Source organism: Juglans microcarpa x Juglans regia, chromosome 2S (assembly GCF_004785595.1).
Source record: "Juglans microcarpa x Juglans regia isolate MS1-56 chromosome 2S, Jm3101_v1.0, whole genome shotgun sequence".
Classification (NCBI taxonomy): domain Eukaryota; kingdom Viridiplantae; phylum Streptophyta; class Magnoliopsida; order Fagales; family Juglandaceae; genus Juglans; species Juglans microcarpa x Juglans regia.
This window is the reverse complement of record NC_054597.1, coordinates 11,107,523-11,179,611: the sequence shown is the minus strand read 5'-3', so window position 1 is coordinate 11,179,611 and position 72,089 is coordinate 11,107,523. Positions and strand designations below refer to the sequence as shown.

The 72,089-nt window shown below is 36.5% G+C and overlaps 2 protein-coding genes across 2 annotated transcripts; both read left to right on the top strand.

The window, feature by feature from the left end:
- Positions 1-34,646: 34,646 nt before the first annotated feature.
- Positions 34,647-41,878, top strand: LOC121253613 (protein argonaute 16). Its single transcript, XM_041153598.1, has 23 exons — positions 34,647-34,676; positions 35,139-35,381; positions 35,464-35,669; positions 35,756-35,977; positions 36,094-36,230; positions 36,325-36,422; positions 36,507-36,604; positions 36,700-36,868; positions 36,981-37,097; positions 37,176-37,283; positions 37,434-37,496; positions 37,637-37,750; positions 37,833-38,001; positions 38,093-38,205; positions 38,305-38,442; positions 38,533-38,663; positions 39,082-39,147; positions 39,897-39,960; positions 40,235-40,346; positions 40,439-40,512; positions 40,963-41,057; positions 41,147-41,178; positions 41,278-41,878. The coding sequence occupies exons 1-23, from the start codon at positions 34,662-34,664 to the stop codon at positions 41,445-41,447; spliced, it is 2,754 nt and encodes a 917-aa protein (XP_041009532.1). The 5' UTR covers positions 34,647-34,661; the 3' UTR covers positions 41,448-41,878.
- A 3,304-nt stretch (positions 41,879-45,182) lies between these two features.
- On the top strand, positions 45,183-50,242 carry LOC121252544 (zinc finger CCCH domain-containing protein 3-like). Its single transcript, XM_041152244.1, has 7 exons — positions 45,183-45,610; positions 46,296-46,465; positions 46,651-46,704; positions 47,568-47,684; positions 47,772-48,080; positions 49,055-49,321; positions 49,589-50,242. Exons 1-7 carry the CDS (start codon positions 45,562-45,564, stop codon positions 49,943-49,945), a joined length of 1,323 nt encoding a protein of 440 aa, XP_041008178.1. The 5' UTR covers positions 45,183-45,561; the 3' UTR covers positions 49,946-50,242.
- The last annotated feature ends 21,847 nt before the right edge of the window (positions 50,243-72,089 follow it).

The window sequence follows — 72,089 nt, the reverse complement described above, 5'->3', positions numbered from 1 at the left end:
CATTTACCTATGAGAAGTTACCTAAGATGTGCTTAAAGTGTGGATGCATTATTCATGAGGAGCGGGGATGTGTTGAAGCAAGTATGAAACATAATCATGGTGGTGAGAGGGATAGTTAATTTGGTTCCTGGTTGAGAGCTAATGTGAGTTATCGGGGGTATTATATGGGGAGCACAAAGGGAATGGAAGTTAGTAATACAGGAGTGGGGAGTGACAACAAGGTGATGTGGAAGTGGGGAGTGACAAGGGGGAGGAAAGAAGAGTGGAAAGAGGAATAAAAAAAAAAAAAAAAGGATGATAAGAGTAAGATGCAGGGGAATGAATGGGGTAAAGAGGGGGAAAGGAAGAAAGGGGAGCAGTTCTAGAAGAAGGTATACTGATTGAAGAGAATGAAGGAACAATGGGATAACTCATGGCTGTATCTGGGGGTGGCGAGATGGGATTAACAAGTGGTGATATGAGAAAACAAAATATGAAGGGAAGATGGAAGAGAAAGGCCTGAGAAAAAAAAGAGGTGAGTGATCCCAATTAGTGCTAAAAAGAAAATGAAATGTAAAGGATACAGATGAGCTGAAAATCTGGGGTGAAAAAACAAAAAAGTTGAAAAGTTTGAAGGGGCTAGGAGAGAGAGAGTTTGTCAATGTAGAGGCGAAGGCTGTTAGGCAACCCCGTCTAACCCAATGATCATCATGAGTTGGAATTGTCGAGAGCTTGAAAACCCTTATACAGTTCAGGACCTTTGTTCTATAGCAAAGGATAAGAAGTCCAGATTTATGTTTCTTATAGAAACATTGTTAGTTACAAAAAAGATGGAGGGTGTGAGAAGAAGATTGAGATATGATATAAGTTTTGTGATTGATCCTATAGGGAGAAGTGGTGGTTTAGCCATGTTTTGGAAGGAAGATGTGGTTGTGGAAATACAAAATTACTCTCTATGGCATGTTAATGCTTGGGTTGTGGAAGAAGATACTAAACAGAAATGGCTTTTCACGGGATTTTATGGATACCCTGAGACTGTAAAAAGAAGACTATCATGGGATCTTTTGGAAAGGTTGAATCCATTAGAACAAGTTCCTTAGTGTGTACTAGGGAATTTCAATGAAGTCTTAAGCCAATTAGAGAAATTTAGAGGTAAGCTAAGGGGCAAAAATCAAATGTGTAATTTCAGAAAAGCTATGGAAATAAATGGTTTAGGTGATTTGGGATATAGAGGAGATATATTCACATGCTGTAATGGACACTCAGGTGACACTTTTACAAAAGAGAGGCTAGACAAATGTCTAGCAAACAATAGCTGGAGAGATATTTTTAAGGAGGCTAGGGTGGAAGTATCACCTGCAAGATGCTCAGGCCTTAAGCCTCTTGTGATAAATATGCATACAACTCAGACCAGGTGTGAGGGTAGAAGGAAGTTGTTTGGTTTGAAGCCTGCTAGATCAAAGATAGGATTGTAAGGAGGTTGTATCAAAGGAGGCAGAGGGTTAAAAGGAACTAGTTTCTACATAGAGATTGAAACACTAAGTATTTTCATGCTTGTGCAAATCAAAGGAGAAGGAAGAACAAGATTAATCAAGTTGTTGATTCACAAGGCAGAATTATGAAGGAACAAAGAGATATAGAAAGGGCTTTCAGATTGCGCTTTGAAGAGGTTCTATCATTGAGCACACCTTCAGGGGAAGTGGTTGGAGTATGTCTAAAGTCTGTGGACTCAAGGGTTACTAGGGAGATGGATGAGAATCTAAATAAAGACTTCACTAGGGGTGAAACCGAGAATGCAATACATCAAATGGGTCCTTTTAATTCACCTAGACCTGATGGAATTGGAGCTTATTTCTTCCAAAAGTTCTGGCATATAGTTGGTGAGGAGGTTTGTGATGCAGCACTAACTTTCTACACGGTGGAAGTGAGTTGAAATCTATGAACCTTCATTGCTTTAGTTCCTAAAATTAAAACCCCTGAGCTAGTGAGTGAATATAGACCAATCAGCTTGTGCAACGTTATGTACAAAATAGTAGCAAAAACACTAGCAAATAGACTCAAGGTAATGTTGTCAGAAATTATTTCACAACGGCAAAGTGCTTTTATTCCAGGAAGATTAATTTCTGACAATATATTGGTGGCTTATGAGGTGCTGCACTCAATGAAGAATAGAAAAAGAGGGAAGGTTGGGAGTGTGCCTCTAAAGTCTGACATGTCAAAGGCCTATGACTGTGTGGAATTGAGGTATTTGGAAGTTATGATCAGGAAGATGGGCTTTTGTGAGAAATGGATTAAGTTGATAATGAGATGTGTCTCTACTGTATCATACTCAGTATTGGTGGCAAGCCAGGTGAGAAATTTGATCCTTCGAGAGGGTTAAGGAAGGGAGACCCTTTGTCTCCATACTTATCTCTATTATGTGCTGAGGGTCTAAGTAGTCTAATCAATTTGGCTAAGAAGAGGCGTGAGATAAGAGGAGATGCAGTTGCAAGAAGTGGAACAAAAGTAAATCATCTGATGTTTACAGATGACTGTATTATTTTTTGTAAAGTTTCAATAGAAGAATGGAAGAGTATCAAGAAGATCTTGGAGTTGTACGAGGAAGCCTCTAGTTAGTGCCTTAACAACCAAAAACCTTCAATTTTCTTCAGTGGTAACACAAAGCAACAAGTTAAAATGCAGATATTGAAGGCTATTAGAGCAAGACTGAGTGGAAATTGTGAGAGATATTTTGGTCTGCCTTCTGTAGATGCAAGAGTTTGGCTAGGATTAGGTGAGTAGGTTGATAAGTTTGGATAAGATTAGGTAACTAAGATGATAGAGTTTATCCTATCATTAATTTTGTATTTTGGATGAATGTAAATTATCTTGAGTTTATCTATAACAATACTGAGTTTATTTAGGTAGTATTAGAGGTTGTTTAGATAAGTCATAAGTGTAAAAATCGAGTCCCAATAAATCTACTCTTATCCAGAAAAGAAGTTGAACTGGGTTCAGTTTCTATAGAGAGAATTTATCGTGGGTGTCAGCATTCCGTTAGAAGAATTCTTCATGACATATTCGCTCCATCAGTAAAGTCTTACTGAAACTAAGACTTCTTTCAGATTGTTTATTTGAAGGATCTTATTGGTTAGGATTGGTGTAGATCCAGATCTAGATATTTTCTAGAGCATTTTTAGTGCATATTTTGGTGAGAAAATTTCTTAGAGAATTTTCATATTATTTCTCTCAAAAAGTGTGATCGTGCTCCATGTTGAAGATTGAGTGATCATAATTCAGCCACTAGAGTTCTAGGAGGGAATTCAATAGTTTAAAAATCGCCAGAAGTTCTGGTTGCTACTACGGTAGAAGAATAAATGGTCGTTTGTCTTGTTAAGTAAGAGAGTCAAGTTACAAAGGTTTTGTAATTAAGAATTACTTGTAATTGATTTTCAAATAATAAGATTGACTTTCCTACTTTCCTGTAAGGTTTTACCTTTAAAGATTTCTTTAAAGGATTTCCATTCGATACCAATCATGGTGTCATGCAATTTATTTACTTTATGTTATTTCTTAATTATTAAATAATTGCATGATTAATGACTAACTAGTTTGTTAAGTGAATTGGTAGATATTTCCGTTACGTTACAATACAGGGGTACGTGGGTAATTTCAATTGGCATCAGAGCGTGGTTCCCTCCATGTCTCCATGTAGATCATGTCATCGTTATATGTCTCGCCACACTTTGATGGGAAAAACTATGCCTATTGGAAAATTTGTATGAGGGCTTTCCTCAAATCTTTAGATAAACATGTGTGGTATGCATTTGAATAAGAATGGACTAAACCCGAGACAACTATTGATGCTTGGACAAGAGATGAGATCACCAACTGTAATTAGTATAGCAAAGGACTTAATGTTATCTTTATGACAGTTTCTTCTGAGGTGGCCAAAAAAGCTTGGGATATCTTGGAAATCACACATAAGGGAACCAAAATCATAAAAAATTCAAAATTACAATTGCTAACCTCAAAATCTAAATAGATTAAGATGTTGGAAGATGAAAGTTTTAATGACTTCTATATTAAACTTAACGATATTTTGAATTCCAGGTTTAATCTTGATGAAAAGGTGGAGGATTCAAGGGTCGTAAAAAAGATTTTAAGGTCCTTGCCTGAAAGATTTCACCCAAAAGTAACTACTATTGAAGAAAGTAAGGATTTGGATGCTATTAAGGTTAAAGAACTGGTCGACTCCTTACAAACATATGAGTCCTCTCTTCCTCAAACAAGAAAAGGTAAGTCCATTATATTAAAAATTGTCGAAGGAGATCGAGATGATTTTTCTGATGAAGAAAATTTGAATGATAAGGATATATATCTCATTGCAAGGAAATTCAAAAAATTTTTGTTTAACAACAAGAGAACAAATGGAAAGCAAAAGAGAGGTAAAGAATTTCTTGATATAAAGAGTGACTCTAAAAAATGGAACAAAAATAAATTTGAACAAAAAGATAAAATGAAGTGCTATGAATGCTCAGGTTATAGTCACATAAGAATTGAGTGACCAAACTTTAAAAGAAACAAAGGAAAAGCTCTTAACGTCACACTTAGTGGCTGTTCTGATTCTGAAAATTTCAATTCATCATCTGAGGATGAAACTTCATTTATAGCCTTTTCTGCTGTTGTTAGTGAATTTTCTGATGTTAATCTAATCAAATCTGAAAGTAGTGATGATGATAGTGATTCGGAGGTTGCTTTAGTTGTGACTGATCATGAGTTAAGTTTACAATAAGCCTACAATGATCTATGTGAGGAGGTGGTCAAGCTAAAAAAAGAAATAAGAAGTTCTATAACAAGCTCACAGCCGTGGAGAATGAAAAGAAAAATCTGTCCAAGGCATTAAAAATTTTTGATGTTGAAGTATCGAGATTGAACACTCAAAGAGAAATACTTGAGAAGGAATTAAAAGAAGTTCAAGAATACAAGGAAAAAACTGCAACTCAGAAATTAGATGAGATGTTAAGTTTTCAAAAATCTAATTGTGATTGCATGGGTTTAGGGTACATCTGTTGAACTTAAAGCCTTATCGTCCGTTCTCACTTCATCAAAATGTATCATTTTTGTTAAATGAAGTCAAGATGAGGAAGCTCCAAAGAAGGACGTGTCTAAAACTCATGTTCTAAGAGTCTCACACGATAGACTAATGACAAAGAAGCCCAACCAAGGTAAGTCCGAACATAAGTTTACTCCTATTTATCATTTTTGTGGTATGCTTGGTCATATAAGACCACACTGCTTTAATTTAAGAAAAGTGCAATAAAAAGAAGGAAAAAAATATACAAGGAAGGAAAAGAATTTAGAAAATAAGGTTTAAGAGTTGAGTCATCAAATAACCTCTATAAGCCTGAACTTGGTAAACTAGCAGAATTTTGTCTTCTCAATAAAGGAAAAAGTATGCAAAGTGATATGGATAAGTCAAAACATAAAACAAAATGGGTGGTCAAAGAAGATAGTGAGTGAACCTTGCCAAGAAAAAAAGTTATTGGTGTGTGTGATATCAAGTGAGAGGCACCTTATATTATTGCATTAGTCTAGGACATACATTTTTGTTTTTTTGTTTTTTTTTTTATATTTCTGTTTTTCAATTTAAAATACATTATTTTTTTTAGTTTGCTTTTAGTTTATTTTTTAAGGAAAGTGCATACTTGGTGTGTCAAGATTTGAGCACTTCAACTCTCACATAGTAAATTCTTAAACTTCTGCATCTCTCTATTTTGTGTAGCCAACTTTGATCTTATTAACCCTATAGGTCATCTTGACAAAGTTCATTTTCAAGAGCTGTAAGGAATTTATAGTTATGCTTATTATAATTATATTCCGTATTTATTATTGAGATGCTCACCATAGAGGGAGTTCACGCCTAGAATTGACTAATACTAGTTGAACCTAGTACAATAATAAAGAGATCTACCCTTGCCAAACATAAATAATGGCTGATCCTTATAAAAAAATTCGGTATTTAATCATTGCGAAAAAGCACAAACACCCTACACAGATCTGTCCTTTAAGTCCTTATAGAAAATCCTTGCTCTAATCATTGTGGAAAAAGATGAGTAATAAAAATAGACATATCAAATGGTTGTACAAACTTGTGTTTGGAGGATATACTCTTTCATGTATCTAAATCCTAGCATAAAGTTTGACTTTTGAGATGAATGACAATCTTTTGAGAGCATCTATAAGAAGGAAATGCTCATGAATAAAGAAAAATGTATATAAGAGAAAAAAAGATATAAAGAGTTATTATTTTGTTTTGCTCACTCACACACTCACTTGAATTTTGACATTGATGATCTTATGAGGTGTGAACAGCCATTGTGATTGTTACAAATATGAGTGTATTTTATTATTTTTTGTGTGAGTGGCACTATGCTTGAACCGAGATGCATTTAAGTATGTTCATTGCCTAATTTCTTTTTCTTTTTTTAAAAAAAAAGTGAATTTTTTTTTAAAAAAAAATCTATTTTCTATTTTATATTCTTTTATGGTTTTATTTTTGTTGGTGTTACTCAGTTTTGAGTAGTTTAGTATCTGGTGCATGAGTTTGTGAGTAATTATTTCTGTCTAAATCCCAGTGAGACTCTATAGTGTAACCCGTGCAAGGCACTAGTCACTTAAGTGACTTAAATCTCCCACTCAATTTCACGCACGTACCCCCCTTCCCAATATACTCTCTCACCCACACACGACACTCACATTTCAAGAGTCCTAGCCGCAGTGCCATTTCGCCTTACCTCTTTCAATTTTTTTGTGATAAAGCAATAGATCCAATTATCTTGATCCACTGGTCAATATCACAGTAAAATTACTTCATTCAAATCCATCTCTTTCTCAAGCTCTAGAGTTCAGCCTACATATACATAGAGATTGTGATTTTGGTTTTTGATGTGTGAAGATGGGGCTTGGATATTTGTTGATTTGAGCATGCATTTATACATATGTTCCCATGGATTTATATTATTGATGTATAAAGGCTCGATTTTGGTGGGGTATGTGATTACTCATTTCGGTTTCAACCTAGTGCCCACCAAGTGTTTGTGTTTATACCTCAATCAAATCATGATACTTATTTACTCATGATTTTTAGTGGTTCTCTTATCCATACATTTAGAACATAAGAGTGGTTGGTTTTTGTGGAGAGTTGAGACACTTCCTACTTCCGAGTGTTTCATCATGTACTTCATGGTCCTCAGATTCCTCTAATTCTGATCATTGTTAATTTTATTCTGACCTTGTTGGTGTGGTTATCCAAATGAGGTTCAAAGTGAGAGCAAAGAGGAATAAATATATTGCTACAATCATTGACCTTTCACATATGAGATTCACATATGACAGCTATCTTTGAAAATGCAGCAGGTGTTAGATATTATCATTGGAAATATAGTGATTCTTATCAGATTAGTGACAAAAAGGGGGAGTGGAGAGGAGAGCTTTGATTTTTTTTTTTTTTTTTGTATTTAAAAATTTAGTGAGAGTTGGAGTAAGTACGTTGATGAGGGGGAGTTGAATTTTTTTTTTTTTAAGATATTTTAATATTAAGGAGAGAACTAATTATAATATTGAGGGGAGACCTAAATTCTGATTTGAAAAAAACTATTTTAGAAACGTTTACTTGATAGTTGATTTCATTTAAATTTATTTTTCTTGATATAATTGATGTTGGACAAGAACATGCTTAGATTTTTAATTAGATTTTAAATCTTATGAATTTTGATGGTACTAATCTTAGTCATTGCTCTAGGTCATTATTTTTTATTTTTTTATTATTTTCTTGGAATTTATACTCAGTTTCTTGGTCTGCTGGTTGTGTTTTGACAAGTCTATATTACATTCATCAAAGTTGATTTTGTCACCAATACACCAAAAGGGAAAATTAAAGATGCAAAAGTTTGTCACCGATCTGCCAAATGGGTAGATTGTAGATGCAAAAGGTTTGGATAGAACTAGGTGACTAAGTTGATAAGTTTGGATAAGACTAGGTAACTAAGATGATAGAGTTTATCCTATCATTAATTTTGTATTTTAGATGAATGTAAATTATCTTGAGTTTATCTATAACAATATTGAGTTTATCTAGGTAGTATTAGAGGTTGTTTATATAAGTCATAAGTGTGAAAATCAAGTCCTAAAAAATCTGCTCTTATTTAGAAAAGAAGTTGAACTGGGTTCAGTTTCTGTAGAAAGAATTTATCGCGGGTGTCAGCATTCCATCAGAAGAATTCTTCATGACATAGTCGCTCCTTCAGTAAAGTCGTATTGAAACTAGGACTTCTTTCAGATTGTTTATTTAAAGGATCATATTGGTTAGGATCGGTGTAGATTCATATCTGAATATTTTCTTGAGTATTTTCCAGTGCATATTTTGATAAGAAAATTCCTTAGAGAATTTTTATATTATTTCTCTCAAAAAGTGTGATTGTGTTCCATGTTGGAGATTGAGTGATCGTGATTCAGCCACTGAAGTTCCATGAGGGAAGTCAATAGTTTAAAAATCGTCAGAAGTTCTGGCTGCTACTGCGGTAGAAGACAAACGAGTCGTTTGTCTGGTCAAGTAAGAGAGTCAAGTTTCAAAGGTTTTGTAATTCAGAATTACTTGTAATTGATTTTTAAATAATAAGATTGACTTTCTTGGGTTTAGCTGCTATATAGGGTTTTACCTTTGAATAGTTCTTTAATGGGTTTTCATTCGATACCAATCTTGGTGTTATGCAATTTATTTACTTTACGTTATTGATTAATTGTTAAATAATTACATGATTAACTACTAACCAATTTATTGAGTGAATTTGTAGATATTTTCGCTACGTATCAGTTTTTGTCCCAAGCTGAAAATGAGGTATTTTTTAAGGCTGTAATCCAAGCAATCCCCACTTATCACTTGTCCCAAGCTGAAAATGAGGTATTTTTTAAGGTTGTAATCTAAGCAATCCCCACTTATCACACGAGTGTTTTTTGATTGCCAAAGAAGTTGTGTAATAAGATTTCTACACCGATGGCTAGATTTTGGTGGGAGCGGAAGCAAAATGAGAAGAAAATACAATAGAAGATCAGCTATCTTCAAAACTAGGTTAGTGCCCTTTTGTGATATGGAGAAGTTTATGGAGTGGTTTAAAGTTGTTAAAAGATAGGGTAGGGTGGAGAGTAGGAAATGGACAAGAGATTAAAATATGGGATGATAGATGGGTGTCTTCACTTTCCTCTTGGTGATTGGTACAAGCTTCTGTAAAGAGATTCAACAGAAGTTCAAGGTGGTGGAATTTATTGTTGCAGCTAGAGGAGTGTCGAAGGAAGATCTCATTGAGGAAGTGTTGGGGAAAGTGATAAACAAATATGTGATTTTACAAAAACAAAAAACTTTTCAGTAAAGAGTGCATATCACCTGGATATGACTTTAAAGAGGAGGGATAAAGGAGAATCCTCTAGTACCTCTAGTGAAGGCTCGGTATGGAAGGAGATATGGAAGTTGAATGTCCCTACAGTGGTCAGGAATTTTATGTGGAAAGCTGTCAACAATTACCTTCCAACCAAAGAGAATATGGCCAAAAGGAAGATAGTAGAAAATCTATTGTGCATCATCTGCAATAGAGGAGTGGAATCAATTTATCACTCACTTTGGAGTTGTGGTGTTGCAACAGATGTGTGGGCAGAATACTCCAGTCCTATCCAAAAATGGAACAACAGTGAGGTGGGGTTTTTCTCAATTTGGAAATTGTTAGTGTAACATCCCGTATTTTAGTATATTTCTAATTGAATGGTTATTTTTATTAATTTAAAAATTGATTCTCTTGTTTTAAGTTTATCAGATTTTTAGTTAGTTTATTTTTATGATTTTTAATATGTGAAAATTATATTGATATGCTTTCTTAATATTAAATATTGTTTTGCATTTAAATTGTTTTTTAATTTAAATTAGTTGTTTGTGAGTTTTAAAATTACTGTGTTGTTAGATTTAGTTATTTTATTTTCATTTAATCACTACGTTTAAATTATTTTATTTAATTTGCTGTTTTGAAATCTTTTTTGTTTGATCATTTTTGTGACCCAAGATGTGAGAATTAGACCTCATTTCTTTTCCTCACTTTTTTCTTTTTCCTCTTTTTCTTTCCTTCTTCTTTTCTTTTCTCCCCATTTCTTTTTCTCCTCTCTCTTTCTTCTCTCCCACGCGATTTCCTTTCTCTCCCCCATCCGTTGCGTCGTCCTCCACCCACTGCCGCCGTGCGCCGTCGTGGTCGTCACCTCCACTCCCGTTCTCCTCCCCTCCGATCGGCGACCACCCCCCTCCGTTCCCATCCCCTTTCGAGCCGCCATTCTCCTCCATGCACGGATTCAAGCCGCAGTACCTCTTGTGTTCGCGCGCTGCCATCGCGCCTCCATTGGCCATCATTTCTTCACCACATCACCGGTTACCTCCCAGAAACCTAAACCACCCATCCCAGCTCCGATCTGCCACCGATGAAGCTCCACTATCTACTTTTTCGATTTGAGTATTTTGGCCACCAAACACTTCCCACACTGCCAACCACGGCCAACCACTACCACCATTAGATTTACCGACATCCCAAAGTCCTTCCCTAGTAATCTCGAGTCTTAGTTTGTCCCTGTTCAAAAGTGAGTTTTTGAGATCCACGGCCACAATACATTTTGCACTGTTATGTTGTTATGCCGCCACTTCTAGCACCTCCGTAATCCTTCAAAAATTATATTATAACACTGTAAGTATTTTCTCAAAGAACTTTCGTGATTTAAATGTATTTTTGCACTAATTCATTTTTACTGTAATTTGGTTGGTTGTGCCAGACTGAGTCCGAGGAGTAAGGGGGTCGGATGGATTGAAAGATGGAGTTGGTTGTGTGGTTGGATTGTGTTGTAAATTGTTGGTTGTTGGATATTGTGTCGCATCATGTACATTGCATATTTGCAAGCATGTTCATGTTTGTAAATGAAAACTGGATTTTCTCATGATTGCATACATGTTCATGTGTATTTTATGAAAACTGGATTTTCATGTGAGAAATAGTTGTTGGGTGCGTGTGTATCACAACCCCAAGCTGAGATAGGACATTATTTCAGTAGAGCTCATCTGATCACTCAGGAGCGGAATATACTGAGTGACGTCCCTTGAATTGTCGTTAGGCGACAACGGGATCAGACAGGATGGTAACGCTCTCATGCCGACTCCGTGACCCCTCTGCTGGCAAGGGTTAGAGGATGCTTGGCCACGAACGCGCTGGGTGAAGAACTCGGCATCGCTCGTTACGAAATCACTCACACGGTCGTTACCCATGGTGTGACGAAGGGAGCCAGGGTGTCCAAATGATCCCTAGGGAGATTATGGTGCATATAGTTAAAATGGATATTGTACCATTTTATGAAAAAAAAAATGGCGGTTTTGATAAATGGATATGTGGACCATTTTCTGGAAAAATGGTGGATTATTGATTTGGCCCATTTTCTGGGAAAATGGCAAAAAAATATTTTTATGGAAATATTTTAGGCCAAATGGGATTTTGGCGTGTGTTGAAAAATATTCATTTTCGAGAAAAATGATATTTTGGGCATAATGCATATTTCATCATATGCATGCATAATTGTTGGTTGCATTAATGCATTTTTATTCTCGATGATTGTTTGGATTATACTTTCCTACAGTTCCGTTTTATGGTAACGCAGATTTCAATGCAGATAATACTGAGGGTGAGCCTGAGGATTCAGCTCCGCCCGATAAGTGATATGGAATCACTCGTTTTTGTATTTGGATCTTGTATTATATTTTATTTTGGGATAACTGTATAACTCTATTTAAACATTTTACTTATGTAAATTTGTATTAAAAATTCTGATACTTAGTTGACTTACTTAAATTATCCGCTGCGTTGTTCATTATACATTGTTGCATATACATACACTTGGCACTATCATTGGGATGCGCGACCGTGTTGTCATTATCCAGGCGTCTCAATTCCCGAGTTTCCATACATGGGAGTCGGGGGCATTAGAAAAGCCACAGTTTGTACAGAAACTGAAATAGAAGGAATTAGAGAAAGTGGTAGTGATAATGAGAAATATGAGGCTGAGGAGAAATAGGGTAATCTTTGGAGATAATTTCTTAAATCCAAGAAGGGGCATTGGGAAAGCCTTGGAAGATCTGAATGAATATCAAATGGTATAGAATGAGAGATTAGTGTATCATACAGCAACCGAGTCTTCTTGAGGTGGTGTTAGATGGAAGAAACCAAAAGAAAATGAAGTGAAGGTGAACTGAGATGCAGCATATGATTCAAAGAATATGAAGATGGGAGCAGGAATAGTCATAAGGGATGGGGAGGGATAAGTGCTAGCTTATCTATGTATGAGTAAGATGAAAATCAGTAACCTAATTTTAGCTGAGATTTATGCATTATGGTGTGCAATGGAGTTGTGCACAAAATTGAGCTTCTCCAGGATGGTTTTTGAAGGGAATGCCTTGGTAGTAATAGATGCAGTAAACAGTAAGGAAGAGAGTTGGGTGTGGTATGGCCAATTGATTGAAGATTTGAGGGAAGTGTTTGCTAGCAAAACAAGTTGGAAGTTACAACATACATATAGAGAGGGTAATAAGGTGGCACACAAATTGGCTAAAATAGCTATAGTACAGAATGAGGAGATTGTTTGGATAGAGGATAGTCCTTTAGATGTGTTTACATTTGTATTACAAAATAAACTCTGTAATGACTAGGGCTGTACAAAAATGGCAAAACCGACCGGCACTAACTCAAACCGACCGCCGGAGTAGGGAACTGACCGAAATCGACAAGGAACCAATCAGGAGGCGGCAGACGGCATTATTTTATCAAAATCGACGTCGACCGGTTCGACGCCGGTTTGAACTAGGGATAAACTGCTGAATCGGTCAATAACGATTTTTCTTTTTTTTTTTTTTAATTTGATAACTATACAAAAATGACGTCGTTTCACTTAAATGAGTAAAACGGCGTTGTTTTAAGGCTTGGAAACAGAAAAAATAAATAAATAAAAACAAATAATGGAACGACGTTGTTTGGCAAAATGGGATTAACAAACATCCCCCCCTCCCCCCCAATTTTCTTCTTGTCTTCTTCTTCCTTATTCTTTTATTTTCTCCTCTGCAACTCTTCTTTCTACACTCATGGCAGACGACGTGACTTCCCTCTTCCGTCACAGAGACATTAACGGCAGACTAAAGAGCTGCACTGATGCACATCGAGATCGAGATTATCTATTTTCTTTCTCTCAATCGACCGGTTTCAACCGATTCTGAGTATTATCCAATTACGTTAATGCATCGTTGGTTTGGCACCAATCCCATCCATAATCATCCAAGTAATGACCGATTAGACTTGAAATGAAAGCATACATATTTACTTAAAAAAATAAAAATAAATTTACAAATTAATGATGTCTAAGATGTAGCTCATGCATGTCCTTCGGTGAAGTGTCAATTCAGTTGTTTATGTTTTCAAGGTACGTGTGGGGGCGTTTCAGTACGACTATATACGTATGACAATTAAGTAATCCTGGTCAATACCGTTTTTCACGCTTGCAATATATTATTGTGGATATACATATAATTTTCAACATCTTTCGGGTCCACATACAACCTCACTACATGATTAACATAACTAAGGTCCTTCAAACTCGCATCGTTTTCAAAGAAAGATGCGTACGTGATTTATGGGCTAGCTAGACTTGAATTTGTCAACCTTTTCTATTCAATAAATGTCCTTGTATCCATGTAGTACTCAGACGGTAAGTCTTAATTTATAGGTAAGTCTCATGTCAAGACACTGGAAATTATTAGTTCTCGCCCAATTATTTGAATTCGAATTTCCTTACCATGCATGCGTTTGAAATTTGACTACATGGATTTTGGGAAGGGGTTTAGTTTTGAGTTCTTAAAACTTTAAAATTTAGATTTGGATTTATACTTTTTCTGTATTGGCATTAGATATTCGAGAACATGAAAATTTCGACTAATTAATCTCGAGTGTGTACAATCCAATCTCTTCGCAAGAAGTTTCTCGCAAATACGCTTCAAATAATTCAATAAAAAGTCCCCCATATGATGAACTGATGGCCCCTAGAAATTTGGATTTATGCTAAGCCAAACAAGCTTTAAGCTTTTCAGAATCCTGGATTTGAAATCCATATCGTTTTCAAAGAAAGATGCATAAGTGATATATAGGCTACCTAGACTTGAATTTGTCAATCTTCTGATTCAAGAAATGTCCTTTTTAATCTCGGATGTGTACAATCTCTTCTCGTAAATGCATTTTGAATAATTTAATAAAAAGTCCCCCACATACGATGGACTGATGAGCCCTAGAAATTTGAATTTATGAGGGTTTAACATTGCTTAATTCTAAGATTTAAAAACCAGCATGCAGTATATATACACCAGATGTGGACGGCTACGTGGCGAGCATACAGTGTTGATCAAAGCTTCAAGCATGCACCAAATTAAAGGCATTTTTGTTTTTTTTTTTTTTTTTTTTTAGCAGAAGATCAGAATATCACTAATTAACAACATTATCTTGATCACGTACGACTACTAAATCATGTTGTGCTCGAAACTATGCATGCATGCGGGCACGACTCTTTTTCTGTTTGACTTTTGTTATACACCATTCTATATCATACACTATACATGCATGTTTTAATTTTTTTTATTTTATTCATATTAAATTAATTAAGTTCTTCTACCTATCATCTATATATCACACATTTGATAACGAAAAAAATAAAAAATAAAAATTATATGTAGTGTGATCGTGTGGTACTATAGAAATAATGAGTAGAATTTTTCTTTTGTATTTCGTCTCGATCATCTCTAGTCGTATTTAATCAACAGCTAGCTAGCCCGCACACGTTATAAAATGGAATGTTTCGTTTTTGGTAGCATTCGAGCATGTCGAAATTGGTCATAAAAAAAAAAAGGATAAATTAATCGGTATGATGATCTACTCATGTATCTTGGAATCTACAATATATATTAATTGTTGCTTGTAGGAAATTAAACAAGTTAGCTAGCTAGCTAACGTGATGCATGCATGGAAATTTTTAATTTCAAATGACTAAATTAATTGTTTAGCCAATGGGAGTTTGCCAACATGGCTGGTAAGTTTGACCTAGCTAATTGTTTGAAGTGTCCAAATTCCTTAACCATGCAGCATCGATGTCAAAGCTAGCTGGGAATCCCAATACTTAGAGATCGGGTTGGAGGACTTTGCAATCTTTGCATATATGGTTTTGTGAGAATCATGTTTTGTATGTATGATTGATGAGAATGTAATTAGTTTACCAAACATGTTTGACAATTGGTATATAATAATTAATATTGATGATCATAAGGAGCAAAAGTTCTTATTTTTAGACGGAATTTGTGAATCAAAATGGTTTGATCATTCTATAAAGGAAAAAGTTAAGGATCCTGAAGAAAGTCACCGCTCCCTTTTTTTTATTTTTTTTATTTTTGCTTAGTGATTAAGAAAATATTATTTAATAATATTATGATGTTTTTTCTTTTTTAAAAAATATTTTAAAATATTAAAAAATGATATGAAAAAAAAACATTAAAAAAAAAAAAAACTTAAAATACCTAGCGGAGCCCCCGACGGTGGGTGTAGACCCACCCTTCTATAAATGCATGATGCCCGGCCAATATATACAAACTCTATTCAAAAGTAGTACGTGTGAAAACCCTATTTTCAAAACTCATTAATTCATGACCTCAAAGTCAAGTTCCTCAAATGCGATATAATTTCTACCACTCCATAGATATCAATTACTTCAAAAGTTGATAGTGAAATAAAATAAGATGGTTGTAGATGAGTTGAATAAAATATTATTATAATATTATTTTTTAATATTATTATTATTTTAAGATTTGAAAAAATTAAATTATTTATTATATTTTGTATAAAAATTTGATAAATTTATAATAATGAAATAAGATAAGATGAGATAGTTTCTATATTCAAACGAGCTAAGCACTTTTTTTTTTTTTTAAGTTGCGAGCTAAGTACTTTTTAACAGGTAGATATTTTATTATAGAAAAATTATATACACAAGTCAGTATATATAACACATCCTTGCCGTGTTTGATATGTCATGTTGAAACTTCTCTTCCAAGTAATCTCTATAAAGTTGGGAGGCCTGGGCTTTAGTAGCTGGTTCAAGCCTCTTTAGATTGTAGCAATATGGCCCAAACGATGTGCCAGAACTTGGAAAATAGCAGGTATATACAATAGATTGGAATCTGGAAAGTCCATGCAACAATTTGAATTGAAGAAAGCCCCCAAGGAAAACTGGTTCTCCTCTCCTCAGGCTTTTTCCATTATGAATATTTTCTACCATTTATTGGCTTTGAGTGAGATCCTTCCCACCCATGCTATTGTTTGAATTCGTTAAAAAAACTTTTTTTATTTTTAGCAGAACTTGTGTATATGTTTAATTTAAATGAGTCGAGTTAGAGTTGAATAAACTCAAACAGCAACATTTGAACTAATAGTGTTCATTATAATCTGCAAATTTGAATTTCGACATGAACTCAACATAAATTAATGAATTAAGATTAATGGGTCTAACTTGTTTAATTAAAACAATGGAATTAATATAATATCCCAATTTGAAATGATACAATTCAATTCAATCCAACATTACTATCCGTGAAAATTGCCAACCTTACTTTCCACATGACAAAAACATCGCATGCAATGGACTTGTTTTACCCTTGCCTTCTTTTAGTTGTTGAATTTGTTAGCTTGAAGAGCGTGTCAAGGCCCATTTGATGGGAGGCCCATCTCACATTGCAGGACCCAGGTGCAATGCATAATTATTGCATTATACCCGAATTTTCAGGCCGAAGCCCTAATGAATAGTATTAAGAGTGATTGAGTCTAATTTATTTTGTAAAACATTTTTTATTTAAGAGTCTGGTCAACTTGTCTTATCTCTTATTGTCCTTATCTTTTAGCTAAATTATAAGTCGTTGATTTGATCCTTACAAGATAATTAAATACTATAAACAACCATACGTCTCTTGTATTGCGTATAGATCTTAGGTCAATATATAATGATGAATACATATATATATATATATATAAGAATATGTTAAAATCAAGTATTAATTGTTAAATGTTGCAGTGGGTGTTTGCATTAATTTATTTGATGAATTAATTTTGTCATAATATCATATATATATATATATATATGTATGTATATGTATAATCTACCAAATATTTTCTTCAAGACAATTGCATGCATATTATTTGAAGAACGTCACAAAAGCTTTAGGAAAAAGCTGCTATGCCCCCTAAACTTGACTGCTTGGGAAAAAAAATTCACTTAATGATTAAGGAAGTGATTTTAAGTATATTAGTGTATTTTTTTATTTTTTAAAAATATTTAAATATCATAAAAAATATGAATAGAAAAATGAAAAAAAAAGAGCGGTGCTACTCAGGCGGCAGAGTAGCACCGCTCAAAGTATTACTGTAGTAATGTATAAAACAAATATATTTTCAAGTTAAGAAAACAATACTTAATTGATTACAAAAAGATACGAAAGATTAGACAAAAGAAAAACATTACCGTATCTCTCCGGATTAATGTTCTGGCATTTTCTTCGCACTCTATAAGCTTTGAAATTAATTGGTGTATTTTTTTTTCTGAAAAAATAGGTCTATTAATTTAGAGCTAGCATGCATTGAACAGTTTATTTACAATTGAAATTCACAATAAGATGTTCTTCTTTTGTATTTAGAGATAATAATTTGGTTTCTATAGATGGATGATTATATATTGATCCATTATACACTTATCAATATTATTTTCGACAGAATAATGTCAATCTAAATTCCTTTAAATAAAAAGTGTAATCTTAGAAAAATTTAAGAATTCCCAAAAGTTAAGCTGAATTTCTTCTTTATTTATCTTTTATTTTTTTCCCTTCTTTCTTTTATTCATTAATAGGATTTAAGATTAGAGCATGCACAGAACCTGGCCTTGCTCCACTCCCAAATCCCAATTAACTCAAAGAAATAAGATCATAATTATAAATCTGGAATAAGGCAGGCGGTCGACTAACAAAAGCTAGAAGAACTTATTGATCAATTTGAATGTATTTGATGAATTTGATGATTTTATTTTAGGATTAACATAATAGAATAGTGATACTATTCTATAATTCTAAGTTCAATTACAGAAGACTATATTTTTGTACTAATTTTAATATCTAAGAACTTTGGCATTAAAATAGGTAGCATCCATTAAATATTTTGTCATTAAGTTGCTAAAAGGGACGGGATCAATGATCATTGACATGTAAAATTATCCAAAAACGTCTCCATGCCATGTGAAAATGGTTTTGCTCATCTTACTTATCGGGAAATGATAGAGAGACAAGAAACTAAACAGACCACTGAGTAGGCAATAATAAAAATACATTTTTATCAGCGTAAGCCTTTGAGATAAGTAGTGATTTCATATAGTATTATAGTAAAAGTTTTGAGTTCTAATCTTGAGTCTACAATTTATCTAATTTAATTAAATATTTCATGTGTTGGGTCCACTCAATAAAGTGGAGTACTAAAAATATAATCTAAATAATTAAATCTAACTCTTCCCATTTGTTTAAGCTCTTGCGATATGTGGTGATTTCACATCTTGTGCCTTGTTTGCCAACCCGATATTTCTTTTAACTTACATGTTGATTGTTATTTCAAATAAAAGATGAGATATAGTTAGTGTGGGTTGCGAAAATCATATATATCCATATATCATCATTGTTAAGGTCGAATTTTGCACGCCTTTAGGCCAAGCTCTGACAACTCAGGTCTCTAAAAACGAGCCATGCGCAAGGTAGAAAAGAGTATGGCTTTGAGAGGGCGGCCTAGGGGCCAGGTAACCTCCGATACCAAAATGAGTAAATATTCTTGAAGTGTAGTAAATAAGCAAGAAAGTCTAAGAATCAGAAAGATATTCTCGTACCTGGGATTTGCTATTTATACTCCAGGCCTAAGGAGCAAACAGTGCCTGTTACCATGACGTCCGAGTTCCCCGTATTGTCCATTGTGTCTGGGTTTGTACTATTTATTGTGTCAGAGTTTTTTAGTGCGTCGTGGCTCTACGATGGCTTCATTAATGTGGCGTGGCTCTGCGACGGCATCATTTAATATGGCGTGCTGCCCGGGTGTTAGGCCATTAATGCGGCGTGCTTATTCGACCTCCTTATCTCAGTCTATCTTCCTTTTGGTCCGTTCATGCCTTCTCTATCAGTAGATTAACAGTTCCTCATATATCACGCCTGCTGTGTGGGCGGGCACTTGAGGACTAGACATTACCCAAGGGGTCCTCAGATTGACAAGTCTCATCTTTTACAGTACCATCCCTCCTACAGGTCATGTACAAAGGAACCTTCTCGTGGGCTGGGTTAATGGCTTTTTGTTCTGGGTCAGACTTTTTAGGGTCTTTTGGGCTTTGTGAGGAAAATCCCTTACAGTTACCTCCCTAATTTTCGATCCCGCCTTTCTAATCAAGGTCAGGAACCTTGTTTATGCCTTTTGTGGTCCGGGAAGTTTCTGTTGATTGGTGTTTCTGATGTCGTTCTATGCTAGGCTTACATTTTCATAACATCTTTTCAACCTCATTAATGAAAGGGTGTCAGGCGGCTGTTTGCATTGCTTCATAGACCACATTCCCCGAATTCGAAACGGTGAGTATCCTTGTTGTCGTGAGAGTCTAACCATCACCTTCTTTCTATAAAACGGGGGAGTGGGATCTGGTTTCCGCCCACTACGTTTTGATTGTCCCACTATTCTAGTTCTCTTGATTTTTCTTCTCTTTGACCGGTCTTCTTTGCTACTTTGTGTTCTAGCAGTGATGGCTTCTAAAAAGTCCATTCAACCCAACATTTTCGATGGGGGCTCTACCGATACTAGGCTAGTGTTTCAAGGTAGCGGATGGCGCTCGACTACCAACAAACTGACGTTGGACTCCTTAGCTCTCACATACCAAGTTCCAGAGTTCGCTTTCTTTGAAGTTTCTGGCCTTGATGAAGGCATCGTCAACATACAGGGCCATTCCACTAAGGTGTCCCTTTACCCTTCCATGTTCACATGCGGCTTGAGATTGTCATTCGCTCGCCCCGTTCGTGACCTTCTGGACTATCTTGGCATGGCCCCTTCCCAACTGCATCCAAACACTAGAGATTATTGATGTGCTGCAGTATTATCTAGAGGCGAGGTTTGTTAGAATCCTTCTCAGACGACGCGAACCTCACTAGCCACGAGTTTCTCCTCACCCATAATGTGCTATGGCAAAAAGAGAATGTATGTAGTTTCAAGGCTACCCACACTCTAGTCACCTTGGAGCCACGTTGTTGTAAAGTGAAGGACTAGTTTCCCAAATTCTTCTTCGTATCTGGCCGTAGATGGAAAATCCCGGTATGCTAGGTCAACCACCAAGAATTTCCAATACGAACAGATTGGGGAAAAGTCCCTGAAGACAAGGTTGTGCGTCCTACAACCACCCCTTATGAAGCACAGCGCATCGCGATTGTGTGAGAATGGGTACAGAACCATCCAGACAATGTTTTCTCCAAGACCCTCTTTTCTGAGGAAAGTTTGAGGAGTTCTCTGCCTCCTCTCAGACACCTTCCCTCTTATGACAGGTCGGCTGCCGCACGGCCCCAAGTTGCTCCTCATTGAAAGCGTTCCTCGGATCTTCCTCTATCGGGCAATGGGAAGAAAATCCATTGGGAGAGTGTTCAAGCCGAGGACAGGCCTTACTTTTGGATACGGGACCCCTTAGCGTAGGGATCGACCTCCTTGGAGGCCAGCCATCCTATTACTTTGGTGATTCTAGCGTCAATTGCAGCAAACGGGCTGGCAAGCAGTCTTCCCGCTGCGCCTCTACCGGCAATCACTGTTGAGGCATCTAGGGGTGCAGTTAAGATGGACGCCCTCCTATAAAGCACCTTCGTGTCTACCATTCTTGACAAGGGGCAACATTTTACCTCATGGATATCTCCTCTAAGAGTGTTCAACCGGGTTTCGGACTGGATTTCCATGTATACCTGGCCCAGAACCCGGGCTTCAAAACCGGGCCTGGTTTCGGCCCGGATACACCCGGGTTATGACTTGGGCCGAAACCCGGATAAATCCGGGTTTAAGCAACCCGAAAATCCGGGTTCCGGCTTCAACCAGGTTTTTTTTTTTAATAAAAGCCTAAAGTATCTAATTTTTTTTCAGGAAAAAAAAAATAATGTTGAGAAGCTGAGCACTGATTTCAAAAGTTAAATGATAACAAGGATTAATAGATCCATAAATAATAACATCCCCTTTTCAGCAAAAATGGCCTGCAATGCATTAAATCTGATTTTATTTCTAGATATAAGTCAAATTACCACAGATATCTAATTCATCATCCACAAACATGTCAAGAAACACAAAGAAATATACAAAATTCTGGGAATAAACACGAGCCCATCAATAAAAAAAACCCAAAAGATGTAATTCGAGATCACCAAATCTTAAAATGACCTGTAAATTTACAGACCCATATTCATTTAAAGAAGTTCAAGGAAAAGTTTACATCAACCACATATAATGTGTCAAACAAACAGATGATACTAAAAAACATTAAAAATGTTAAATTAAATTACATTACATTATAAAACACAATTATAATATATGAAAATTACAAAATGCTTTAATTGAAAGTTTGAAACTGCCATCTATTCAGCTGCTTTTGTGTCCTTAAAGTGTTTACTAATTGCATCTGCACATCATGAGAAACTAGAGAACTTGAAAAAACAAAAATTTTACTAATTACAAAATATAAATTGCTATGAACATAGTTTGCTGATGAACTTGTGAAGCTGAACCCAACAAATGACTATGCCCCTGGTCTTGAGGATACCCTCATCTTGACCATGAAGGGTATTGCTGCAGGCTTGTAGAACACTGGTTAGACTTGTGTAATTCAATGTTTTCTCAATATCTCTTGGGAAATTTATTTAGTTTCATTTATTTTCTAGCATTGGATTAACCCAACACAAACAGCATACAGCTATTGAGAAAACAAGCTATTTTTTCCTAATTACAGCTTATTGCTACGGAATTAGATGGAATAAGGAATGAAATAGTATTGCCACTAAGGGCTAGTGCAAAGCCTGTTGACAAAGAATTGAAGAAAATAGAAAAAAAATGTGAAATACTTCCAGAAGCAATTGACACTTGCACGCAAAAGAAAGAATGAAGCCTATGAATGGATTCTTCAACTGAGGAAATTGCATGTTGAGGAAGTATTGTCACTTATAAAACTGCCTAATCTGAAGCTTTGAATTATATTTGAGAACCTTTTGAACAATTTAAAGTAGTTAAATGCAGTTTACTATCTTCTCATCAGCTTCAAACTTTAGAAATCTTAGCTAGAGCAAACTTTTCCTCCAGTTTATATTGTTGAATAGCTTTGAATGCCTGCCATGTTAAAAAAAAAAATCTGGTTTTTTCGCTTCTTCTCTTTCCATGATTAGGTCAATGGATCTGTCTCATTTGAATTATAACAATGAGGAATTTTGTAGACTGTGATAAAGTACTAGTTTCAGAACAAAAGGTTCGGAAACATCATAACAAAGACAATGGATTGATAGAAAATGGCAAAGAGCCTGTAAACCCAAGTCCAAGACCTTCATTTGTTTGAAACCTATTTATTTGTTCACCACTATGTGGTTCCATGCTGAGCTAGTTTCAAGCAAGGGTGCCCAAGTTGAAAAGTTTTACATTTGTATGAAGTATGAAGCCTACTTATTTGATTGTATGAAGTATGAAGCCTACTTATTTGATTTTTGTTTTTTAATTCAGACTGAAGTGTAATTTATATAAGCTTTTTATGAATAAATTTACCCATTTTCGTCATTGCCAAAGTTCCAAAACCTTTATGGCTTATGCCTTTGACAAACTCCTTCTCATTTTATATATTTTGACTATGATCATGGGGACAGTATTATGACATTGCATGGGAGCAGAGTTTAAAGCTTAAAGCCACTAGAGGCTAATGCAACAAGCCGAGAAAAAGAGACCTCAAAATCAAATGAATGGAGGATAGAATTTCTATTTAAATCTACCGTATGCAACCTAGTGACTTAAAACTCATATTTTAGAGGAAGCATCATCCATTAGACAACAAAGATACTCAAATAATTTTCAACCCAAACCCAAATCAGACTCACGGAGAAACCCAGAAATCCAAACCCAAACCCAGATCTGTTCGATACTTTTCTCTCTTGGAAAGCCAAACCAAGAAATCCAATGGAGAGAGCGAGAGAGGGAGATAGAGATATATATATATATATAGAGAGAGAGAGAGAGAGAGAGAGAGCAGACTCACAGACTTAGAGTTTTACTCACGGATAGATAGAGATAGAAATCCAATGCGGCGACGAAGATACGGCAACGAAGAGGCGGCGGCGGCAATGGGGTTGCTGCGAGGAGGCACGGACTTAGGGTTTTACTTTCTTACAAGCGTAACGAGAGAGAGAGAGAGAGAGAGAGATTCGGGGGGGTTCCTTTATGAGGCGAAAAAAGACCCGGGTACCGGGTTTAAAATCTGATACTCGGGTTTGTAACCTGTATCCGGGCCGGAAAGGTCCGGATTTTTCAACCCGGGTTTGATCCGGGTCGGAACCCGATTTTTCGGGTTCCGGACTGGGCCGGGAAAAAGCCCGACCCAGTTGAACAGTCTTAATCTCCTCCCTCTTCATCTAGCTTGACCGTCAGGAGTCATTCCCTTGAGTATGCTAATGAAGGGGCGACGACTACTTCTAGCAATGGTGTGGAGGCAGAGGATCGTCCAGGAGGTAAGTCCCCTCCAAACGCTGCAACCCTCGAGGGTTCGAAGAATCTCGTTGTAGATTCTCCTATCCAAGATGCACTCCTAGGAAGAGGGAGTTCCCTCTTGTGCATCTCAGCTGAAGATGGTCCGAGGAGTCCTGTCACCGACCCATTTTTCCAGGTTGAGTTCCCCGAAGTTGGCAGCACAGTAGGTGATGTAGTCGGCGCGGATCTGCATGAAGAAAACCACTCACCCGAGCTGAGTGTCCAACTGCTCCCCCTAAAGTCTTTGCGGGATTGCCCGAATTTACAGGCCTTGCAGAGGCCCTTCCTTCTTTGTCTCGTCTGGCCATGGAGGGGAGCTGGGAGGAGGCCATTGGTCAAGTTGTTGAGTTCTTGTCAGGCTTTTTCCACGAGGTTCGTCCATTTCTTTTCTGCCTCTTACTTTTTTCTCTTTTCCTCTCCCTTCTTCTTAATCTTTCCTTTATATCGCCAAGATACTTCTCAGCTCGTGGCTTTCATCGTGGATGATTAGGAGGTAGCCGTTAAGGAGAGCTTGGATCGTGCTCACGGTGAAATGGAGGAGAGGGAACAGTTGAAGCGTGACCTCAAGAGGGCGAGCCTCGACCTATCGGATGAGCACAAGCAAGCGAAGAAACTGGAGCGCCGCCAGAGGAAACACTAGTAGAGGTGGGAAAAGGACAAGGCCCAGCTAGAGCGGCTCAACCAAAGTCCTCAAGGCGACTCTTCCCGCGTGCGAAAGGAGAAGGATCGGTTGGAACGGCTGAATCAAAGCCTCCAGGACGCCACCCTCTCCCTACAAGGGCAAATGAGGTGGTTCCCAAAATTCCGTGATGAGGCGTGGGGATGCAGGATTGTTGAAGGCCGCAGATCAATGCGGGTATTCCTTCTGGATTTTTCACCAAGTACCTTCAGCAGCTTGTGCTTGCCAAAATTCCCATCGATGAGGCATCATTTCAAACCAACTATGACCTGGGAAGAAATGAGATGCCAGATGCTTTCCCCAGTTCGGCCGTTCCTATGCTGAAATTTGTGGAGCCGGCTAACCCTGCCTTTGCTGCTGCTGAGATTGGTGCCCCTGGTGCTAAGACTTAGAGATTTTATTTGTTTTGTTGTAATCTCTTTTTTTTAACACATGTACCCGCATTCTGCCGCCCATCGGCTTGTATATATATACATATTGACTGGTGCACATATCTTGTTTGTCAAGTCTCACATCTGCTTCTTCTTTCTTTCTTCTTCTTTTTAGTGGTCAGCTGAGGAACCATGGCAAAGGGGTCTGCAGAGCTCTTACCCACCCCGCTGGTCGATCGTGCTGCATTTGCTTTTCTTCTATGGATAGTCGTTCTCAAAATGTGGTCATCATCGTAATTTTCGTTTGGGCGGCCATGATTTTGAAGTTTCTCGACCCAGCCCACTAAAGTCCGAATTAACCTTTCCGACCCCGCTAGCTACTTAGTCTTTGGTTCATGTCTCTAATACTGGCTTTCTTCATTTTTGTTGCTCTCTGTGCCAGTCTCTGAGTTCTGAAAGCGACCACGTATTATTAGGCCGACCTGCCTTGTTGAGTATTCAGCGCCCTCAGGGCGAGTAGTGTCTAGAGGTCCAATGGGTTTTAAGCAGCGGGAATAAATCCTTTATAGTTACCCCACTAATTCTTACCGAGCGGGACTGAGAAGAATTCTTCTTATTTCTTTCTAACATTATGCCTTGTCGAGTTCTCGGCCAGCATGGTCGTATTGTTGAGTAACCGCTTGCATTTCGCGTACATGGCAAGACCGTGTCAGTTATGCTTCTGTATTGACTCCTTTTTCATGGTCATTAATTCTGCATATTGTATCAATAGACATGCTCTGCAACGGTTGCGATAATCAAGGGATTCTGGTTCTTTGGGGAAGACATGTGGTGATACATGGAGTTTTGGCGTCTCGAGAGGGCAAGCATCAACCTCGCCTATATAAGGACCCTCCTATACGCTAGGAAAACCATTATACTTACTATCTTTTTTCTTTTATCCTGTGACTTTTGCTCTGTTCCTTTGTTTTCTTTCGCTTTCCTTCCAAAGTTTCTTTGCCTTTTTCTCTATCTTTCATGGCTCTGACGAAATCTTACACCCTAATGGGCAACGGGTCCTCTGGTGCTCAGGCCGCTGCTGGTTGTGGCTGTCTGAGTGCCAGTGGGTGGAACTGTCCATCCTTTTTCTCTATCTTGTTGTCCATCCTTATTGTGCTTCTCGTTCTCGCCATTTTGCTTACGGGGCTCGACTTCGAAACCATTCTCTGCAACTTGCTGCCTTACCTGCACCGAATTCGCTGCCTGCTTGGTTGCAGCGGTGAATGGCTTGGTTGTATAGGTGAATGGCCGTCGTCCGGTAAGCGATTCTCAACGTAGAAGTCAACTTCGAGATGTTCTGATTCTTGGCACTATCTTCATCGTTGCTTCAAGAACTGCTTGTCCTGTTTCAGATGGGTCCGAGAACAGTGAGGTCTTCTAGCTCCTTTGGATTATCCCTGGCCGTTTTACGGTCTAGATTCCCTTGTCTTTACAATGTAACTTGCTCTTTGTAGTCCTGTAGTTTTATGATGTAACTTGTTCCTCATAGCTTTGCGGCTTTATGATGTAATTTGTCCCTTGTAGCTTTGCAACTTTATGATGTAATTTGTTCCTTGTAATCCTGTACAATTAATAAAAATAATTTTGTGTATCTAGTTGTATGATTTTCACATTTTCCTCGTTGCATTTCCTTTGTTTGTTTTTTTTTTTTTTTTTTGCATCGTTCCACACTTATTGCCTTCTGCTGCATGCCATTGTTGCTCTTGCTTGTATCTTTTACCTTGGTATTTGGAGAGTTTATAACCTCGTTCTATTTCTTACTTGTTGATGTTTGTGCGACCTTTTTGCGAAACTTTGCTTCCTTGCTGGAGATTTTTTTTTTCTTCGGGTAGCCATAAGACTAAAACCCGCACTCTATTGGGGAGAGGTCAGGCTATCTCAAATTAGCTCGTCTCGTTTGGTTCCCAAATGAGGTAACTTCTTCAAGCTGCTATTGGGGCAGTCCATTCTCTTGCTGTGATAGGAGCGGGGTAAGTTTTTCGGACCGCCTTGAAGGCACGACCCGCTCTCCTCTGCGGGAGGGATAAGGTTGCCTTCAGGGCGGCCTTTCCCTGTTGAGTCCCACTGCGAGGTAAGTCCTTCAGTTAGTCTGTTACTGGACCCGCTCTCACTCGTTGATATCATAAGGAAAGGTAACATTTTGAGCCAGGCTAGTGCTAGACCTACTCTTCACTAGTAGTGGAGGTTGGGGTAAGTTTTCGAGTTACCGCGAGGGCCAATCCCACTCTCCTCTGCAGGGGATAAGGCCATCCTTGGGTCTACCTTTCCCCTGTTATTCCGCGGGGAGGTAAGTTATTCGGCCAGTTTGTCACTGTACCCACTCCCACCTGTTGACACTTATAAGGAAGGTAGATTTTTTGATTTTGGGTAGTTAAGGACTAACCTGCACTCTGTCGAGGGAGGGACAAGGCAACCTTAAGGTCTACCCTTCCCTGTGGTATCCCGCGGGGAGGTAAGTTTAGACTGCAATTGATTGACCACTCTTCACTGTGATAAGAGGCGGGATAAACTCTTCGGGCAACGTTGAAGGCAGGACCCACTCTCCTCTGCGGGAGGGATAAGGCCGCCTTTAGGCCTATCTTTCCCTGTTGAGTCTCGCAAAGAGGTAAGTTATTCAAACAATCTATTACTAGACTCGCTCCCGCTCCTGCTCCCACTCTCGCTCGTTGATATCACAAGAAATATAAGTGTTAGGTCAGGCTAGTGCTGATCACACTCTTCGTTGTGGCAGAGGTCGGGGTAGATTATTCGGGGGGTTGTGAGGTCGATCCCGCTCTTTCTCACTGGAGGTATAATGCCACCTTTAGGCCGATCTTTCCCTATAGTATCACATGGGGAGGTAAGTTTTTCAGACAATTTGTGACTGGACCCGCACCCGCCTGTTGACGTCCGCAAGGAAGGTAAATTTTCATTTTCGGGCCGTCAAAGATTGGCCCACACTCCGCCGCAGGAGGGATAAAGAAAACCTTAGGCCTACCTTTCCTTATGGTGCCTCACGACGAGGTAATTTGTTGATGATCTTGTTGGCGTAGATTTTTTTAGCCGCGCATTTTACTATCGACGCCTTGTTGGTAATATGAAATTGTGGAGCAGATATTTTGCATATTCCTGAAAGGTCGCATTTTTATTAAATAAAATGGAAAGTACAAGCTAGGTAAAGATATGTTACAAAATTAAGGGACACTGAATCCCGTTTTGGGGAGGTTGTTGTTCATCTTTCTCTTCAGAGACGTTCACCATCCTTCCCCCTTGAAACTAGTAGGGCGAGTTGTAGACGGAGGCTTGCTGTAGTTTCTTCAGTGGTGCTCGGCCTATTTTGTTCTATTGGTGTCGTCCGAGGTAGGTCCTTCATCTTTTTACTTTAGCTCCTGGACATAGCAGTCCCTTGTTGATACTTGCTCCCCTCAGACTTCCCCCACTCCCTAGGGAGTTGGAAATTTCATGTTGAGGTGGTAGGTTGACGTGACAGCCCTTAAATAGTTGAGAGTAGCCCTCCCGATGATGGCATTGTATTCCGACAGAGTCTTTACCACTAGGAAGTTGACCATAACAAGGATTGTGCAGGGGCTACTTCCCACAAGGATAGACAATGTGATGGTTCCAACCGGCTGAACAATGCTTCCAGAAAAGCCTTTTAGGGGCATGGGGGTGTGCAGCAGTCGGGAGGCCTCGATACCCATCTTGGCGAAGGCTCTCCAAAACAGAATGTTTGCGAAACTCCCATTGTCGATGAGGATCCTGCATGTGGTGAAGTTGGTGATGAGCATAGTGACCACTAAGGCGTCATCGTTGGGGTAGAGGACCCTTTCTTCATTAGCCTCCATGAACGAGATCGTCGAAATAGAGTCACCCCTTCGTTGTTTGGTGGGATGATACTCAGCCGAGTACACCTTGTGGTATCAAGCTCGCCTGGTGTGCACTTTCTTGCTCGAAGAGGTAACACCTCCACTTGCAAATTCTCCAACTATGGTTCGAATCTCCCCAAGGGGGGTTCCTGCCTTGGTGGTCGTCGTGGTGAACAGGGGCGACCTGACGGTGGTGGTTCTCTTATTACCAGTTGTCATTGAGGACTATTCGACTGTCTATTCCAGTTGCCTGTGTCCCGACTCATTTCCCTCGATCTTCCCCTCCTTTCTCATTCTTGCCTCCTGTCTGTGGAGTGGCGTTGCTTCTGCTGTTCTGCATATTCCTTCGAAACAATCCTCGGTATTGTGTGAGGTGGACCTATAGTATGTGCAGTAGTGGTGCTTTATTCCCCAGTCATCTTCTTTTTGTATGGCGAATGTGGGTCGGTCGTACCGTGGTCCAGATCCCTTTGCTGGGACTTCCTCTCGCCGCTTCTCCTGGGAATCATTCTCCCCTTTTTCATAGGGCTTGGCCTTGGCCGGGGCCTTTTCCTTCCTTTCTGCACGCTTCACTTCCTTTCTCAGCGGCTCTGTCAAAGCCCGGAGAGTGTCTTCTGTATTGATGAAGTTGTCAGCCTGATCCATGAATTCCCGCAATGTCACTGCAGTTGTATGCAGCCAGACCCCTCCCAAGAGTGCTGCCAAGGTTATTTTCTCATTTTGATTGTCAGTGGTCATACGCTCTTTGTTGAACAAGGCTACATAGGACTTCAAGCTTTCGTCCTCTATTTGTTTGATAGTGAGGAGGTATGCAGCCGGATGTCGTCTCCTCCAACTAGACATGAACTGGGTTAGGAATAGTCTGGCTAACGCGCCGAAGCTATCCATCGATCTAGGTGCTAGCGACCCCAACCATACACGTGCTGACCCTTTTAGGGTCAGCAGAAATGCCCTGCAGGCTATTTCGTTGGGGAAGCCATGCAGTGTCATGTGAGCCCTAAAGGTTTCCAGGTGCTCGAAGGGGTCCCTTCCCCATCATACATTTCCATAGAAGGGACTCTAAACTTTAGTAGCAAAGGAATCGCCATCACATCTTCAGTATAGGGCAGACCCATGCTTGTGAGCAACTAGTCTACTGTTGACTAGGTACCCACTTTCCTTGCTATTTCTTCATATTTCCCTTTGAGGCTACGGAGCTTGTCCTGCATATTTTTTCTGCTTCTCATCCTTATTGAGTCCTGCATGCGATCCTACGTTCTCAGTGTCGTTGGATCCTGCCTTGCCATCTTGCTCCCTATAAGGTTTTTTGAGTTCCTCGTTCTCTTTACGAAGTATCTCCACTTCGCCAGTTAGTTTTGTCATCCATTCCTCTATGATTTTCAACCTTGCTTCCATGGCATCTCCCATATCTCTCCTGAGTTGTTCGGAATGGGTTGCCGCAGACATGAGAAGAACATGCAAGATCTATTACGATCTCATAGACGACGCTACTGTTAACGTCGTGTTTCTCACGCCTTTGGGCCAAGATCTGACAACTCAGGTCTTAAAAAACGAGTCATGCGCAAGGTAGAAAAGAGTATAGCTTTAAGAGGGTGGCCTCGGGGCCGGGTAACCTCTGATGCCAAAATTAGTAAATATTATTGGAGTGTAGTAAATAAGCAAAAGAGTCTAGGAATCATAGAGATATTCTCATACCTGAGATCTGCTATTATACTCTAGGCATGAGGAGCAAACAGTGCCTGTTACCATGACGTCCGTGTTCCCCATACTGTTCATTGTGTCAGAGTTTGTATTGTTTATTGTGTCAGAATTTTTGAGTGCGTCGTGGCTTTGCGATGGCGTCATTAATGTGGCGTGGCTCTACGACGGCATCATTTAATATGGCGTGTTGCCCGGGTGTTGGGCCGTTAATGCGACATGGTTATCCGATCTATTTCTCTGTCTATCTTTCTTCTGGTTCGTTCATGCCTTCTCTATCAGTAGATCAACGATTCCCTATATATCACGCCTGTTGTGTGGGCAGGCACTTGAGGACTGGACATTACCTGAGGGGTCCTCAAATCAACGACTCTCATCTTTTGCAGCACCATCCCTCCTACAAGTCATGTACAGAGGAACCTTCACGTGGGTTGGGTTAATGACTTTCTATTTTGGGCCAAGCTTGACAGAGTCTTTTGGGCTTTGTGGAGAAAATCCCCTTACAATCATGTTGTAATAATACTCTTGTTCCACCAAGATCAAACTTAGTCTGCAATCAAGTTAAGAGAATAAGGAACTTACTGCAATAATTTCTCTGAGTACTTGGACTAGCAGACTGTGGTTGGAGTCTATTTGAGTACAAAACCCTGATCATATACTAGATTTGGAACATAGAGAGAGACAGAGAGATTGTGTGAATGTGGTGAAATAAGAAAGAGCTTATATATATAAGAGAGGTTGGCTTCTATATATTTTATTGGAGCCAGCCAAATAAAACATTTGAGTACTTACTCCTATATATTTTTATAGCCAAATAAAACATTTAAAAAATGACAACAAAAAGGATTTTAATTTTTTCCAACTAATTAGAAATTTAGAGCGTTATGTTAATCAATAGAAAGTAACTGTCTTAATTACAATATTTATCTATATTTTATAATAATGATATCCTATTAAAACATTGCGTAAAAGTTGTAAAATAATTCTCTTTATTTATCAATCTAATCCTCATTAGGAATGCATTAAACAAAGCACCCCTATCTTTTATAATAAAATTGTTGTTACCCATTAATTAAAGTGAAATTCAGAGTCCAATTCCTTAGATTATAATAGTGTCACAAAGAAACTATAATATGACTTGAGGCTACATAGTTTATCACCTACTCATAATTTTGATCACTTCCTTTGTGAATCATGTCATTAATCTATGTTCACTTGTACATCATGCAGTATCATGTGCTAATTTTAATGTTGAATAATTTACGTCTCGTTTATATTTAAAATTCACCTTAATTCATTTCATCTCATTATTATAATTTTTATATAAAATATAATAAATAATTCAACTTTTTCAAATTTTAAAATAATATTTTTAAATTCTCACATAAAATATAATAAATAATTCAATTTTTATTTTACTATTTATAAAACATTTCAATTTATCTGTGAATTCAAACCGTTCTTAATTTTAATTTAAAACAAAGACCGGACGGACGGACGGACGGTATTGTCGACTGTCTCGTGCTTCCCATTTGGTACGATTTGTCCTTTTGGAATGGGGGCGGGCTATGGTATATTGCCATCCCACTTACAGCTCTGTCGTTCGGCACTTCATTTCACCGCAATTGGGCGAGCAGCCGTAGTACTACCGTATACTCACGCGGGGGTTCGTCGCAGGTAATTACTTCCACCGCCAGCTCATCCTCCCGGAAAACGACTCTTTATAACTACCAACAGGCAACAGCGCAGTCCCACAGCGCAGTACTCATTTCACCGCAGTGCTCGTTGACAGGGACAGACGGTTAGTGGTTACAGCCGGTATTCGTACTATGACCGAAATAGCCCTATACATTTCGTCATAATTTCTGACTCTTCCTTCCTTTCAAGCTCCAGCATCTCGCTTCGCTACACTGACACACTGGCACGGGAAGCGGAGCTGCCTAAACGGCATGACGTGGCACGTTTTCATGGCGTTGTGCAGCACACAACAGGCGATGAGAGTGAACAAACAAAAGCATTATGGAGGAGTTAGAGTATCGTGGCTCGCGGACCATTGTTGGAACTTGCACTAGCATGGGTTCTCAAACGAAAGAAGCGTTTCGAATCCAGCACGCATTAATTCATATAATCAGTTTTTAATTAAATAGTAATACAGTAATATGGTAATATGGTAATTAGATGCCATGCTTAAGAAATAGATAGATGATAATAATACGAATTAATTTTAGATAAAAAAAGCTCCATTATTTAACAAACTTGAAGTCCGACCTTCTTTTTATAATTAGATTATTAAATAAAAAATATAATATTATATACAGTCGTAAAGTATATAAATATCGTATAATGGTTTTGAATGAAAATGAAATTTATTATTAAAAAATTATTATTTTTTTATATGAATCTTATATTTATTATTTTTTTAAAAATATTACACGATACATGTACACTCTACGACATCACATGTGCCGTCGTATTGGTTAATGATCCAAACGAAGAATTTTGCAACAAATCGGGAAGTTACTCAAAAAATTACATACCATCCGATGGAGAGAGGGCGAGAATACGTGTTGGTTGAAGTAGCGTAGAGCTACCTCGCACTTGGAGGCAAATAAATTAAGGAGTCCTCAAAAGTCTTCTAAAACGAAATAAGATTCATTTTCCAAAACAAAGTGGTTCTTTCCCTCCAGGTCTCTTCCTCTTCCTTTCCCCCCCACCCCTCGCAAACAAGGCAACTCTTACTGTGTCGCTCTGTTTCCTCTCTCTCTCTCTCTCTCTCTCTGTGTTTACAGATATACGTATCAGATTCTCACTGAAAACCCTAGAAGGAAACGCTCTCAGGGTACGAATTTCTTCTCATCTTCATCTTTATTCTGCTTTGTCTTCCGCGTGCCCTTCCGTAAGGAACCTCGCTCGCTTCTCGTTCTTTTTTATTTTCCTCTCTCGGTGTCGGAGCTTTTTACTTGCTTCTTAGGGGTTCGTTTTGGCTCTTTGTTGGTCTTCAACCTGCTTGAATGGATGTTACGTTATAGTCTTTTGTGTGAGATTTCTGTGTATATTGCTGCATTGTTCTTTATAGCTCCGCTTGATTTCCTATTCATAGAAGAATGTACTGGTTTTCCAACACTGATTATCTCTAGTTGTTTTGCTTTTTCTATTGTTTCCTCCGTTCTGTAATGTTTGCGTTTTGTTCCTTTTTTTTCCCTTCTGTGCTTTCTAGTTTTTTGGGTTGGTTTTTGAGAAATAAATAGTGAGTTGTACTCGGAATGACTTCCTCTAATATTTTATATTGTTGGATTTATTTATTTATTCTCTCTATTCTTCCTTTCTCATTGTTGGGTTGGGTATTGTCGTTACTTCTATTTCAACTAATTATCTCGTACTTCTTTCTATCTTTTCTAAAGGTTTTTGTTTAAAAGCCTCTGTAATGTGCGTTGGCTGGTTTGGACATTTGGAGTATCTCAGAATTATGTGAATAGAAGTGAAATGATGTGTGAACAACAGTAAAATGGTTTGAGCTAAGATGTTTTATTGGGTTTTAGAAAATGAGAGAGAAAATTGAATAAAAATATTATAAAAGTAAAAAATTGCTTGAATATAATTTTTTAATATAATTTTTATATTTTGTTTTGAAGTTTGCAAAAATTGTGATGATTAAGAATGATTAGACGAATAAGTTGAAGAATTGAAATTGAAAAGTATTTTGAGAAGTATTTTGGGAAGGAAATTGTGAGAAGTTTTGAGAATTTCTCATCTCAACTCATTACCTAAACATACCTTAGTTTAGTTTACTTGGACTTTTATATTTTGCATTGTGCTAGATAGAATAGAATCTTATGTGATTATCTCAGTTTTTATGCTTGAGAATGTAAATATGGTGTTTGAAAAATATTTGTCGTGTTACGATTTTTTTCTCAAGTTTACAATGCCATCAGACGATGGTTATTTTTCTTCCACTTACCATGTGTACTCTTCGTTTGTTTCTGTACTGTCAACCTGCCTTGGAAGGAGTAAGAGATGGGGTTAATCTTTTAAAGAACAAGTGAATAGAAGTTCAGAAATTTGTTTTAATACGAATTTATATTGTCTTCTCGTAATTCCAATTGTCTTTGATCTGATGTTCATCATACAGGTGATTGTTTGATCTGACAGGAACTTCCGTAATTCTGCTGACGATGATAATTTTACTATTTTGCTCTTTTTTTTTTTCAATGTTGACCTTAATTGTTATGTAGACTTCTAGCTCACTTGGCATTGGTGCTCATTTGTTTGGTTTTTAGAATTATTTTTTATTATGAGGCCTGGAGTGGATTTGGCATCTCTGCAAGCAAGAAAATTACTCATAAATTCCTGACCAAATAATACTTGTATTAACATCAACTGACTTTGTTAACAATTGTAAGTGTGATTTTCTTGACTTCTTTTGTGCTTTTGTTTCTAACTAATGGCAGCTTTTGGTGTATGTAATTAAGGTGGTTTTTATTGTTTCAGCTTTTGATGCTAATAACGCAAGTGTTTCTTTCTGTTTTTCATTTAAGTGAGAATTATCCATTTTTTAACCTGACCATTGTTGATTTTCACTAAGGACTCTCAGTTTAGTGGTTTGGTGGAAGATGGAGAAAGTAGCTGGTTCTCAAGAAGCTGGTGGGACCCCACATCTTTGCCCCCACCACCTCCAATTAGTCAGCCGAATGTGAAACCAGAACGTGTTGCAACTCCTAAGTATTCTATTATCAGCAGGCGTGGAGTTGGAACCAATGGACGGCGCATATCCTTGCTCACCAACCACTTTAAAGTTTCTGTTGATTTTCAAGATGCAGTATTTTACCAGTACAGTGTATGTTTGTATTGTGACTTCTTTCACTTTATGTTGAATCCATTACGTTCCATATTAATGTCATATGCTGAACTATTTGTAGGTTTCTATAACCTCAGAAGATAATAGGGCCGTTGAAGGTAAGGGAATAGGGAGAAAACTGATTGGTCGGCTCTACCAAACATACTCTTCGGAGATTGCTGGTAAAAGGTTTGCATATGACGGGGAGAAAAGTCTGTACACTGTTGGACCTCTGCCGCAGAACAAGTTTGAGTTCCAAGTCGTGCTTGAAGAGTCAATTGCGAAACGGTATATCTGTTTGCAAGAAATTGCCTAATTATAGCATTTGTGATTTATTTATCTGTACAATTTACATTGCACTTCTTGTTTTGCAGTGGTGAAACTGGGAGTCCTGGTGGCATGGGGAGCCCCAAAGAGACTGGTAAACGGTTTCGACGTTCTCTTCAGTCAAAGACTTTTAAAGTAGAGCTCAGCTATGCTGCCAAAATACCCTTGAGGTCCATTGCTCTTGCCCTCAAAGGAGCAGCTGAAGACAACAATTCTCAGGACGCCTTAAGAGTCCTTGATATTATCTTGAGGCAGCAAGCTGCTGATAGGTGCTTCTTTCTCTCTTTGTTGTATATGTATCTTTTATTTAATGTTTTAGATATATTGGCCATATACATATTGCCGTTTGCTATAACTTTCTTGAACTTTGGTTTTGAATTTACAGGGGTTGTCTTTTGGTAAGGCAGTCATTTTTTCATGATGACTCAAGAAATTTCACTGATATTGGAGGAGGTGTACAAGGACTCCGGGGTTTCCATTCTAGCTTTCGACCAACTCAGGGCGGCTTGTCTCTTAATATGGGTATAGCACTTTTTCTTGGTTGTTTAAACTTCATGTTCACAAGACTTGACAGTTACTTGTTGGTAGTGCTGCTGTTTTAAATTTCTTTGTGCAGATGTGTCTACGACAATGATCCTAAAACCTGGCCCTGTGATTGATTTTTTGATGGCTAACCAGAATGTGCGGGAACCTCGCAATATTGATTGGTTAAAGGTTAAAACCTGCTAAACCTTGTGTGAAAGATTTAAACTTCAGTGTTGGATTTTATTGAAATTTCGAGCCTGTGTTCATTTTCAGGCTAAGAGAATGCTGAAAAATCTTAGGATTAAGACACTACACCGAAACACGGAATTTAAAATCATGGGCCTGAGTGAGAAGCCCTGCAATCAGCAATTGTATGTGCTTAGTTCTAAAATTATTATGCCCCCTTCTAGTTTCCCTGTGCTTCACACCTGAATAACTTCCTAACTTCGATCTTACTTTCTGCAAGCTTTCCTATGAAAGTCAAAAATGGCGAAAGCGGAAATGAAGGAGAATCTGTTGAGATCACTGTTCTTGACTATTTTACTAAACACTGTGCTATAGAACTTAGCTATTCTGCGTACCTGCCATGCCTTGATGTTGGCAAGCCAAAACGGCCCAATTATCTGCCTCTAGAGGTCTGGAATATATTATATGATATAATATTGGTATTAACTTCATTTCAGTTTTAACTTCTCTTACCAATATTCTATTTGCTTTCTTTTCTTTTTCCAATTTTCGGTGGTTCAGCTCTGTTTGCTTGTCTCACTTCAACGCTATACAAAAGCATTATCTTCAATGCAGAGGGCATCTTTGGTTGAAAAATCAAGGCAAAAGCCTCAGGAAAGAATACGAATTTTGACTGATGTAAGTTTTCTCTGGCACCTGAGAGCATATTTTGCGTTTTTTGGATGATGAAATTTTTTTGTTGGCTTAATTTGGCAGGCTATGAGAAACTACCGCTATGATGCTGACCCATTACTTGGTGAGTGTGGTATTTCTATAGAGAAACAATTGACTCAGGTTGAGGGCCGTGTCCTTGAGACTCCAAAGGTATGGACTCACTAATATTGGGGTGTGTATGTGTGCATGGGCGCTTGTGGGAGAGAGAAAGACAGACGATGGGAATGTCAAGAAGTGTCTTTTTTCAATCACTGTTACTGCTTGTGTGCATACTAAGGGATTTGTCTTTGTGATTCACAGTTGAAGGTCGGTAACAGTGATGATTGCATCCCTCGTAATGGGCGGTGGAATTTTAATAACAAGGTATTGCTTTGATGCCCATCACATCCAAAAATAGAGACAATCAATTTTCTCTGAGAAAGTTCTGTTTATCCCGTTGTTATTTGCATCATTTACATTTGATTAGCTGATTTAGATGACAGTCCTGTTTTCTTGCATTGCAGCAACTTTTGAAACCCGTTCAAATTAGCAGTTGGATTGTTGTCAATTTCTCTGCACGCTGTGATACTAGTTATATTTCACGGGAGCTTATCAACTGTGGAAGAAATAAAGGCATCGTAGGTTACAGTACAACTGTTCTGGACCACACCTATTTATCATACTTTCCTTTGTTTTTAACCCACTCTAATACCTATGCAGCATATTGAACGCCCGCAAACACTGATTGAGGAAGATGCGCAAAGTAGAAGAGCCAGTCCTGTTGCAAGAGTTGAAAAGATGTTTGAACAGATGATGGCAAAGCTTCCTGGTGGCCCGCCTGAATTTATCCTTTGTGTCTTGTCAGAGAAGAAAAACTCTGAAATTTATGGTATGGCTTCATTCTCTTTCATGCCTTACCTCTGCAGGATTTACCTTGCCTTTGATGACATGATCAATGAATGTTGTTTTACATATTCAAGGGCCTTGGAAGAAGAAAAGTCTAAGTGACTTTGGCATATTCACACAGTGCATTTCCCCTACTAAAGTTAATGATCAGTACCTCACTAATGTGCTTCTTAAAATAAATTCTAAGGTAAATGTGGAATTTGAGTGTGATATTTACATATTTGTTTGCTTATTGATAATCTACTATAAGTTTTTCTTCTGTTGTCTTTTTCAATCTTTTATATAGCTTGGAGGAATAAATTCTTTGTTGGCCATGGAGCACTCCTCACGGGTTCCTCTGATAAATGGTGCCCCTACCTTGATTTTGGGAATGGATGTCTCGCATGGGTCTCCTGGTCGATCAGATATCCCATCTATCGCTGCGGTAATTTCCTATGCATTTTATTTCTAACATATTGACCAATGGCTGTTTTATTATTATGTTTTTGCTGCTTCAACATGTTTTTACTTTCAGGTTGTTGGTTCTCGATGTTGGCCACTGATATCAAGGTATAGAGCATCTGTAAGAACACAATCACCTAAGGTGGAGATGATTGATGCTTTGTACAAGCCTTTGGAAAATGGAAGCGATGATGGTATCATCAGGTACATCGAGTTATTAGATATCATCAATATCAACATTCAATAAAATCATTTTCTGGTTGTTACTCATCAATTTCTTTCATAAAGCACCTAAAAATATCTTTCCTACCAGTTATGTTTTGATAAAAAATTCTAAATACATGTTTTGTTAATTAGTATCACAATTGGGCTATTGTATATTGCCCTGTTATATATTTTCTCTTAATGCTTAAATGACCACAGGTTACCATTCTACTTTTAGATTAAATGCTGTCACTGTGCATGAGACAGCTGTGTTTATTCTTTCTGTTTGAATACTTTGAATCTTCTGCACGTTTGCTAGTATCTTTTAAAAATTTCAGGTCCTTAACCCCTATATCAGACAGTCATAAGATGTAATAAAAGATTGTCAAAATTTTCTTAAATTTTTATTGGATTGCAGGGAACTGCTTGTCGACTTCTTCCAAACTAGCAATGGACGCAAACCGACTCAGATTATTTTTTTCAGGTATCACTAGATTTGTTTATTGATTTTGGTATTTTGGTTTGTTTAATCATTGGAAACATTTTTTTTTAAAACTAAATTGTATTCCCGGATAGAATTCTGTTGAAGCATTAAAGGTCAAGTTTAAATTTATCAGAATTTTTGTTCCAATAAGTTGATGCTCTCCATCTACCATGTTTAATTTACTGCTGGAGGGAAAAAGAAAAAAAGGCCAGAAGAAGCTATGGCCCTCTGAGATTACGATCCAAAAAAAATGGCCCTCTGAGAAGACAACGAATATGGGAAGAGACTGAGATATGATACACATTCAAAATGCATAGAGAGTAAAACTAGTATTCACAAAGAGGTTTGGTTACGTTCTTTTTTCTATAGTGGTGACATAGCATCCCTTTTCTTGGATGAAAAATCATATCCTTTTTCTGCAAGAATGTATTATGTTTTTTTTTTTGGCCGGAATGTAGAAATACTGTGTAGTTTGACCTGTTTTGGCTTAATTGCAGAATGAAAGGGTAGTGCTTCTCTGGCTTCTATGTTTTTTTAAATGTTAGGATTCAATATTAACGATAACAGATTCCTGTAGCTTAGCTTTGTAGCTTTTGCATCTGATGTGATACAATTTAAATTGCTTTGCTTTTGGTGAACATTATGAATTTCTTTTATGAGCATTTTTGTGTCAGATATTAGGTTTTCTTTTGGGTGTTTTTAATGCTCATAACACCTATTTTTCTCTCTTTACAACTCTTTTTTCGTAGGGATGGAGTGAGCGAATCACAATTTAACCAGGTTTTGAACATTGAGCTCGATCAAATTATAAAGGTTCTTAGACAACTGTGACTTTCTTTTTATAATTTTCATATCTAATGTCTCGGTGCATTTAACTTTAGTCCTCGTGGTCAAATCATATAGCTTTCTGCCTCCCATTCCACCTATCAAAAAGAAAAGAAAAACAAGTGTACTGCCTATTTCACACAGTATTGTTCTGTGGGGCTGCCATTTTCTGTTAATGTAAATGATGCTGAGCTTATGATGGTATGCAGGCTTTTGTTCTCGATGACCTTCCACATTTAGATGTTATCTTCTCTAATTACAGGCATACCAGCATCTTGGAGAGGTTGACATTCCCAAGTTCACAGTGATTGTGGCTCAGAAGAATCACCACACAAAGCTATTTCTAGCTGGAGGCCCGGAAAATGTTCCACCCGGTCTGCTACTTTTAAGATACATTATGTACTTATGACCTACTTGGTTTTTATTGACTTGCTCTCTCTCTCTCTCTCTCTCTCTCTCTCTTCAGGGACTGTTGTGGACACAAAAATTGTGCACCCTAGGAACTATGATTTCTACATGTGCGCTCAAGCAGGGATGATTGTAAGTTTTGTTTTAAAAAAAAAATTAACTCGACAGGAGTAAATTAATATGTACCTGCATTTGAACTATGCTTATAGGAATGATAAAACGTAGCATGCAAAGATATTTTAGTGGGTTACCTCTACATTTTTTCATTAATGTTTTCATCTTTAGAATTTTTTAAGCAAATTGTTTCTTGATTAAGCACTTGGAAACTTTGTTATACCTACTTGCCATATGGGTGTGATAGTATATCAGACCTAGGGGTGGATGCTGAAGTTGTGAATTCAAGACCTACTGGATGCGTGTGTAGAATTTACAAATCAGAAAAAGGAAAAAGGGAGCGTAATGTTTTCTGAATCCCAACTGTTTAGGGCTTAGCATGATATGCTTTTTTCCCTTTGCCGCTTACATATTCTCATTCAAGCAGCTTCCAATCATTCTTTTTGAATGTTTTCTCAACTGGTATAGGGAACTTCTAGGCCAGCACACTATCATGTCTTGGTCGACGAGATTGGTTTCTCTCCTGATGAATTGCAAAATCTGATCCACTCATTGTCATATGTGTAAGCTTTCAAGTTCCAGTTACTTTCATATGAGCTGATTCCATTAACTTCTTCAACTAAAGTTATTGTCCACTTTTGGATTTTTTCAGGTACCAGAGGAGTACAACTGCAATTTCAATTGGTACTTTCATCACTTTTATGCTGTTTGAATTATTTACCTTTTAACTGCTGCTTTGCTATATATTGTTTCTCCATCTCACTCTCATTTTTCATTCTCCAGTGGCGCCCATATGTTATGCCCACCTTGCTGCACATCAGATGGGGCAGTTCATGAAGTTTGAAGATTTAGCGGAAACCTCTTCAGGAAGTGCCACCTCGGTAGGGAGTATCCCCATTCCGGAGCTCCCTAGATTGCATAAGAAAGTCAGGGCTTCAATGTTCTTCTGCTGAGGCAGTGCTGACAGGTTTCCGTAAATACTCTTTTGAAAAGAAATATTTTTTGAAGCTGTAGATACATAGGCGGGAATAGGGGTATACTGGTGGGGTTGGAGTTTCGTACACAGATGCAGAAGAAGCAAACTAAAGTTCAGGTTTTTTTAATATATATATATAATATATATATATTAAGCGGGCACTAGTGCATTGCCATGACATTCGTGGTTTAATTTAAGACTCGTTTCAGTTATCAACATTATAGGAATTACATGTCGGGAGCACTGGAGATTTCTCACTTTTTAGAAAGGATTTGCTTCGGTAATTCTTGCAATTTGTATTCTTTTGGGGATGTTTACTGCTAAATCTTCATGTGATTATCTCTTGATGTGAAGTTTCTATATAGATTTTAAATGGCTATGCAAGAATAATAGACCCATCTTTTGACTCCTGCTCTAGCTACTAGTCTAATAAGATCTGGACCATATTTTAATTTATTTAACACCCCCCCACCAAATAAATATATATAAATTCTTGTTGGTATCGCCTGTTCCCCTTTACTTGACCTATGAATTGCAATAATTATGCTGCCATAACTTTCTCCACCAACCGTCAACTACCTTCTTTGGTAGAAACGGCAATTTGGGTTTTTTTACCCTTACCGTTCAGTATCCAAAGAAAGCTCTCTCTTTCTTTATTTTTTGTGTTGAGAATTAAACTTTAGTAACATAGTAGCACACATGGCTTTAGTTAAGCTTTTAGTTAATGATGAAGGTTAAGATGCAAGATTAATATTATCTTGCTCCTGAAGCCTTATAAAGTTGAGTGTCGTGCCTTTGGCATCACCTAGCTTGCAGAACATAACTAACTAAAAAACAAGGCTAAAACGAAAAAAAAATGGGTCATAGAAAATACCAAAATTGTGCTAACTCCAAGTGGTGAAGACCTTAGTCTTAAGGTATCATTCTCTTCAAGATCTAGGATTCAACATCTCGTGAGTGCAAACAATCTTTTAGAGTCACACCTCTTACTGAAAAATTTAATCAGTTTTGTATAGGAACACTTTTAAGAGTGTGGTGCATGTGATAGAGAGTTTATTCTACAGAGGTGAGTCAAAATGGCTCTGCCTTGGAGAGGTTAAAAAAAAAAAAAAACTAAAATTGTGCTATGTATGATATAAGTCGTGATTGTATCTGCCTTCGGCTTCAAATACATGTTCATTGATGGGCCAGAAAATGACTAGAATATTAAAATTATAGTTTTCACGTATTGTGAAGTATATTTCTCCAAATTATGAAATGGTGGCGTTGCTGGCTGGGCACAAGAACAAGCAAGTTTTGCAGAGAAAGCGAAGGCATTAGACTCAGGTGGGGCTCAAATTGTCAGAGTCAGAACCAGAAAATACGTTGACATGTTTGGCTAACGGGTCTTTGTGTGTCGGTGCAATGTAGTTACTGCAAGTGACATCACTCTCAAATATTCTTACTAAAAAATGTATCTATTCATATATTTTAATTTTTTTATTAGTAGTTATTTTTTTAATAATTAAAAATACTTCAAAAAATAATTAAAAAAAAATAAACTTTTGGATTGGTGTGCATATTTAGAGTCATACTCCCCAACTCACTTTGCCCGTCCAATTCTAGGACAACAGCTGGCACATTCGGATTCGCTCGAACCACCTGCTTTTGCAATCTCTAACGCAGGAAGTTTTTTTTTTTCTCCCCGGTGTGAAAATGAAGGGTTGGAGAGTGGAGACCAAGAAAACTTTGGCCCTCCCCCCAACCTCCCTTGCTACCTCATTGGCCAACACTTTATTGCTCACCTTTTTTCCTTTGGACCGATTCTCTCTGTTTACATGAAGAAGATGGAGAGTACTATTTACTCTATTAACTATGATACCATCCTTTATAAAATCGTATATTCAAATAAATGGATTTTTATAAAATCATCTTATTTAAATAACTTTTATTTAAAATATAATTATATAATAAATTGTAAAAAAAAAGTTGTATATCATCTTCTTTTTATATTGAAAATGAAAGAGAATCTTAATCCTTGAACTCTGTCTAGCTTTACTTTACTCTTAGGTTGTCTTTAGATAATGAGATGATCTCAAATTATTTGAGTTAATATGTGAATAGTAATATTTTACAAGTCTTATTGAAATATATTTAAATATAAATAGTCTGAGATATGTGTTATGAAATAGTTTGAGATGGATTTAACATTTTTATAAAAAATTATAAAAGTAGTAAGTCTCATCAGTAATTTGTTTGAGATGGATTAAGGTTTGTGTTCCAAGCATAACCTTAATTATGAGATGAGATGAAATACTAGTTGTATAGTGATTCTCTTAGGAACAATCCTTTAAAATTCAGGTGTCGTTTGGATAATGAGTTGAAATAATATGAGTTGAGATGAAAGTTGAAAGTTGAATAAAATATTATAAGAATATTATTTTTTAATATTATTGTTATTTTAGAACTTAGAATATTATTTTTTAATATTATTGTTATTTTAGAATTTGAAAAAGTTGAATTGTTTATTATATTTTGTGTAGAAATTTAGAAAATTTGTAATGATGAGATGAGATTAAACACTTTCACCTTTTAATTTTGCCTAATATTATGTGCTTGTTATATTTTACTTCTAGAATTATTTTATTCTCAAACTGGTGAGTAGAATATACATTTTTTTTTCTAAATCTATTTATCTTTTATGATCCAATAATGTCCTCAACGTATACGTCTTTTGTATATAAATGACTAATGGTGAATTAAGTATGAGAGAAAATATTAACGAATCAAAGGCAGTATTTATTTCCTTTTATTAAAAGAAAAAAAAAATTAATTAAGCCCATTTTCATTTAAAATTTGTATGCACTAAGAGGGTCAGTTTCGGAAGTCTGTAATTAGGAGATAACGGGGTCGTTTGATCCTCCGTCTGGCGGGCCCCAACATCCTTCAGCGTATCAAATGAGAGACGTTCGTTTTCTCGCTAGCCGTCGGGTCCCACACATCCTTCAAAAAAAGATATTCACATCCAACGCTCCAAATCTTGCCACGCAACTTTTCCCACCCCTCTCGTGCACCCCCTAAAATCTCTTTCGCGCGCTTTGACGGCGACGATTTTTCGCATTTCTCTATTAATTTTAAACACCATTTTTTAAATTTTTCTAAAAGAATTTTATCATAAAAAGAAATAATTAAAAAAAATCAAATTAGACAAATGCTATCCACAGATTCAGAATTTCACGTGGGTCCCGCTATTGATTCAAATTCAAGGGTCCAAATTTGATCTCCCCCCACCTGCTGACGGTCATGATTATGATAAATATCAGACCTAAAAAACACACTCATAAAAATTAAAATATTTTGATTTATTATATTTATTTAAAATTAATGCTCTAGAAAGAAATTAATTTTTTATTTTTAATAAAAAATCTAAATATTAGTAAATAATATCATAATAATACAATAAAAAGTAATTATATTTAAAAGTTTTTACAGCACACAATTCATGTAAAATAATTTACAAATATACCATACATTGGTCTAAATACAATAAATGAAAGTATGGGATAATCAGATTTTCTCAATTTTAATAAATTTAACTGGTACGATGTATTTTATTTATTGAAATAATAATTAATTAAAATATAGGAGGAGTGGACGAAATCGTAATTTCGAACCAGGTCCAAAATTTACGAGTCGTACAGGAATTATTACTCTGTTAAAAACTGTTATTACTATTTTATATTATTTCCAGGTTTCAAATTCAAAGATCCAAGAGATTTTCCAAACGGAAAAAAGGAAAAGGAAAAGGAAAAAAATACCGAAAAATTATAGAATCGGTATATATAGTTATATACGTCTTAGATTTATCGCATTGATTCTTAAAAAAACGTGGTTCTCTGGGTTTTTCTTTTTTTCTATTTGTTATATAATTTTTAGCAACTTTTTTTTTCTCCATTCCCTTCAATTTCACCGACTTTGATCGCCAATATTCGCTCGAAATCATACCCTTTCTGTGACTGGCGTGAAAGATTCACGAATTTCGTCTGTGTTTGATTGGAGGAATTGAGGACAAAAAAGTTGAAGGCGGGTTGACGCATTTTTCTGTGCTACCGATGCCAGAAAACCGGCAGGTCCAGAAGAATGCTACGAATACCATTGAAGGTACTTCTGTATTTTAGGCATCTTTTTGAGTAGTTTAGAGATCTGTTCCCTTTTTTGTGAATATTTTTTATGTTCTGGGTTTGATCGTGGTCTTGTAGTACTCACTGCTATCAACTTAGCTTTATGTGTAAATGGTTCAAGTCGAAAATTATTGGATTTATGTGTTATTGTTCTATGTTTTGATGAGGTTATGATCCATGGTAAAATGCGTATCGATGTCCTGAAGATTCTGGCTTTTGGGGAGCTTATATGATGTATGAGTTAAAGTTTTGGGATTGTTTGGAACCAAGTAATTTTCCCTTGTTCCCTTTGCTCGATGGCATCTCGGTTCTGATTTTGAGGAACATTGATTGTTAGTGCGATGAATTTTGAGGCCTGGGAAAAATCAAGCTTTTTAGGTTGATCACAGTGACGTTTTTTTTGTGTTTTCAGGAAGTTTGATCGCTGATACAATCAAGTTCCAATATTAATTCATGCTTTTGAATTACTCTCTTTGATGTTGTTATTATATTTGTTATGAGTCGAAATATTTGTTGAAATGTTGTGGGGGTGCCCTTCTATTTCTTTTTCCTTGATGTTTATTCTTTATTGATATGCGGGTTGCTATTTTTGGGTCCCTTGAGGATTATGCAATGCAGATTCATGCCATTCAATCTTGATTATATGGTTTTTTTAATAATTTCAGAAGCATTTTGGAGGTTGAAAATCAATGGTAGTCTGGAGGGTGGTGGTGCGGTCCAATCTGGTCCATATCCAGATCGACCTGGTGAACCTGACTGCCTGTATTATTTGAGAACTGGATTGTGTAGTTATGGAAGTAATTGTCGATATCATCACCCTGCTTATGTTTCACAGGTAATCAAGCACTTATTTTTGGTATCTTAAATGAAGGGAGTTGAGTACTTAAATCTTGTAAAAGATAAAATGATTTTGTTTGCTGTTTACATCCCATTGGAGATTGTCTTTGTTTTTGCTGGTTTTAGCTTTCCAGCTTACCTTTTGTGGTAATTTAACCCCTTCTATCAAATTATGATGTGTAGGGTGCTCCGTACGGTGTTGAACTCCCAGAAAGAGTTGGGCAGCCTGACTGTGGGGTATGATTTGAATCTAGTGGTATTGTTTTTATAAAAAATAAAAATAAAAAAACCAAAGAAATAAAATTGCAGTTGTTCTTTGTTGGTTCTCTTATTTTACTGTTTACAATGATCTGTAGGACTGAAAGTACCAAAAGCAAAGAATACAATGTGGTTTGCTTGTGTTATTGCTTTTAATCTCATATACATTTTAATTATATATTTAGAGAAAAGTATTACTTTAAACTATTGCAAATTTAAGACTCCTGAAAAGGTATTCAAACTGCATACAGTTTTGGAGAAGCATGAATTTGGTGTGAGAATCTCTACTAAACATAGAAAGAAAAGCAGAAAGCTTTTTGATAGCAGCCTTATAATGAGATTATTCTAACAGAATTCTGATCATCGTCGCGTGTTCTCAAATAATATAATCAATTGTGGACAATTGAAATTGCTTTTCTGTTCTTAAGTTTTGTCACCAGTAGCAGACATTGTTCCTAGTCTCAAATTATTTTAGGATGGAAACACAGATTCTGTCATTGAGACTTTCTTTCACTTGTTATATTATCTGTATATGATGGAAAATTTCTCTGTGTATGCAAACACTTCTGAATGATGTCAACTTTTTCTGCAAAAGGAAGTAATACTAACATTCAAAAAGAAGATGATGTGGTTTTCACTATTAAGGATAATGCTCGTTCTAGCTTGAAGTTCTCCACAATTTAAAATATAAGCTCAATCCACCTCTGTGATCTATTGTTATCAATTTTTAAATAGACTTGGAATTCATCTCCACCGATAATGCTAATTGTTCTTGGGGATTTATTTGTGCTTTTTTGAGACACTAGTAGTTTATGAATTTTCATCTGGGGCATGCATTGCAGTATTTTCTGAAGACAGGGACCTGCAAATATGGATCAACATGTAAATATCATCATCCAAGGGACAGGCGTGGTGCTGGACCAGTCTCATTCAACATTTTAGGTCTCCCGATGCGTCAGGTCCTTATCTTTGTGGTTTTAGTTCTATTTACTGATTAGTTTGCGATATTTTGTCCATCGAGGACTTATTGTTATGATCTTGTTTAGGAAGAAAAACCATGTCCTTATTACATGCGAACTGTGTCGTGCAAGTTTGGAGGTGCTTGCAAGTTCCATCATCCACAGCCTGCATCACTTGGAACTCTTTTACCAGTAGCTGGACATGGTGCTTTTGGATCCATGGGCTCAACGGTTGTGCCTTCACCAGGTCAACCTTATGCTGGTGGACTTCCTGCATGGTCTTTTCCGAGAGTTTCATATATATCTAGCCCGCGTTTACCAGGTCCAGAATCTTACATGCCTGTTGTTCTTCCTCCTCCAGGCATTGTATCTGCACAGGGCTGGAACACATACATGGTCAGTGTACATAATGTCTTAAATTAAACCATTCCTTTTTAAAAGTCTTTTGTTTTTATAAGTCAATGGTAAGGTGTATCATGCAATCATACTTATTTTTTATAAAAAAAAAAAAAAAAAAAAAAAAGTGTCTTTTGCAATCATTGGCCCTTGTTTGTTTTATAATTGGCTGTTTATCATTATTTTCAACCTCTGCATTTAGTTGTTATGCGGCAGTTTTGGAACAATAATGCCATGGTCTAGCTTTATTTGGTGATTTTGGAGGCTATGGTGCTAGGAAAGATCCAAAGCGATCAGCAAGTTTAGTTGACACCATTGTAAAGGTTATTTCACATTCATTTTTGAAGATGCTTTGACTTGCCTTTCCTCACAAGAATGTCAAATTGCTTCTATGATTTTTCTGTTGTGGTGGCTAACCTGCAGCCCTCACTGTACCTTGTACTTTGCTACAGTCATTCATTGCCTGTTTATTTGGATGAGCTGGGTTGGAGTGTCATAGAAACCAACAGTCTTGTTTATGGGATTGAAGTTTAAAGAACAACAAATGTCTGACATAATTTTTAGTTGCAGAAGTTATTATGACATACCAAGAAGTATAAAAAGGACGATTGGTGACATTTTCATATCCTACCTCAGGCAGCCATATCCAAAACAAAAAGTAGTTATAGCCCAAGTATGATGTACACATACACATAGACACATAAACTCCTTAAGTTGAACACTTTTATGCTCCTAGATGGCTTATGCTGCAGTGATTGCATAGCTTAAGTCAGTCTTCATATGTGTATAGACATGGTAATGATTAGGTTATGCCTTCCTTTTGTTTTTGGCTATGGATATGACGATGTCACCAAACGATGTTATTGATGATGGAACCCAGAGAAGTTATTGAATCTTGGTGGGGCTCGAGATTAATTGTTTGGACGAGTTGGGATTCTCTTCTCTCTTTTGATCATGCTTTCATTCTTGCTCAGGGAAACATGAGCCCTCTGTCTCCTAACAGTTCCACCACTCTTCTTAGCTCCAATTTTATATACAACCCCAAGAATCTAGGTGAGTTGGGTTCCAGAGGGATGCTACCAGCAACTACTCCGAGTCTCCCTGAGAGACCTGACCAACCAGAGTGCCGGTATTTTATGAACACTGGAACCTGCAAATATGGATCTGATTGCAAGTACCATCACCCAAAAGAAAGGATTGCGCAATCAGTGCCAATCCTGCCCAGCCTTCCCTTGAGACCAGTAAGTTCTTCAACCTTTTTATATACAGTAAGATGCATTTGCTCTTGCTGTCTGCTTTCATAATTGCTTGAAACTTGGGAATAATTTGGAATATCATGAATGTTTTTTAAAAGAATTTCGTTTTTTTTTTTTGGTTCTTTTGCAAATTTCAAAGTGTAAGTTTTTTGAGGAATTCCTTAGTTATTGAACCAGCGAAATGTTGTCCCTTTCAGTTCTTTGTTTTTGTACATCAGTGGCTGGGCTGACCCCTGGGTCTGCAATGTGCAGGGGCAAGCTATCTGTTCTTACTACAGTAATTATGGAGTCTGCAAGTATGGCCCAACTTGCAAATATGATCACCCAGTTGTTGCGTATCCTCATAACTACAGTTTGGGCCTCCCTAATGTACCTATGCTTGATTCATCTCTTATTAGCTATCCGAGAAGTATGTCAACAGCCCACTCATCTGAGTCTTCCCCTTCTAAATCATCAAGATTTCCTGATTGGGTCCAGAAACATGATGCTGCAAGCAACAAACATGAGAAATCTTATACAAAGACTTCAGAGGATTCAGCCGAAGAGGCCGGTTCTTCTCCGCACTCGGTTCCAAGTTCAGCAGAACCTTTACCCGATCAATCGGGTTAAAGTTGCCCCACTTTGGCTCTTTTGTCACAACTCTTTTTTATGCTTCTACGAAGGATATATTTATTACCTATACCTCCTGGCCCCCCATTTTTCACCTGCGGTTCGGTGAGATAGGTTGAATTTGGAGATCAAGATGACTAAGAACCACGGGGGGCGTGGAAGGCAATTTTTGGTGTTGAATAAAATGCAGGTGAAAAGTTTGTAAGAATCCCCCCCAAAAAAAGATGGTTTTTTTTTTTTTCTTTTTTTTGCTGGATGATTTTCCTTCCATTTGAGTTGATGAGAGTTTGCAGAAAATGCTTGGTGTGAAATTAAATCATTGAGCCTTGCAAGCTCTTGCTTTTGAGTAATGATAGTTACAAGCTCTAAATAAACAAGTTTCAGACAAATTTTTTGCAAAAGGTAGGTTCTATTGATAAAGAATAGATTTTTTAATATTTTTTTTTAAGTTGGGTTTACTTTTTTATAAAAATTTGTGTGGGGTTTTTTTTATTGAAAAATAATTTAGCCACAAAGTGATTAAATAAAAATAAATTTACAAATTGATATAGATTGATATAGTATATCAGATTGGAATTTTTTTTTTTTTTTTATAAAATAGATCTAATGGATTTTATGAAATTTTGTCAGCTTGTAGATTTATTTTGTATAATCTCTTTATATCTATATCAAATATCTTTTTTGCTTGACACTTATACAAATAATATTTTTTTTCCTTACACGAAAACAGCAACTGTTGGTGATTTGAATCAAATGGTATTAGTAGATGTTCCAGGAGCTGTCAGTAAAGTAGATATGAACCGATTCGATTGAAATATATGCAGTTTGGCAAACGAAGAAACACTGCTTTCTTTTGGTTTGCTCCGACGTACCCATGAATGCATCGCAGGTTGCAGTGTAATCATCCAACTAAAGTTTGGTCTCCAGGTCCAACAATTCTGGCCATACCTGTTACGAACGAGCTAAGTTTGTTTGTTTCGGTAAAAAAGACCTCAAAAGAAAAAGAGCAGCAACGCATAAACTAGATATTATAAAATAAAGCTTCACAAACTGATATAATTAAATATAAATCTAATATGTTGTTATAAAATATAGATATATATATATATAAATATAATATGTTAGATCTATTTAAAAAAAAAAAAAACTCAAAATCTTAATACAAAGTACATGCTTGGGATTGCGATAAAAAATATAATTTATAATTTTAAGACTTATAACTTTAGAGATGTAGGATGTTTCAATAAAGCTCTATTAGTTAAGCAGGATTGGAGGTTTCTTAACTATCCCAACAGCCTTGATGCATGCATTTTCAAACAAAAGTACTTCAGAGGCTCTTCCTTGTTGGAGGCTAAGTTGGGTTATAAACCATCTTTGATTTAGAGAAGTGTATGAGAGGCTTTAAGTCTAATACGGGAGGGGTTGCGATGGAGGGTAGAGAATGGTAAAAGTATCATAATATGGGGGCAAAAATGGATGCCATCACCTGCTTTCTATTGTGCTTAGTCACCAGTGTCGATATTAGATGAGAATGCTAAAGTTGAGGAGCTGGTTCAACATAATATAGAGGAGTGGGATGAGGGCCTGGTAAAAATATTTTTAATGAAGAAGAGGCTGAACAAATCTTAAGTATTCCCCTTAGTAAAACGAATTCAGCAGACAAAATGGTGTGGGGGTCATCCAAGACGGGACTTTTTTCAGTAAGAAGTGCCTACTACATGGAGGTTGAGAGAAGAAAAGCCATCAGAGGAGAAACCTCAAGAAGGGAAGGTGCTGAAAGTAGGTGGAAGGATATTTGGGAGATGAACATACCAGAGAAGGTAAAGATATTTTTATGGAAGGCAGGAAATGATTTTCTTCCTACAAAAAAAAAGTTATTCTCAAAGAAATTGGTCGATAATGATCTCTGTCCAGTTTGTAAAAGGGAGGCAGAGGATGTAATGCATGTTCTCTGGAAGTGTACTGCTACTAATGATGTGTGGCTTGAGTCATCGACTAATTTACAAAAATGGTGTACTGAGGAAGATGATTTACTGGGTCTATGGGGAAAAATGATGTTAAAACTGCCAAAAGCCGAACTAGAAGTAATAGCAACTGTCATGAGGGGTTTGTGGTTAAGAAGAAGCCAACTAACATTCGAAAATTGTTTCAAGAAACCTGAACAAGTCCTGACTATTGCTAAGGAGGAGGTTAAAGAGTTTCAAAGGGCTAACAGTTTAATAGGCAAGAACCATCCTAGACCAGATAATGCTAGGCTAGTGAGGCAAGCAAAGTGGAAGAAACCGAGAGAAAACTGGATAAAAGTCAACTGGGATGCAACAATGGACCAAATGAAGAAAGTGATGGGAATTAGGATTGTTACAAGGGATGAGAAGGGAGAAGTTTTAGCAGCTGTTTGTGGCCAGAAAGAGTATGTTCATACAGCAGCAACAACTGAGAGTTTAGACTTATGGAGAGCTATGGAGATTTGCAGTGATCTTAACTTCAGCAGGGTTGTCTTCGAAGGTGATGCTCAGATCATAGTCAAGGCCATTAATGAAGAAAATGGAGAATTTCCTATTTATGGGAGATTGAAGATGCAAAGAAGGTGCTCAAGAACAGAACAAACTGGAAAGTACAATTTGTGCATAGAAGCTCTAATGAGGCAGCTCACATACTTGCAAAGAAAGCTCTAACTTTAGATTCAGAACAGATATGGATAGAAGATTTTCCTGACTGTATTAGTCAAATTATAGGAATCGATATGAGATGTAATGACATCAATTGTTATCAATGAATACAGAATGATACAGTTTGTTTTCAAAAAAAAAAAAAAAAAAGTAATAAATTCTACTATTAGAAAATTATTTATTGTTTGGTAACCATGTGTTTAAAGAACTTTCAAACATATTATATTTGTTTGGAGACAAATTAAAAAGTGCTTTATGATGTAGAATAAACGATCATTTGATTTTTTTTTTTTTAAATTATGACTATATCTTTAAAAGTTTAAAAGTTGTAATTATTTTGAAATTATATGAGTATTTTCGTACATTGACAGTCTTTTTAAAATTTAAATTATATTTCGCATTATCCGCAAAATCACATTTGAGGAAAATCACTATTTTTTCTCAAACGTAACTTTTAGCTTATTTGAGATTAAAAAGTATTTTAATATGTAACACCCAAGCAATCTGATTTTCCTATTAAAGATTTTTTAAGGCTATTTAAGTATTTTTTTTAAGACTACTAATGCAACCCCAAACAGACCCAAAAACTATTTAGGTGGTTTTTATCTCCTTGAAAATTTATTAAGTTTCTCAGTGCCAGAACGTTTTATTGTTGAATCAATATTGGCCTTAGGGTTGGGCGGCACTACCCCTTGCCACTTAGTCCCACCTTGCCTGGCATCTGCCTGATTGGGACGGGGGCGTGCAGGCATCCACCCGCATATATATAAATATATATTTATATATATATATATATGAAAAAATAAGTTTATGTAATAAAATGACATTGTTTTATTTTAGGTTTTTTTTTTAAATAAAACTATTTAAACAACGCCATTTTAGAGTTAGGATTTAAATTAAAACCTAACCCTTCCCTCTCCTCTTTCTTGCCTCTTTTTCCTCTTTCAATCTCCCTTCCCCTCCAATCATTATTCTCTCTCTCTCTCTCTCTCTCTCTCTCTCTCTCTCTCTCTCTCTCTCCCCAGCATGTCTCTTGAATTTCCTCTCATATTCTACTCCTCTACTTTTTCTTTTTGTCCTTAAAGCCACAAATGATCGTGGGTTTGCAAAGAGACCCACTGCCATTCGTGGCCATGATTCTTTGAATTTTTGCTCAAATCTATAATGTGAAAGAAAATGAATCACTTTTCACAAATCTATTGTTATTAACATTGTTTTGTTGTTTTCCAATTTTTTGTGAGTGGATCTATGGATTTTTTTATGGATGAATATGTAATTTTATGGATTTCTTATTGTGTTTCAATTATTTTGTATTTTTTTTTTTAGTATTTTCCTGTTGTTTTTTGTCATGGGTGGAATGGCGGTTGTGGGGGCCAATCAACCCCTGTACGTCTGGACAGGGGGCACCGCCCATGGAAGGCAATGCCAAGGTTGGTGGCCCAAAACTTCCCCCCACCCATGCGGGGTGGGACAGGGCAAACTCATCCAGCAACCCTAAAATTTTGTCTGATACTCTCAATTGTAAAATGAACAAGCTACTCAACAGGCAGGTTGAATTCAACTCAATTAAACTCGAATCGAATATTAAATAGATCGTTTGCAAACACAGAACTAGGCTCAACTATTAAACGATACAAACTTGTATAAAGCTCGACCGACTCGAATAATGTTCATGAACAAACTCGTATGAAGCTCGACTCGACTTGTCAGCTTGACTCCTGATCCAATTTTGTTTTCTATTAATTTATCAATAGCTAGAAGATTTTTAGAATATTAAGCATCTCTCTCAAGTGTTGAATGAGTTATATAATGAGTATGTTCAGAAATATAATTCAACTCTTGAGACTCAAAGAGAGTAGGAAAATGCTCAAAGTCTTGCTTTCAGTTGTTCCTTAAGTGCTGGGATAAGTATGTAAAGTGGCCAGTCATTATTTAAATCTTTTGTTAGAAATATTGATACAATGCAGCCTATTAAATCAGAACTGGGCAATTATTAAGAGGAGAGAATATATATCTGTGAAGAGGGCTCAGATGCAAGTTTTGATGCCTTGGAATGGTGGAAAGTAAATAGTCTCAAGTTTCAAATTTTGTCCAAATTGGCCCGAGATATTTTGCCTACACCAATTGCCACAGTTAGCTCAAAATCAACATTCAGCGCAGGAGACAGAGTCATTGATCCTTATCGAGTTTCATTGTCAACTGAAACTGCACATATGTTGTTATGTGGGTCTGATTGGGTTAGAGCATTATATAGGCTTAAAAGATCATCAACTAATTTTGTAGTGTTACATTTATTTGAATTTTAAGTTGTTATTTTACTATTTTATACACCAATTATATACAGAAATATTAACTAATGTTTTTTCTTGTCAATAGAATAATGTTCCATCATAAACCTAGATTCACTTACCATAGCCATAGAGACTCAGTTTGTATTATTTCCACATTTGACTTTTAAATATTTGGACAATTTGGTTATTCTATTTTATTTTGTTTGGGATGATATGAGTCATGACAGTTCAGGTAATTTCTAAGTTCTAACTCCTCACCATCCATATTTCCTAAATTTTGTAAATAGCAAATTAAATTTTGCATTGCTACCAAACATCCATTGACAATATTACAAAGTTAAAAGTACTTAAGTAATGATGCAAGGGATTAAAAAGGAGATTAATATTTTTTTAGTTTATCAGTGTTGCATATTGTTGTTATGGTAATTTTGTTCATGTTTGGAAACTTGTTGACTTTTGTCATGGTGATTTTAGATTTTGTAGAAGTTTGGTAACTTCTTGTCATTGTGATTTTGTTGAAATTTGGTAACTGCAGTTGTCTGGCTGATTTTGTTGAAGTTTGGTAACTTGTTGTGAACTTGTGTCATGCTGATTTTGTTTTAGTTTGATAACTTGCTGAGTTGCTATCATGGTGATTTTGGCCCAAGATTGATAACTTCTTGTGTCATATTTATTTTGTTTTAGTTTGGTAACTTACTGATTTTGTTTTGATTGTGGCTGAAATTGGTAACTTGTGTCATGCTAATTTCTGTAAGAGAATTTGGTTTTGTAACTTGTCTATGTTTATTATTTTATCTTATCTGGTTTGTAGCTTGCCTACTACTATACCTGATGGTTTATTTTATTAAGTTAAAAGTACTTGAGTAATCATGTAAGAGATTAAAAATAAGCTTAATTTTTTTAGTGTATTAGTGTATGTCTACTGCTGCCTGCTGATTTATCTTCTTGTGTCATGCTAAGTTGTTATGTTTTTCTTGTTTGATATGTAACTTGTGACTTGCCTGCTCTATACATGAATCTCTAATGGTTTATTTGATTTCTTAGATTGCTTGTGTGATTGTATTGTATAATTGTGTCAGAGATATGCCATTGATAGTTGAGACAAATTAAGTTTTGCATTCCTGTCAAACATCTCTTGATATTATTACTAAGTTAAAAGTGCTTGAGTAATCATGCAAGAGATTAAAAATAAACTTAATTTTTTTTAGTGTATTAGTGTATGCAGGGCAATAAGTTAGTGTTAAGATTTCTAGCTTCATAGCCTCCATTCATGAAGACTAGGAACTTTATTGAGCTCACTCCACATTTTTTGTTTTGAAGTTTAATGTACTTAGTTCCATAATTTTTTGTTGTAAAATATTTTTTGATTCACTTGTTCCATTAGGATGTCAATGTCATTTAATGTACCTTAGCCATACTGTAGAGCCTTGAAGGCTTCATGATGTAAATTTGTAGTTAATTTGTTATTTCACGTTTGCATTTATTTAAATTTTTTATTATTTATTTTGCATTTACAGATAAAGTTTCAATCTCGAGCTGAGCTCAAGCAACTCGAGCTCGGCTTGTTAACAAACCGAATTTCAAGTCGAGCTCAAGTTTGCTTTACATGTAACCGAGTCGAGTTCAATTTACAACTTAAGCCTGGCTTATAAACGATCGAGCCCAAGCTCACTCGTCATGTGAATGAGCCAAGCTCGCACATCCTATGCTCACTCGAGCTTGGCTCGTTTACAACCCTAAGTGAGAGTGCTCATTTCAATGCAGCAAGTATTAAGAGCAAAAATGATTGAAGAAATAATCAATAACCAACACAAACCCATAAGTATATAATTTGAGACGAACTGAAATTAGAGTAGAGATTTTGGTTTGGTCCTTAATTTCATATTTTCTTTATATTTAATTAAATATTTTATTCATTAGACCTTTAAATAAGAGTCTAATTAATTAATTTAAGAGAAATTTGACTCAAACGTAAAGTGAAATGTTGAAGATTTATTAAAGTGATTAAATTTATCTCTAAGTTAAACTTACGACACAAGTGTTAATTTAAGACGAATTACCGTTGGCCCTATCTAAAGGATTTGTAAAAAAAATTTGTAAGGTTTAGACATAAATAGCGTTGGACTAGGCTTTGTCATAATTGAAAATTTGTAGTTATCATTTCTTACGCAGCCTAATAATATATGATTTTTCATTTTTGTTATTATATTTAAACATATATATATTGATGTGTAAATATTAATATGTGATTTATTGATGAGATGTGTAAATCTCAACTCATCATCTCATCTCATCATTACAACTTTATCAAATTTTTACATAAAATATAATAAATAATTTAATTTTTTCAAATCTCAAAATAATAATAATATTAAAAAGTAATATTCTAACAATATTTTAGTCTAACAATGTTTGAGGACTCAAATGCTCAAAACTTGGCACATAAAGCATGCACCTTGCTCAATTGTAAAACAACCCAAACGAAGAGACAAATCAACAAAAAAAAAAAAAAAAAGGAAAATAATTTAACCAAAACAAACCAGCAAAATAAAAATAGAAAAAAAACAATGCATGTCCTAACCTAATGATGTGCAAAAATTTAAATGTAAGTGAGTAGAGTACCCTTCACTTGATGTCACACACACCAATGACTTTCCTTAAAAACTCAAATCTTAAACCATCTAAAGGTTTAGTAAACAAATCAGCCAATTGATGCTTGGTGGACACATGATCTAAAGACATGATTTTAGACTCAACCAAATCTCTAATAAAATAATGCCTAATGTCTATGCCCTTGGTCCTAGAGTGCTAAACAAGATTTTTTGAGATACTAATAGCACTATAGTTATTACAATAAATAGTCATAGTATCTTAAGAAAACCCGTAATCTTCAAGCATTTTTTTCATCCATAGCAGTTGTATGCAACAACTTCCTACTTCTATATACTCGGCTTTAGCTGCAAACAATGAGATTGAATTTTACATTTTGCTCATCCAAACTACAAGATTGCCACCTACATAGAAGTATCATCCAGAAGTACTTTTTTTATCATCAACATTTCCAGTCCAATCAGCATCCGAGTAGCCAACTAGTGTCAAATTAGTATCCTTAGAGTACCAAATTCCACAATCAACAGTTGCACTTAAATATTTAATTATTCTTTTTACTGTAGTAAGATGTGATTCCTTAGGATTAGCTTGAAACCTAGCACACACACCAACACTAAATGCTATATTGGGTCTACTAACTATAATGCAAAGTAAACTCCTTATCATGCTTCTATAAAAAAGTAGGATCGATATTTTTACCTGTAGGATCTGTGCTGATTTTTATTGAAGTGCTCACAGGAGTATGAGCATGACTCTTTCCTTCCATCCCAAACTTCTTAATAAGCTCTCTAGCATACTTAGATTGTGAGATAAAAATTTCTTCTTTAGTTTATTTTACTTGGATGCCCAAAAAAAAGTTTAGCTCACCAATCATGTTCATTTCAAACTCAAATTTCATTTTAGTAGCAAAATCATGTGAGAGTGAATCGAGTGTTGCTCTAAAGAAAATATTGTCAACATAAATTTGGGCAATAAGTAGTTATTTACCTGATTTCTTGATAAAAAGTAACCCATCAGCTTGTCTTCTAGTGAAACCATGTTCCAGTAAGTAAGCTGACAATCTTTCATACCAAGCACGAGGTGCTTGTTTCATCCCATAAAGTGCTTTCTTTAACTTGTAAACATGATCAGGATATATATGATTAGTAAAGCCTTTGTGTTGTTCAACACATACCTCGTCCTGTAGAAGTCTATTTAAGAAGGCATTCTTGACATCCATTTGATATAATTTGAAATTTAAATGACAAGCAATAGAAAGTTGTATGTGGTCATATTCTAGACGAGCAACAGGGGTGGTTTCATCAACATCAATCCTTTCTACTTGTGTATATCCTTGTGCAACTAGTTTTGCTTTGTTTCTAACAATGGTGCCATGCTTATCAAATTTCTTCTTGAAGATCCATTTGGTTCCAATAATGTTGTAATTTTCAGGTCTAGGAACCAACTCCCACACATCGTTCCTTGTGAATTGATAGAGTTCTTCATGCATGATATTAACCCAACTTTCATCATTCAAAACTTCCTCAACTTTCTTAGGTTCAACCTGCAACAAATATCACACAAAAGAAATTTGATTTATAACTTTTTTTCTAAGTCTCATACCTTCATTTAGCTCACCCAGAATATCCTCTTTTGGATGGTTGTGAGTAATCCTTGAAGAAGGTCTTTGTCCTATGGATGAGGCGAGTTTTGAGATGTTTGCTCCATGTGGTCTTCATCACTTTGTTCTTGTGACTCCCCTTCAACAACTTGTACTATCTCTTTCAAGTTTTCAAGTTCCCTTTTGGTAGTCTTGGCTGAAATATCATCTACAACCATATTGATAAATTTCATGATTATTTTTGTGCATAGGTTGTAGACTCTATAAGCTTTGCTATTTGAAGAATATCCAAGGAAAACTCATTCATCACTCTTGCTATCAAACTTATATGAGTTTTCTCGATCTCGCAAGATGTATCATTTGATGCCGAAGACTCTAAAATACTTGACAGTGGTCTTTTTATTCTTCCACAAACTATAAGGAGTATGTTTGGTGCCAGGCCTTAGAACAACTCTATTTAGATTGTTCGTGCCATTTCTTGAATAACCTTATCTTTCTTTTCCACCACTTCATTTTGTTGCAGAGTAATAGAACTAGAAAATTCTTGATGAATGCCCTGATCATCACAAAAAGAGGAAAATTTAGTATTCTCAGATTCTTTACCATGATCACTATGAATTCTAGAGATAGAAAGATCATTCTCTATTTGTAGTCTCTTGAAGTTGAACAGCTTCTTGGCAAGGTCAAATATTTTAGATTTTTCCTCTTAGAAGAATAATCCATGTAAATCTGGAAAAATCATCCATAACAACCATAATGTACTTCTTTCCTCCTAGGCTTTCAGTTTGTGTTGGACCTATCAAATTCATGTGAAGTAGCTCAATGGGCCAAGTGGTGAGAATATCATAAACTTTCTTGTGTTGAGCTCTTGTTTGTTTTCCCTCTTGGCATGATCCACAAACCTAAGAGACTTAGGCAACCCAGCAACAGCTTCTCTTTTGAAATTCTTGACAAGTTTCTAAAGTTGATATGGCCAAGAAGTTGATGTCACAGTTCGGGTTCATCCAATAAAACTCTATGACAACTCAAATTTGATGTTAAGGAGACTCTAGCAATTGTCTAATGTTCTAATGCCCTTCAGAATCCATTCTCCGGCTGGTTGTAGACATTACACTCATCTTTTGAAAACTGCACAAAGAGACTATTATCACAAAATTGACTAATGCTAAGCAAATTAGCTTTAAGGCTACTAACAAATAAAACATTATGAAGAGTAGGTAGTCCAGGTATTTCAATATTCCATTTTCCCTTCAACATTGGACTTGTTACCATTTCCAAAAGTCACGATGCTTCCACTAGTAGACTTAATATTCTTGAATAAGGCCTTGTCACCAGATATGTGTCTTGAGCATGCGTTGTCCAGGTACCAAAGACAATTGTCCATTGCTTTAAGGGTTGTGTGAGCAACTAGACATATGACATCATCTTTAACCACCCATTTTGCTTTGAATTTTGACTTATCTACACCACTTTGCATAATTTTTTCTTTGTTGTGAAGACAAAATTCTGCTAGTTCACAAAGCTTGAGACTTAGGGATGTTATTTGATGACTCAACTCTTCAACCTTATTTTCTAGATTCTTTCCCTTCCTTTTTGATTTTCTTTCTCCTTCATTTTTTTGCACTTTACTCAAGTTAAAACAATATGGTCTTATATGGCTAGAAATATCACAATGATGACAAGTAGGAACAAACTTACATTCAACCTTACCTATATTCAACTTATTTAAGGTTGATCTTTCATGAAAAGTTTTAAAGTGATTTGACTTTAACACTACTCTATTTGGAGCATCCACACCTTGGCTTCCTATAACAAAGACAATACCCTTAGAGGTAGTCGTAGTAGATGATGAGGCTAGAGATTCTTTACCTTGGGATGTTGTGTACCCCAAACCAGTATGATCACAGGTGGACTTTTGAATGCTTAACCTCTCATCCAATTTTTGAGTTGCAGACTTTTGCTTGTACTCTTGAGATTTTTTCAATTCCTTTTCAAGTGCAACCTTTTGAGTATTCAACCTTGATATATTAACTTTAGAAATTTTAGTGTCTCCGACAGATTGTTCTTTTCATTCTCCACAGCTTTAAGTTTGTTGTACAACTTCTTGTTTAGTTTTTTCAGCTTGACCACTTATTCACAGAAGTCATTATAAGCATCTTGTATACTCATCAGTCAGCATCAATAAGAGCTATAACCGAGTCACTATCATCATATTTACTATCAGATTTTGTTAACATAATTTAGGAAAATCACCAATAACAGAGGAAAAAACCATAAAAGAATTTTCATTATCAGATGATAAACTAGAAGCTTCAGATTATGAACAATCCCTAAATGTGACATTCAATGCTCTTTCTTTATTTTTCTTAAAGTTTGGGCATTCAATTCTTATGTGACCATATCCTGAACATTCATGACAATATGCTTTATTTTTTTCACATTTCTCTTTATTCTATTTTCCAGAATCATTCATTTTTGTAGGAAATTCCTTACCTCATTTTTTCCTTCCATTACATTTCTTATTAAACAATAACTTTCTAAATTTCCTTATAATGAGAGTTATATCCTCATCGTTTAGATTTTCTTTATTAGAAAAAATCTTCTCAATCTTCTTTCACAATTTTTAAAGCAATAGATTCACATTTTCTTGTTTGAGGAAGTGATAACTCATATGTTTACAAAGAACCGACTAGTTTTTCAACTTTAATCGCATCCAAATCCTTGTTTTCCTCAATAATAGTCGCCTTCGGGTAAAACTTTTCAATCTTACTCACAACTCTTGAGTCTTCCACTTTTTCGCTGAGATTAATCCTAAAATTTACAATGTCATTAAGTTTAGCATAAAAATCATTAAAACTCTCATCTTCCAGCATTTTAATCTCTTCAAATTTTAAGATTAGCAATTGTAATTTTAAATTTTTTACAATTCTTGTCCCTTCATGTGTGACCTCCAAGATATCTCATGCTTCTTTAGCCATCTCACACATGGAAATTCTTTTAAATTCTTTAAGAGATACAGTCATGAAGATAGCATTAAGTCTTTTGCTGGTCCAGTTATAGTTGTTAATCTCATCTCTTGTCCAAGTATCAATAATTGTCTCGAGTTTAGTCTATTCTCGCTCAACTGCATACCACACATGCTCATCCAACGACTTGAGGAAAGCCCTCTTACAAACTTTTCAATATGCATAGTTTTCTCTATCAAAATGTGGCGGGCCAGTCAATGATGATGACATTATCTACAGGGGCACGAATCACACTCGAATCAATGAACAACGCTCTTATGCCAATTGAAATTACCAAAGTATCCCTGTATTGTAATCCAACATTCTACCAATTCACTCAACAAATTGGTTAGTTGTCAACCATGCAATTATTTAATAATAAACCAATAACTTAAAGTAAATAAATCGCATAACACCAATCATGGTATCGAAGGCAAGCGTTTTAAAGAATTCTTTAAAGATAAAACCCTACGGAGCAGCCAAACCCAAAAAAATCAATTTTATTTATTTGAGAATTAAGTACAAGTAAGTCTCAATTACAAAATCTTTGACAATTGACTCTTATTTGACACGACAAACGACCTGTTAGTCTTTACTGTGGTAGCAGCCAGAACGTCTGACGATATTTAAATATTGGGTTTTTTCTAAGAACTCCAGTTGCTAAATCATGATCAGTCAATCTCCAACATGGAGCACTAACACACTCGACAAGAGAGAAAAATAACTAAAAAATTCTCAACACTCAAGTACACAGAATATGCTTTCCAATATCTTCAAGCCAAAAATCCTCCAGTCCCCTATCCAATCGAATCCAAACCATAAATAACATGAGATGAGTTTTAATTGTATTAGGACTCCATTGACGGAACAAATCTGAAATGAGTTTGAATCGCAATAGAACTCTGCTGACAGAGCGACTTTGTCACAAAAAACTCTGCTGATGAGATGATGACATCTAGCGCTAATCCTTCTCAGCAGATGCAGTTTCTCATTTAGATAATTGCAGACTCATTGGAACTCGATTTTTCATACTCTTGACTTATCTAAAACACTATCTAATAACTTCTAGATAAACTCAAAATGATTATAGATAAAATTAAAGTATCTTACATTCATCGAACTTACAAAATATCAAATAAACTCTATCAACCTAGTAACTGGCCTTGTCCTAGCCAAAATCTTGCATTTACTGGAGGCAAGAGGAATATTGAGCTTCTGGATGTTAGGATCAACAAGCAAGCTATTCCAAAACCTCTCCACATGAAAATCCAAATTTTACTTGGAATGGTTTTGTGTCAAACCCATTTAGCCCAACCTACATTTTCACCATGGCCATGAATGGAAGACCAAAAAGACTTGGTGGTAAAGACACTTGATCTCGAAGGAAGCCAAATCGGCTTGTCCCTCCCTTTCCTCAACTATATATAGTTCCTTGAACAAGTTTGAATTCCACCTATGAGAAACACTACTTTGCCCACCCATTTGTACCGTTCCATTTGACCCCTTGGCAAAATTTTTTTTTTTACTTAGTGATTAAGAAAGTGATTTTAAGTGTATTGGTATTTTTTTTAAATATTTAAATGTATTAAAAAAATGTGAAAAGAAAAAAGGAAAAAAAAATTTACACTGGGCGGTACACCCAGCGGTCAACATGGGGCGGCATAGTAGCCGCACCCAAATGCCTATATGAGACCAGTTATCAAACCAAAAGGAAACAATATTGTCCTTTGGAAGTAGCCTCTTAAGACCTCTGGAATTAATGGAGTGTCAAAAAGGTATATTTTTTAATTCATATCCACGTACAGACCTTTGGTACAGAGTATATATTAACGTATAGAGCCTCACTAATCAAGCTAATCATATCTTGGCTATAACTAATTTACAGCTATACAAAAAACTAGAATAGGAAAGAATCACCTAGACTAATTACACATATCTCGGTCCTCCATTTCAGCACTCCCCCTCAAGTTGGTGCATAGATGTCGCACATGCCCAACTTGTCCACAAATTGAGAGAATATTTGATTTGAAACTGCCTTGGTGACAATATCGACTAACTGATCTTCGGATCGAATTTTTGGTAGCTCCACAATCTTCTCATCCAACTTCTCTTTAATGAAGAATCTATCCACCTCCACGTGTTTTGTGCGATCATGTTGAACCGGATTATGAGCAATGTCACATGCTGCTTTACTGTCACAATATAGTTGGATCGGTTGTGTTGGTGAATAGCTCAAATCTGTTAGGAGGAGTCGGAGCCATAGTGCTTCACAAATTCCGAGTGCCATTCCTCTAAACTCAGCTTCGGCACTTGAACGTACAACAACGTTTTGTTTTTTGCTTCTCCATGTAACAAGGTTTCCTCCAACAAATGTGAAATATCCTGAAGTAGATCGTCTGTCATCTATCGCTCTAGCACAATCAGCATCAGTATATGCATCTATACTTTGACACTCTACATTCTTTGTGAATAAAATTCCCTTTCCAGAAGCGGCCTTTAAATACCTCAAGATTCTTGTCACTGCATTCATATGTTGTTCTCCAGGATTGTGCATGAATTGGCTATCAATACTTAATGCATAGGCGAGATCAGGCCTAGTGTGTGCCAGGTACATCAACCTTCCTACTAGTCTCTGGTATCTTCATTTATCAACAGGTACTTGATTAGGCTCAAAGCTTAACTTCAAGCCTTCTTCTAGAGGTGTATCGACTGGTTGGCATGCTGCATGCCAGTTTCTTGTAGCAAGTCTAAAGTGTATTTTCTCTGTGAGAGGAAAATACCTTTATCAGATCGGGATACTTCGATGCCAAGAAAATACTTCAAGGGGCCAAGGTCTTTCATTTCGAACTCATTGGACAAGTAATTCTGCAAGTTCTTCCTTTCCTCTGGATCATTTCCTGTGACCACCATGTCATCCACATAGACAATGAGTGCAGTGATCTTATTCTGCCGCTTCTTCAAGAATAATTGTGCTCTGAGTTACTCTGATGGTAGCCAAAGGTTCTCATGGACTTTGTAAACCTTCCGAACCATGCTCTAGGAGATTGTTTTAGCCCATATAGAGATTTTTTCAATCTACACACTTTTTTACTGTGTATTTATGGTATCATGCATCCTGGTGGAAGGTCCATGTATACTTCTTCAGACAGTTCACCATGTAGAAAGGCATTTTTTACATCAAATTGTTGTAGTGGCCAGTCCAGGTTCGCAGCTAGAGACAACAAGACACGAACTGTGTTGATCTTAGCTACGGGTGCAAATGTTTCTGTATAATCAATTCCATATGTCTGGGTGCATCCCTTTGTCACGAGTCTTGCCTTAAAACGTTCAATTGTGCCAACTGCTTTGTGTTTCACATTAAAAATCCACCGACATCCAGCAGTTTTCTTCCCTGGTGGGCAATCAACAAGCTCCCATGTTTCATTTTTCAGCAAGGATTCTACCTCTTCATACATAGCTGCTTTCCACCTTGGATCAGTTAAGGCTTCCTGCACACTGTTAGGAATAGATACAGTAGATAATTGATTGACAAAGGACTGATTTGATTCCGACAACCGATGGTTAGACACATAAGAACTCATAGGGTATTTAACTTCACTAGAGAGTTTGGGTTCATATGTGGGTTTAGGAATACCTCTGGTTTGACGTTGTGGCAATTTTTTTCTCACAGGTTCGATTACCATGGCAGGCGATGGGTGTGGTGATGCTTCAGTTGCTTGGGGTGTGAAAGCTTCAGATGGCGGTGCTTCAGCTGAGTGTGTATCATCACTCGGATCCAATTCATTACTTACTTCATGACTTTCTGTGGATGGTATATCAGTGTCCTCATTAGAATCAAAGGAGGTGGCTATATCTTGGTGAACGTAGACCTCATCTTCATCATAGTCTAGAGTCTGAACTTCCTTTGGGTGCTCCCCCTGAAGATCAGGCTTAGAGGAAAATACATGGATGTTTCATGGAACACCACATCCAAGGTAATAAACATGCAGCGTGTAGGAGGATGATAGCAGCGGTAGCCCTTTTGATGTAGAGCATATCCCAGGAACACACATCGTAGTGCTCGAGGTTGGAACTTGGTGCGTTGATGTGTGTGTAGATGGACAAAAGCAACACAGCCGAAGACATGGGGAGGTAAGTTTGGGAGAGATGGAGCAACAACAGCTTCAGAAAGTGCCTGTGATGGTGTGCGGAAGTCGATGGTACTCGATTAATTAAATATGCCGCAGATATCAGAGCTTCTCCCCAGTAAGATAACGACATATGAACCTCTATTAAAGAAGCACAAACAACTTCCAATAACTGACGGTTTTTTCACTCCGCTACCCCATTTTGTTGGGGTGTGTGTGGACATGTGGTTTGATGGATAATACCTTGTGACTTCAAGATCTGTTGAAAGTCAGAACTCATATATTCCCCTCCATTGTCACTGCGAAGAACTCGAGGTTGAGCATTGTACTGTGTGCTTATCATTTTATGAAAATTTTGAAACAGAAAGTTCACTTCACTTTTGCTCTTCATTAATCATACCCATGTTGATCTTGTACAATCATCAATAAAAGTAACGAACCATCGCGATCCACTCAACGTGGGAACATGTGATGGACCCCAAACATCCGAGTGTATAACCATAAAAGGAACTGTACTTCGATGCAAACTTAATGGGAATGAAGCACGATGACTCTTTGCAAGTTCACATACATTACACTGAAAGACAGAGGTACTACATCTTGCAAATAAACGAGAAAATAATTTTTTTAAATAACCAAATGAGGTATGTCCCAGACGTCGATGCCAGAGCATGATTTCTGAGCTATCCTTCTCCCCTGCGAACTATCCATGGACAATACTTGATGCAATTTATTCGAACTATTCTGCACCAAGTCAAGGTAATACAGCTTCCCACGTTTAATACCACACCCAATCGTCTGCTTGGTTTGGATGTCCTTAAACACACAAAAATAGGCCAAAAAATAACAACACAAGATAGGGCAGTGGTTATTTGTGAGACTGACAATAAGTTATAGTTCAAAGAAGGAACAACTAAGACAGAATCTAGCGGCTGAGTTTCAGTAAGGGATATGGGTCCTTCCCTAATAACAATGGTGGAAGCACCATTGGCAGTGGAAACAAATTTTTGTGAGGAATTATGAATTAATGAGACTTGTCTAGAATCAAAAGTCATATGATCAGTAGCCCCCGAATCAATTATCCATGTACTATTAGAAACAGGTATAGAGATATTACCAGTCGGAGTTGTAGTTACGGCATGTGCGGAAGCTGTACCAACATCATTCTCCTCTTTGGTTTCAACAACAGCAGCGGTGGGGTTGGATTTTCGTGAGTTTTTCTTGCGAGAATCACGATTGTGATCCCACTAGTCCGGATACCCGACAAGCTCAAAACACCTACTTTTGGTATGGCCAGTCTGATCACAATGAGTGCATTTGTAAGAATTTTTGTCTACACCATTTTTTTTTTGAATGAGTTTGAGGAGGCCGATTGTGTGCCACCATAGCTGAGGCTTCAAGATCTTCAGAGTCACCACTCATCATTGTGCGGCGGACAGCTTCACGACGGATCAAATCATAACACTCCTCGAGTTCAGGAATAGGATCCCTTCGCAAAATTTCACCACAAATTTGTTCAAAGTCGCCATCTAATCCAGCAAGGAAAATGTGCACCCGTTGACGTTGCACTGATTTTCGATAAGTTTCAACATCTTTCGCATTCTCCATGATCACTTTATCACGGTGATCCAATTCACCGAAAATTTCAGTCAATTCTCCATAATACACAGAGATTGCTCTGCCCTTTTGTTTGGCGGAGAAAGCTTTTTTATTCAAGGCATATACTTGCAACTCATCTGATCCATCATAGAAAGCCTTAGACAAAGCTACCCAAATATCACGAGCCGTAGGCAAGCGAAGATAACGTTTCATAATGTCTGGGGCCATAGACATCAATAGCCATCTCTTGACTTTTTGATTATCCGCGTACCACTTTTCATACCCAATAGTCTCCTTTGTAGGAATGGGTGAGGTGCCATGGATATAGGAGAGTTTCTCCTTTTCAGCAATATGCATCTCAATAATATGAGATCATAGATCATAATTCATTTCATTGAGGTGATTCCTACATTGAAAGAGGAACCTTCAGATTGAATGATGATAGGTGCAGGATTGCTCATGGTGTGGTTGGTTCGATGGTGGGGTTAGGTGTTTGAGAGGTGGGTCAAGGACGAAGAAGAAAATCAGAGTATTCTAGGATTTGTCGTGGCTCTGATGCCATGTCAAAAAGGTATATTTTCATTCATATCCATGTACAGACCTTTGGTACAGAGTATATATTAACGTATAGAGCCCCACTAATCAAGCTAATCATATCTTGGCTATAACTAATTTACAGCTATACAAAAAACTAGAAAAGGAAAGAATAACCTAGACTAATTACACATATCTCGGTCCTCCATTTCAGCATGGACTTCTAAAAACTAGAGTCATGCCGAGTGGGAGATAGAAGAAAAGATCAGGGAGACTTGTTTAATTATTTCCCACGGAAAAGTCCCGACCATGTACGATCTTCACCATTTTTTTAAACTATTTAGATATTTTTAAAAAAAAAAAATCACATATTCATTTAAAAACATGTACTTAATTATTAAGTAAAAAAAATTAAAATTAATTTCGATAGAAAATTTCGGTAGAAAACTTCTGTAGGCATAGTATTTTCCTTTTATGAATACTGCTTTATCCATCTTGCTCAAGTCCCGAATACCTAAACACCTCTTATAGGCTCTAATGGTTAATTTTCATCTTCATAACTTTATCAAAAAATTATGTGCAAGTTCTTTCAGCTTTTGATATTACAATAGGAATAATGATAGGGTTACTACCCTACTACTACCCATCTATTACTCTTTTTGTATTTGATTTTTTTTTTATTTTTTATTTTACTTAATGATTAAGGAAGTGAGTATTAGTAAAATTATATATTTTTTTAATTTTTTCTTAATGATTAAGGATGTTAAAAAAATACTTGAAAGAAAATAATAAAAAAATAAAAAAAACCTTGAAATATACTTGGGTAGTAGATGGGTAGTAATAGGGTAGTAAGCCTATCACTACTCTTGCAATAGACCGGTTAGAGCATTGGCAATTGCTAAGTCTAAAATTTAGCTAGGATGTTAGATTTTGGCTATGACATGGATTTATAGCTAGACTAGTCTACAATGGACTAGCTATCTTAAAGTCCAAATAATAATAAAATATTATATATTTTAATATTTTACAAATACAGTTGATAAATTAATTAATAACTTTATTAATAAATAAAATTATTATTTTTCAACTATTTTTTTTCTCAACCTAATTATTTTTACAATCCTGAAGTCCCAAATCAATCCATTAATTACTCCAAAACAGTCCACAAATTACCAAAACAGTCCACAAATTGCCCCAAAACAATTTACAAATTGCCAAAACAGTCCATTAATTACCCCAAAACAGTCCAAAAATTTCCAAAACAGTCCACAAATTAACCCAAAACAGTCCAGAAATTCTCAAAGCAGTCCACTAATTAGCCTAAAACAGTTCACAAATTACTAAGACAATCCATAAATTATCCCAAACAGATCACAAATTGCCAAAACAATCCACAAATGAGCTAAAACATTCCAAAACAAATCCCAAAAACAGTTCAGAAATTTCCAAAGCAATCCACTAATTACCCTAAAATAGTTCACAAATTGCTAAGACAGTCCATAAATTATCCAAAACAATCCACAAATACCCAAAACAGTCCACAAATGAGCTAAAACGATCCACAACAAATCCCAAAAACAGTTTAGAAATTCCCAAAGCAGTCCACTAATTACCCTAAAACAGTTCACAAATTGCCAATACAGGTCACAAGTAGCCAATACAGTCCATTAATTACTCCATATCAGATCAGAAGTAGCCTATACAGTCCACTAATTACTCCATATCAGATCACAAGTAGTCACAACAGTTCACTAATTATCCCATATCAGATCACTAACAGTTCATTAATTTAGTTGCTACCCAGCCACATATTTATCTAGCCCACATGTGGCTGGGCAGCCACTAAATTCTCAAAAAATTTAGTACTACCAATACTAGAAGTTAGACACCTCCATAAGGTGTCGAATGAGATGTAGATGTACCTCTGGAATGGGACTTCGAATCCTCAAAAATTGCTAATTGAATATTACGAAAATATTCTTGTTGCATGGCATTCATGCCACGTACATCTAACATCATTATCTTTAGTTCAAAATTCTTCTTCTCTAGTTCAAACTTCTTCTCCTCTAGTTCAAATTTCTTCTTCTTTAGTTCAAATACTTTCTCACTTTTTTCGTCTGCCTTCAACATAGCATTTCTCCACTCTTCCATGGTCGTCGCTCTATCTTCAGTCATTTTAGCCAGCGCTGTTTTGATCTCTACCTCTTTGCCTTCCATCGATTTCCATTTCCTCTCCCTTTCTTTCTCAGCTTTTTTGTCTGGAGGTCTCTCAGTAAGAACCTCTAGGTCCTCCTCGGCTAAATCAACATCAACTTCACTAACATATTTTTCTTGTGACTTTCTCTTCTTACCAAAAGTAGATATGTGTTGCTGCCATTTTGGTTGGTGTCTCAAAAGATACCAACAATGCTCCATTATAAAATTAGACTCTACCATCTCTTTGTACAACATCTTGGCCTTATCAATCTACAAAGGTGAAGGAATATGTGTTAGTTTATAAATAAGTCCAACATAAATTCATGATTAAAAAAAACGGTACATACCTTGTCTTGCTCGGTTGCACCACTTGGGTGTAATGATTCTACCTATGCTATATATGCACAAAACTTATTTGTCAATTTTTGAATCGTGGACCATCGATTCATCAATGAGCCCCCAGAACAGTCAGCAATGTTTGGTTTTTTATATTCATGATAAAATGTGGTAATTATTTCCCTCATTTGAGTTGACTTTTGATCAGTACCTCTTATTGCATCATTGCTAATGTTGAGCCAAGCTGAGACGAGGAGATTATACTCCTCTATAGTGAAAGATGCACCTCTTTGAACTTTTTTTGAATGATGCCTCTTTTCACCGTCAGTGGGGGTTGCTTGGATCGCAACATTAGAATGTTACGTTGGGGTGCTATTAAAACCTCCTCCCCCACTTTGTAAGAAAGTGGTGAAGAATGTGTCATCATCAAAATGTGTATCCATCCTTGAAAAAGATTAAATTTTCAAGGAGTCAGAAAAAGTGATCCAATATAAGTCCGAATTCACAATATTCCAGCATATTCACAACATTCCATCTTGAGTTGCCTTGGTTTTTAATAACAAATATCAAAGAAATGCAATTCCAGCTCCAATAGTTATAAGTGCACAATAAAAAATTCAAAGCATAACTCATAGATTTCATCATGTTAACCATTTGAATATAATATTAATCTACCTCACAAACTGTAAAGATGATGGTTTATAAGTCTGAGTTAGTCCTAGAATAGTATTTGAATATTAGTTCTAGTTATCTTTCCTTGTAAAGCATTTGTTGGCAGATTGGGTGAAGTTATATATACACTGCAGGCCTAAAAGCTTACCTCGAGAAGACTGAAATTTTGAATGACTGGGTCTGGAACAGTGGGTCATAATCAGAGACATAATAGTGACTGAATTTGCCAATATCAACACTATAGAACTCCACAAATGCAACATATATATATATATATGTATATATATATATATATATATATCTAAAGGTGAAATCCTAACTTTATATCTCAGTTTTTTAGTTTAAACGAAACTTCATGAAATTAAAAGAAGAGTGACAAGAGGATTGTAAAACTAGATGATGAGCATTGTAAAACTATATTGTGATAAGCATCAAATAAACTCAGAAACATCAAATAAACTCAGAAACATGATAATATAACACTCCTATTTCTTAAGCAAAGACA

Coding starts and splice junctions, on each gene's coding strand:
- LOC121252544 (XM_041152244.1), top strand. CDS start 45,562: ATGCCAGAAAACCGGCAGGTCCAGAAGAATGCTACGAATACCATTGAA. Junction 45,611..46,295: donor TGCTACGAATACCATTGAAG/GTACTTCTGTAT, acceptor TAATAATTTCAG/AAGCATTTTGGAGGTTGAAA. Junction 47,685..47,771: donor TAGGTCTCCCGATGCGTCAG/GTCCTTATCTTT, acceptor GATCTTGTTTAG/GAAGAAAAACCATGTCCTTA.
- LOC121253613 (XM_041153598.1), top strand. Junction 37,497..37,636: donor GGTGGAATTTTAATAACAAG/GTATTGCTTTGA, acceptor CTTGCATTGCAG/CAACTTTTGAAACCCGTTCA. Junction 37,751..37,832: donor GTGGAAGAAATAAAGGCATC/GTAGGTTACAGT, acceptor ATACCTATGCAG/CATATTGAACGCCCGCAAAC.